The sequence below is a fragment of the Megalops cyprinoides genome, chromosome 7, assembly GCF_013368585.1.
Source record: "Megalops cyprinoides isolate fMegCyp1 chromosome 7, fMegCyp1.pri, whole genome shotgun sequence".
Lineage (NCBI taxonomy): Eukaryota > Metazoa > Chordata > Actinopteri > Elopiformes > Megalopidae > Megalops > Megalops cyprinoides.
Window position 1 is genome coordinate 2,649,719 of NC_050589.1, and position 72,089 is coordinate 2,721,807.

The following is a 72,089-nucleotide window of genomic DNA, read 5'->3' on the forward strand; positions in this document are numbered from 1 at the left end:
CACACAAGGACACAACTGTAGGTTGATGCCTTTAACTTTCAGGTTACAAGACCAGTTCCTTTACCACAACTGCAAACATTCATGCTAATGCGCAAAAGGTTTGTATTGAATCAATAAACAACAGGCACACTAGAAAATCATTATTGGATTGTTGTCCATACCGAAAATAGATAATTGTTTTTATTTGTCTGTGGGACCATTTTAACTGTTTGTTACTGCTTATTTCTGATATTGTCTATGAGGAACCTTGAAATGGAGTAAACTATCTCTGCTGGAAGGGTAGAGGCAATATGTCTGTCCCATAAGTGGTTCCAATGGATGGCTGTCACACGCAAAAGTCAATTTTTATTAAAATGAATGCTTGCCTTTGTCATTTTACCTCCTATATGACACCTGCATGGATACAGCATCTGCTCAAAGCATGCTTTTTGTCATGCTTGGACTGCAAATTGACGTTTAAAAGTCTTTTTGTTTTATGAATCTGAGTTTGTGAAAATAACTTCACAAAGCTCATCACCTACTAACTTGGCACAAAGTGTTCAGCTCTCTGACATATACTGTTTTCACTGTGGAGATAAACCTGATTGTGGAATTATGTAATAGACCAATATAACAGGAAAAAACACCTACAGCATTACGCATTTTTGATATTACTGAACAACAGAATTGCATATTACGCAATGTCTGGGGTCAGGATTGCAAGGGTTATATTCCCATTAATGAGATATAAGACTGATAAAAAATTATGGCAACTATAAAACTGAAACTGCAGTTATAGCTGGACTCTACCACTGAAAGACATAATACATAGCAAGACCAGTAAGCTTTTATAGTCACAAATACCAAAATGTCAAACCCTAGTCTGCTCCACCCTCAGTTTTACAGAGCTCTTTTGGATAGGATTGTTAGCTGACTCTGTACTGACTGTACTGATTTTGCTTAATACTTCCTTTGAGTTTGAACTAGTCCATTGTGGATTGGTCTTGTCATAGTTGCTATGGCTACAGTCCACATACTTCCTCTGCACTGTCACTCAACACCTCACCTGAAAATGTGGGAGGGGCTAATGCATTATGAGGTCACCTCTATTTGGTCTGACTGTCCTGGTTCAGAATCAATGTAGATTAACTGTAAGCGGTGTTGTAAAATTACCCTACACCGTGGTAGGGGGGTCGCTGAAGGTAAATATACAGCTGGCATAATAAGCAATTTAAATTGGTTTGTTGTTAGTGTGTTTAAGTGTAATAACCAATCCCTTTACAGCCAAGCATGCTGATCTCCAGAAAAATTCCAAAGTCCAATTGTTTCATCCACTTTTGCATTTTCACTGTTAATATTGCTTTGATGAAAAGAAACCCATGAACTATACTTGTAACAACAATAAAAAACAACTTGATTTCCAACTTAGTACAATATGTGTTTGTATGCTAGGTTGATCCACCACACAAATACCTGTTGCAAGGAGCCAAGTATCTAGAAATGGGCCCACGCTTGTGTGTTTAAGTTGTTTGCTAGTCTCGCAAACACCAAAACATTGCCTGTATCACTAGCTGAATCAATCCTCTTTTGTCTTACCTAATGAGACTAAAATGGATAGGATAGTGGTGCGGGTGAAAGGAATACAATTCCCAGCATACATCTGTGTCAGTTCCATATCCCAGGATCCATACACATTTATAGAAACTGAATAACTAATTTGCTACAATATTTAAATGACCCTAAAATGCAAAATGACATTTTTCATGAAAACGGCGCTACCTTGTTCACTTGTACACGAGTGCATATATCTCCTCTCATGGAGGGAGTCACAAAGATATTTCCATTTTCATTCCACAATGATCGTGTTTTGTTTTTTTTTTAAATGCACGTCATAAAGGCTGGGTGGTGGCTGAATGTTCTAATGTGCTCTGTTGCTAAAGGGTTATGCTAAGGTCAGACTTAGCATAGATGTTGCCAGATCTGTGCAAACAAGCGACAGTTTGTCCGTGTGCCTTCTTCATTGTGTGGGAGCAAATATATTAGGAAGAAGCAGTTTGTAGGAACAGCCATATTGGGAAGAGGCAGTCACATGAGTAGCACAGACATCAGGTTTGAACAGGCGGATTGATGTCATAAAAGAAAGAACACCATTCCACAAGGACAGGTAGCAGGAAGTACACAGTCCACCTGTGTATCTGCACACACTCATTTGGGAAAAGGCCAAAAATTCTGTAATGTGACACAGCAAAGAAGATGAGTTGCCCCTCAGTTACATTATTGATCTCCTGCGTTGTAGGATAATGCACTTTTTAACTGTCATAAAATTGTCAGAAAAGAGGAAGAGGCTCCATAAATAAGTTGTTTTATTTTTTTCTTTTATAGACTATCGACAGAGTATTATGTGTAACGTTTTTGACACAGCAAGGGGAATTCTGTCAAATACTGTACACATTACAATGTACTGTGAGATCAGTGCATTTGCTCCACAGCAGAGAATGTCTTTAATCTTTAATGCCTTCATTTATTTTTTAATAAGACTTCAACATATGTTAATATGAAGCAATTCACAATACCACATATAGTAGTTTAACAATGTAAACATGTTTCTGTAACACAAACAAAAACTCACAAAATGGGGTCCACACTGTAAGCATGGGCTGTCTGAATGATGCACAGCGTTTGAACGATCTGAAATTCATTTTCAGTAAAAACACTGTCTTGCAAGATTACAGAGGGAGCTAGATTTTTGACCTTCAGTACTTTACAAAATATGCAAAGAAAAATGTAGATGTTAAATGAAGTGTCACAATTTTTTTTTTCTGATCTCCTTGAGGAGTTCAGGGAGGCACATTCATGGTGGAGGCTTGGTTGCTTAACCACAGGTTTGGAAGGCGTGCTCCACAAAACAAAGGATGAATACAGTCCAGCTGTCCCTCCTAAAGAAAGTACTGACGCAATCACCAGTTTCCAAACCCTGAAATATGGGGGCAGGAGTGGCTGATGCATAGCACAATTCTCTCAAAGCCAAAAACAAAGGTGACAGAGAACCATCCCAGCCAGCCTTTGCCCCACTTCAAACACGAGTCTGTCTCGAATGCAAACACGCTCAGACTTAAGCCAGACCAGACATACACAGCTGAAATTTAGCAGGCAAAATAGTGAACCATAGATAATCTGTTGTGGTCTCCCTCACCCATATGATACAGTGCACAGAGGAGAAACAGGTAGTGTGTGTGTGTGTGTGTTTTTGTGTGTGTGTGTGTGTGACCCTGTAGACAGCCTGGACCTGGCTTGCCACAGCAGAATTCACAGGCATTTGTGAGTAGTGCTACAGTTTTCAGAGAAAACAGAGGAAGGAGGTATTGTTAAACACTCCTCCAGTCCTTTGCCATTAAGGTTAATGAGTTTTTGCCTGGAGGCTGGGTCCTATTCCACTAAAGTTGTTCCGGATACCATTTTGTGTCAAGGGTCTCTATAGCACACCTGCTACACTTACTATGCAATTGTGATACTTAATGACACATATAAAATAAGAAAATAAGTCATTTCCTTCCTACCAGCAACTTCAGTCTCTGACCACACCCACTGCAATCACTATCAGATAGGAATGTGACTACAGAACAGGAAATGCTTTTCTGACAGCCAAGCCCTCTTCGGTTCAGTGTTATTCATTTTTCATTAGAACTCTGAGATCAGTTAATGGATACAGTAGTGGAGAGAGGGCAGAAGAGATGGATATACTGTAAAACAGCAAATAAAATCATTTTGACATTGACCAATGTGTTTACAATTTAGTTGCAGGGCATAATAAAATGCAACTATGACCCAGCCAGTAATGAAATTGGAAACAAGAAAAATTGCTTGAGATTGGGGTAGAACCAACAGCTTTCACACATAACTGAATCAACATTAGTACACAATTAAACATTTCAGATTAGCAGGTAAATTTTTAATTTATTTCAATCTCAAGCATATTCTAGAAGTGAGCAGAGTACACTGCTTAAATTAATTGTTATGGAAGGTATATGATAGAATATTACGTCATTACAGGGGTTATAATGGACTACAACAACTCTGGGCCTGAGTCACAGCTTTGCAGAAAAAATCTGTTCCAAAATGGTGATAAAATGAGGCATTCATTCATGTTGGGGATATTTTTGTCCATTAAAAAAAACACCTGCCAAGACACGCATTGGGAAAAAAGAAGAAATCCTTCATATTCTTTAATGAGAGGGTGAAGGTGCTCATCTCTCACATGGTTGGGAATTTTTTTATGTTTTTGTTCATGGAAGCAGTGCTAACAATGGGCACATGAACTAACAATATTAAAACACCCATCCACAGCACAGCTGGTATGGTCATAACACACACTGCTAACTGCAGCCCCAAACATACACATTACAGAAGCCACATCTCTGCACACAACACATACATTAAAAACATTCCATTCCTGCAGTGCACGCACAAAACCACTTACCCCTGACACACATACTTTGCAACACTTATATGATCAGAACTGCGTGAAATAACTGAGCAGAAAACTTCATACAAAATTAATGAGAAGGGCATCAAAACTGTATAGGCACTTCATTCTTCATAAGTTTTGATGCAGATAAATATTATTGAAGGCAAAGTTTAAGGGATTATCCTTCATTAGAATTCTTGAATATATTGGCCTTTATTCCCCACCTCCCTCCCCCCCAATATTAAAATGATGCTTTACTGACCCTCTGTCCACTGCCTGACAAGCACTGACTGCGGAGGCACAATTCACAAGTAACAAAGCACCTTGGCAAACACTATCCGTACAGCATTCTGTATCCAAAACAAAAATGGAAAATGAGGTACAAGTCCAGCTTATATCAAGACTACACCACAACACTAATCGTTTCTATATTAATAAAATAATATCAAAAATAATCATTCTGAATTAGACACACTCCCCTCCGCTGAGATAATGTCAGAGTGACTAAACTTAGATATTGTACAAACTGTGATACTATATCTGTGTCATCACTGCATTTTGACTAACATCAAAGAATAATAACAACGACAACAATAATAATAGTCCCCAACAGCTCCAGCTGGTGTGCAGTTAGGGTAAAAATCATTTAACAAACTGCCTGTAATGTTTTTGTTCGTCCATTTTCAAACACATCCCATTACGATGAAGGAGTTCTCCACTCTTGAGATTCCTTGTGGGATCAGACAGTCAAGCAGCAGTGTTATGAGTGTTCAGATCCTGAAGCAACATCAGTCAAGTGGTTGTCTTCCTTCAGCGTTCAGAGTCTGTCCTGCCCGTTTCGTTTTTTGTTTTTTTTCTTCACAGCTATACCATGTGCACATGCGGTTTGTGCTTCGTCTGACAATCCCAGTCTGTGCTGGAGGCGGAGGCGCAATCACCAGCCGCCTCGCAGTCCGCCTCCCGGAAGAACCTCTCAAACTTGTCCAGGTAGACGGGGCGCTGGGGGAGGAGGAAGTAGTGGGTGGTGCTGACCTTCTTGCCGTTCTCGATGATGGGCAGGATGCAGGGGGTGCGGGCAGAGGTGGAGCCCTCGCTGTTCTGCCTCTGCAGGGCCTTGCTGACGTACTTGGGGTTGGGTGCGAAGCTCTGCGTGGGAGGCATCACCCCGTTGAGGTACGAGGGGAGGCTTTTGGGGCTGGGGGTACGGGAGCTGCCGGAGGACAGGGGCTCTCTGGGGGGCACTTTCGGGGGTTTGTCGTCATCGCTGTAGCCCCCCGAGGGCACCTCGGCCGACCAGCGGCGGTGGTCCGCGGCCTTGAGAGGCCGTGGGGGGATAGGGACGCGAGGAGGAACCTCCGGTTTGTCCTGGCCGTGGCTGTTGTGATGGTGGCAGGACAGCCGCAGGGCGGTGGGCTTGTTGAAGGAGCCGGCGGGGCCGGAGTGGGAGCGGCGGAGCCTCCGCTGGGGCCGCTCCTGCTGTCTGGGGCAGTCCTTCACAGACGGCTCCCTTCGCTGCTGCTGCTCACACTCCGGCGTACGCTGCTCCTGCGCACTCGGACTGTCGAAGTAGGCGTAGTTTATCTGCCCGCAGCCGCGGAAACTGCGCCGGCTGGGCGCCCCGTAGCGGAAGGCCAGGGGCTTGGGGCAGGGCTCGGGGACCAGGCAGCGGCTCTCGTCCGCGCTGGTGAAAAACTCTACCTCGTTGTCCACCGCCTCGTCAGAGGACAGGTCCGCCGGGCTGGGGAGGGGGGGCAGGGGCTTGGTCCCCCGGCTTGGGGTTTGTGGGGGGGTACGCTCATACACTGACAGTCGCTGGAAAGAGGGGACGACCTGGTCACCCTCCGGAGAGCTGGGCATGGAGGGCTCCGTACAGGAGGACAGGTTGAGCTGGGCAGGGCGGGATTTCTTGGGGGGCAAGCGCTGGGCCCCGGGACTGTGCGGGGAATGGGGGTGAGACACGTGTCCTACAGAAACACGGGAGGAGGGAGGAAGTACTGATTACAAACAAAAGTCTGTAAAACTACAACAATAAATTCAAAAGGCAGGGTATGCAGACTTTGCCTCAGTAGAAAATTATTTTAATGTTTAGTGGCATGCTTCTTGTATTTTTGGATTATTTGAGGTAACTACATTACTAATGGACTTCATTTCAACAACACTAATAAAATAAAGCAGAGTTATTCTCAGGGTAAAAACAAACAGCAAACAAAGTCCCCTTTCTCTACATTTCACCCTCCTAATATCTTCAGCCTCAACAGAACACCAAGAGATTATTTCCGGAAATCGGTTATCAGAGGAACAGGCGACAATCTGAGAGCTTCCCGTAACCTTCTGGGGTCTGGAAGAAACATCCGCCACAGCCTTTGGGAACAGTGAGTGACCAAACTGATATACCGTGCCTCTCTCCCACCACTCTTGAACCCTGTATAGACTGGCGTGTACTCAGATGAATGACGTGGTGGGCACAGTACGATACGGCAGATAAGTAGCAGAATTTCTGACCGCTGTCACAGGGCTTCAAGGAAGCATATGTAATAACAAATTTTGAAAAACAATTAAGGAATAAGCCAGATAAGGAATTAATATTTTATGGTACATAAAATTAACACTAACCAGAGAATACATCAGGACTGCTCAAAAGCATAAAGAGGTGGATTTTAACCAGTCAGTTTAATCTCAAAATCTATTAGACATGCCCTGCCAACTACAGTGAAGCATCTTTTGTATTGATGTTCCTAGGAACTAAACTCAGGAGGACCATGTCATGCATTCATGAAAACTGAACAAAGCTCTGATTTCTCAAACGAATTTTACAAACAGTTGGGGCACAGCAAATTGTAAAATGTTTGATCTGTGCTAAAACTTTGTGTAAAGCCATTTCATTCATCATCATTCTCTGGCAGGTCCTGCACCGCTATTTGGAGGCTGCGGCCGAACACAGCCAACCAGCAAGCACGACTTGACCTATCGTCATTTTAACAGAGCACTCTCAAGGCTATTTATAGAGCAGAACAGGACAGCCAAATCTCTGCCTGCCTCCCCTAGTCTAGCCCTGTCAAATACAAAACAGAAACAACCATCAAAATTAAACCTGCTTAAAAGAAACGACCATTATTTGATACAATTTCATATAGCCACAGTCCTGTTTGACTGGTCTGAAACACTAGTATTTTTTCCCCCCAAGTTTCCTTGCTGTGGCCTTATTCAGTGCTAGCCATTTGTAGTTGTGGGAAGCAGAGCAATGCAAAGTGTCAGCCACCTTCAAAAATCCAACAAAGTTTATGAGATATTTAGATTCCATTACATCTGACAGCGGGGAACGCAAAAAATGTTTTAAACTGAATAAGGCAAACAGAATATTTTCAATCATATTTCTCAGATGCATCTCATTAACTCATTCAGCGGAACTAATGCTGGGTGTTTCGCTTGATTTGACCACCTCTCGGTTGCCCATGACCACAAGAACACAAAAGCAACATGAAGAGTGCATTTCATTGGACAAGAAGTAACCAATGGAGTGTATCATTACTTGTTTGCACAATCTCACAGGCTTTAACTATGAATTTGTGACAACTAAAGTGGATGCCTTTGGCACAGAGGGAAAGTAAAGCCAATCAGTCAATTTTGAATGCCAAACTTTGAACATCATATGTTGTCAACCGGAATATGCCACACCTAGCTGATGACCCTGTGATGAGGCTGTAACAATAATATTGGTGGTCCTGAAAAAATATTAGTATACTTACGCTCAAAGCCCATAGATGCAGGGACCTGGTGCTGCACTCTCAGGTTGTATTCCATGGCTGAAGAATCGAGGCTAAAATACAAGCTGCAAAACAGGGAAACACACTCATTTCATTTGCCACACCAGATGTTATCTACAAGTTCTCCAATAAATAAGTATTAAGGTAAGAGGTAATTAACACTTTCAGCAATGAAACCCATATTAACAACTGCATATTGCATATGGGTAACGGGTTCCAGCATCTACACTTTATGTGGTTTTTGACCCTTGAAAGTTTCCACTTGAAAATGAGCATCCCTCAGACCAAAACACTTAACACAACTGGATTATTTGTTTACATTATTGGCATTTAGCAGCTGCTCTTATCCAGAGCAACTTACATCAGTTACAAGTTTCCACAATGTTATCCATTTATACAGCTGGATATTTACTGAGGCAATTCTGGGTTAGGTACCTTGCCCAAGGGTATAGCAGCAGCACCCCTGTGGGGAATACGAACCAGCAACCTTTCGGTTACGAGTCCTGCTCCTTAACCACTATGCTACACTGGCGCCAGATTAATTGACTTAAATGTGAAACCACAACAACCATCATCATCTTCTGACTGCAATGTGCACAGTGTGAAGGACACGGGCGCTTACTTGTTGAGGTCATGGTGCTGGTCCCAGTAGGGTTTGGCGCTAGCCATGCTGAGGCAGTGGCTGCCGTGCAGGAAGGCACTCTTCAGGGATGCCGGGAACTCCTGTGCACTCAGGCCTGCTGTGGACATAATCCAGCTGCCCTTGGGTCGCATTCAAGCCAAGAAGGACCGCTCTCACCTAGCTGGCAGCTGCTGGCATACCTGCCGCACACAGAGAGGAGAGAGAGGAGACTCTTAATGGGTGGGAACACACCGATGCAGAGGTTTGTCACTGCTCCTGGAAGCGACTCTTTAAAATGTTCTCCCAAATCAACTGGGGATGTGTGTGTGTGTGCGCGTGTGTGTGTGTGTGTGTGCGTGCGTGGTTGGGGGGAGGGGGGGAGGGGGGGATGATTGGGGGGTACTTCCTCAAAAACACAGTTCTAATGCTTCCGCCAGAACGGTGGTTTTGCTAAATGCATCTCTTTTTTTTCCCCCCCCCGCATCTCTTTTTACTTTGAACTGAGCACTAATAGAGCACCGAATACATTTTCATTTGTTTGAAGCCTGGTAGTTGCACAACCCCCAGGGTCACTGGTTTGGGAGGCCTCCGTAACCCCTCCCCTCCCTCCCTTTGCTGTGCTGCCAGTAATTACAGCACTGCAGCCTTCCGCCACAGACCTCAATCTCGCCTTTCAACAGGGCGATTGTGTAACATTCTCCCCGGCTCCACTCACTCTGGAATGCCAAACTTTCAGTTTGACAGCGCTTAAAGGCACTCACACCCCGGCCGGCCCTCCGCAGGGGAGGCTCTGAATCAAATTGAATGTTCTCTTAGTTACCACACACAAAAGCACATAATGAGAACACCGCCAAGCAATCTCCAGCCATTTTCGAGCATCGAAACAGATTATATACACATACACACACACTAAGAAAAAGCCACAAATAAATATCGGCGAAAACGGGGAAACAATGATTTTCGTTGTGAAATTCCAGCAGCTGAAGACTTATGAATGGAAATGAAATTTGCCTGAATACCTTTAACTACACCATTTAAGTGGTTCTCTCGCTGCGTTAATTAAAAAAGAAGAAAAAAAATTCCAGGTTCAGACTTCTCAAAAGTATTAGTGACAGGCAGCAAGAGGGTGGGGAAACAAATGTCAACAGGACCGATGACAGGCCAACTCAAACCAAACAGGACAGAACGTCCCAAATAGACAAACAACAAAACGGACATTTTCCAAGAGAGAGATAGAGAAATTCCTGGTTTTGCAAAAGTTTCCTATTTTCTGTAAACATTGTCTCAGATTGCCCTGAAGGTCTGTACACTCCACACAAACTTGAAAGGTGGCAGCATTCATCTGACCCCCGCCCCCTCGCCCCCCCTTTAAATGTGTGTCACGTTAAACTAAGTGCAGCAAAGAGAAACAGGAACACTTTAAAGCACTTTTTGCAGAGCCAAAAAATTTTCTTTCAACTTATGAAATGTTCTTTTAAATTCCTGTAGCAAGTAAAACCATTTTCTTCTTGTATGTTTAATATTACACATGAATTTTTTTACTATAACTTCGTGTCATATTTATAGAAGTGAACACAGCTGGATGTCCAGCATGGTAACATTTAATTGTTTTGTACTACTACAGTTCTGCATATAAACCTAATACCACATGAATGCATTTTCCCTGAGGACGTTTCAGACAAGATGAATGACTGATGTAACTTGTATTAAAAAGGATCTTCTGCCTCACATTAGAAATGTGTTTAAGTATGTTCATAATATCTGGTATATGCTGGCATGCCTGGGCACACAACCTTATCTAATCATTAACAAATCTCAACCAAAGATGGTCACCAAAACAATAAGCTATTGCAGTTCAGAAATTATGGTTTGTTGGTTCCCTTTAAATCAAATGAAATCATTCCATCAAACATCCAGTCCAGTTCCCTTATGATGAATAATTTATATGTGTAAAGCCCAAATTTTACACTTCTGATGAAGTTTATATAATCATAACAATCTCTAATTGTGAGACAATTACATTTATATTTATTCACTTGGCATATGCTCTCATCCGGAGTGACTTACAAAAAAAAAAAAAAAAAAAAGACAATTCCGTTCCATGCAATCTGCTTGAGGTAATGCATCAATAAATCCTTGACTCTTTCTGCGGGTTTCAGCAGCAAAAACATAGGCTGGAAGACTTTGACTTAATTCCAGCAGACCTTTATGAAATGGAAGAAACCAACAATAATTAATTCTACCGGCAAATAACTCCATGTGGCATGAATGGAACCACTTTCAAGCATGAATGGCTCTTTGTGCATTTTTTTTTTAAAAGAAAGCCCTCGCATTTTCGAATTCTGAGAGAACTCTCCCATGAGGTCAGAGCTGGGATAAGCCACGGAGACGTCCAGGGATAGCCGAGGTATGAACGAAACCGACAGCAGGGGAAAGGCGAAAAGACGACGGTTGGCAAACGTGCTTTGGGTGAAACAACTGCAAAGTGGTGCCCATTGGCTACAGCTTAATCCGCACAAACAGAGCTGTCCATTTATCGCGGGCCATGGCCCCGCATTCTGCACCGAGCCTGGCCAATCCGTGGCGCGGCAAGACCACGCACAATGACCCATTCATAGGGGCCTTCCCTCTCTCTCTCTCTCTCTCACACACACACACAACAGGTGCAAACACTCCATCTCCATCACAGACCAAGATTTTCTACCCTGGATCTTCGCTGCTTACCTTGTAATCACATTATAAACAGCAGTACATATGCCCAAGCTAATGAGCCTTTTGTGCTGTCTGTTGCCAGCCAGCTCGTGATAAGAGGGGTCTCGTTTACTAAGATAACATGGCACTCAGGTACAGTGTGTGAAGAACAATGCATGCCTGTTGGTTACAGCAAAAAGGTGCAATAAGGTGCATCTTTGTTTTTCAGATTGCACACTTAATATCATACTTAGCTATCACTGAAAGTGAATGGTGTAACAAGCTTTAAAAGGCTTTTGAATGTTTTCCTGGATTTTTGGTCTTTTTACTGTTATTTTTTAGGATGGACTTATGTTGGATCAGACTTATGTTTTTCCATAAATGGTAATTACTTCATACAACTTTCCAGCCTGTGTCAGCATGCCAGTAATCCCTCAACATACACTTCTGTATGTACAGAGAGCACAGAATGAATTATTCTGGTTGATTTCTCCATCAATTTATCCACCTTCCCAACATCTGTACAGCCACTGTGTATACAGGGCAATCTTTAAATGCAGTGCCTGTAGGCTTACATCCAAAACAGGCAGAGGCAACATTACCTGAAAACGTGTCAAAGGCCAACAAAATATTTTTCCATCCAGTAATTGAATCCACTGATATGAACGAATAAACAACAAAATACTGATTTACCAGGCGCGCTATTAACACAACATATGGATCTACTAAATTCCCCAGGGCAGCTCTTTTCAAAATAGCAGACATGAAAAAGGAAGAAGAAAAAAATACACACCCCTCCCTACACACCCCACAGCGGTTTCCAAGCAACCACACCAGCTCTACCTGTGCTGCGAGGCCAGCATTGCGCGCGCACCCCCTTTACCTAACTTTGGCTCGGCTTGAGCGCTCTGTAGGTGACTCAGATGCGACTCACTTTTCTTCCAACAATCAATTCTTTCCAGTTCCACTGATAAGCGAGTGATGAAATGAGGGCAGAGAATTTCTTCATCACTGAAAACTGCCAAATATCTACAACAACGAGACGATATGATCTCCCTAACACATAGATGTACATGCAGAGCTAATGACAGGCATCGTACACATGGATGGTCATTGCCCACCTCCATGCAATAAAAAATTGCGTTACGCTAATTTCCCCAATAAAAAAGTTATGTGGTGCGTTTTAAATAATGTCCGATCAGCAACACGTTAGTCTGTGCTTCTCGAAAATCTTATTCCTAGTCGACTGCCGAACATTACAATCACACGGCTAATGGAACTTGTCCTCATTCACACACATGAAAAGCCAGGTCTTAAATTGCTCACCTTTAAAATCTTGCTGATGTTGTTGTGCTCCGAATACTCCCAGTGCTTATCGCATGCCCTAGCAGATCCCTCGTTTCGCAATATATCCTGTCAGTTCTGTCACCCTAATATTGTGTGTAAGCTATATTTCATGTACTTCACTGTCACGCTCTGCCGTCTGTTTTGCGGAAAACATTCACATTGGGACAAGCCGTGTGCTCCTTATAAGCACTACCCAGCGCTGTGACTGTAGCTCCGCCCCCGCCTTAAAGACACAGCGCGCCTGTCGTAACAGACGTTTCTGGATACGATCGATTCTCGAGGCAAGTTAATTCTTATTGACGTTTAGCTGTTGTATAATTATTACCAGAATCATACACTGATTTATGTTTAAATATATAGTATGCCGCTCTCTTTATGCTGCTGGGTTTATACGAGTTATATCTGGCGTTTTTTTCAATACATGTAATAGCTAAGTTTGCAGTTAGATATATGATAGCTACAAAGGCTGGAGTCCTCGCTGTTTGATTACAGCACTGTTAAATTGAGATTTACTTTCATACAGTGGTTCGTACTTTTAAAATCGCCCATCTTTACGCTGTATTGGCAGGAAACATTTTTCTTATGTTGCGGTAATGATTTATTTTCCTTTTTATTCTTGGGTAATTTTATTTTCTGTTCCTATTTTGTATATATTTTCTATGTTATAGCCTATATCTATATTCGCCAGTTCCATAGCCCTACTTTGGCTACCAAAAGCCCTACCCTGGCTTTCAAAAACCTATAAACTAGATTTGTAAAGTGTATATTTTACAATCTGGCAAAAGCAAACATATTTTGGCGAGATAAAATCATTGTAATGTTTCATAATACTATTTCCTGACTGTTCACTAATGTACGCAGGTCTGTATACATGACATAGATGTGGGCTTTTTGATCCTTCATACCAGTTATGTGTTGATGTTGTGACATCAAATGTGTATTGTGTTTGCTTTTTGCTTTTTTGCTTACAGCAATGACTCCCGTGGGCAATGTTTAAAGCCTAAAAACCTAATTGTAAATCATCCAGAGCAATCCCGGTTATGAATATTCGTGCATGGAATAATAACGTTTTTACTTTATATAACTGTGACTGCTATATAGATTACACATCAATCTGCATAAACACAGAAGCACAGCAACAAATATAGCCAGTAATATACTATATTATTTTAACCATTTTTAAGTTTAAAGGTCATTACATATTGTTGGGCATCAGGACCCGTGAATTAGCCTGTAGTGGACAGAGCTCTGCACCTTGACCAAGCGGTTGAGAAACACAGTTTTAACCCATGCCAAGGTTCTGACAGTGTGCCACTGAAGACCCGTAGAGGGGTAGAGATGTTGGACATGTTGGACCTGTTAGAATTTGTCTGTGTTGCATGGAAATTTTGTGCAGAACTGGTCAGGAGACAGATTTTCCTGAGATTTTTACACAGTGTTCGTGCATCATTAGTATATCTATACCGTCATTTTAAGCATTACTGTTTTGTCATTTGTCAGGTTAAGCGCATGCACATTTTATTGTTCGTCCCAGTTCTGGTTCTCTGAAATTCCTGTAAATAAATATCTATTCAATTGCATTTAACCAAAAATATATTAAATACCAGCCAATGGTTATCCTTTGTGAAGGAAAAAAAATCCTTAATGTTGGATGGCTATATATGGTATAAATGGCTATATATGGCTAAATATGGTATATCATTTTGCATATAAGTATCTGTTTGTCAGTTTTCAGGATGTTGGAATCATGCTCCATCCCATTTATATTTGTTGAACAGAGGTGCTCTGCTCGGAAACACTTGAACACAGCGACTAAAAGCATCTCAAGTGCTGCGCAAACTAAAACTGGGAGGTATGCAGCAGGAACACGATGTTTCGATTTTGCAAGGCCCCGTATCGAGCCCTGGCCCCACACGTAATGACCTTATCATTGTAAATTTCGCCATGAAGGGGGTCTGGCTGTGTCCTAATCCCCCTTCGTAATTTCAAGCGCATTTCTGGCGTTCCTCTTGGCCAGTTGAAGCTGGGCAGGAAAGCGTGGGCCTGTGTGACTGTGGTGAGCGCGCAAGGGTGTATGTGTGGGCGGGTATGTGGGAGAGCCTCTGTGAGTCTTTCCGTGTACGCACTGTATGTGTGTGTGGGTGTGCGTGTGTCTGTGTGTGTGTGCTGGATCTGTGTGCCAGATGCAGTCATCAGCCCTGTTTCTTCATTGGCAAAGTGAGCTCGTATTCACGCTGAACGCAGCACGTACAGCGGCAGCGGCAGCTGGAGCAGTGGAGGCGCGCATGTGTGGCCGGATCGCCGCTGAGAGTGAAAGAAACTCCGGCGTGAACTTTCTTCCTCTTTGAGGCCAGTTCCCCTCCCTCCCTCTGGGGCTGACGTTTAGTCAGCATTGCACAGGAACTGCCTTATAAAGGCTGGCAGGCCAGGCAGCCAGCGCAGGCTGGAGGCCGAGAGGGGCAGGCAGGAGACCGGCACCTGCTGGAACAGAGGGGCCACACTGCCAACTGCAGCCTTTTCCCATTGAAAAACCACAGAGATTAATGTAATAAAGACAAACACATATACATACACACAATATACACATATATACCATATGCATATGCGCACACACACAAGCCCACACAGTATTATTTTGAACTTTACATGTACATCATACACATATGCACACAGTTATACCATACATACACATACCACTTATATCTTATATCACATATGCACACGTACACATTTATATATGGGGCATAGTAACCACAAATGTGACATAATTACCGGCCTGCATTGATAAATACACAGCCCCAATATTCTCATGAACTGACACCCGTCTTCATTGCATTATGGGTTCTGCTGAACTTCATAGTAATTTCTCTTTCCTAGCCTCCGAGTCAAAGATATTGCATTCTGATCAAATGATTGCGGTGGAATTTCGCCCAGACGGGGTGGGGCAGGACAAAGGAGCCGCAACAGAAAATATCGATTGGTCTGCATCCCACTCATCAGGGCATGGATTTCACGACACGGGACTCGGCTGTGGTGACGCTGTGTTATCTGCACCACAGAAACAGGCCTGAGTAATCAAACTCAGGATTTCGTGCAGGGACTTGTCCACTCTGCTCCCGCACCGCGCTACAGAGCTGTGCTCCGTCCGGCTCCGCCACATAGCGACAGGAACAATGGCCTGCAGATCTGGGAGCTGTGGGGGTTGGGCTGTGGTGGGCTGAACTCCCACAGGGGGGTCGAGTCACTTCCTGCCCTTGGGCCTCTGTCCCACACAGCTGCTGGTGCCATGTACCCCCCCCCCCCCCTCCAAAGACATGTAATGGATTGTTCCAGATGGATTCTCTCAGGCATTTACAGTTTAAAAAAAGAGATTTTTCCAGAATTGTGTCAATGTTTTTGTTGTTTCCTAATGGATATGTAACATGCGGCCAGCTCATTGAAAAAAAGAGACCACTTCACAAGTCAAAGTAAAACACAGTCAATGTAGCAAATACCAAACATTATGTAGGTGTCACAATGTACATGGATATTACCAAATAAACATAAGAGTGTTACATAATAAAAATTAATTTTATGAAGATGTGTATTGTGGTCCTTCCATTCCATTTTCAGACAAAAAACAAGAACTTGGCTCAAGAGCCTAGTCTGAGACAATGTGTTTAGATAGAACAGTTACTCCATCTGGTAGATGGAAACCACAGTGTTTCTGTGTTGGAAAAATAATACGGGTCCCTAGGCAACACACAACCAGTTCTTATGTAAATGCTGTATGTGCAGACAAATTAATGAAAAAAAAAAATGTTGATCTGAAAGATCATAAAGAAAGATGAACTTCATAGTGGGAGTACTGGTAGCAGCTAGAATCAGGATCTCTACATTGCATTCATTTTCAGTGCTTAAGTAGCACGGAATACGAGTCAGAAATGTACAGAAGATCCACTAATCGCATTAAACACGGGGAAATAAATTCATTGCTGTGTGGAGAATGATATCCTGGAAAGCAACTTAACCGTCCAACGTGAAAGTGAAAGAGCTTTGGTTACCTAAAACTGAGAATCTGTATCCATTAGCTTAATGCTTCAGTACTAATTAGGTTTACAATCTAAACTAATTAAATTAGGTTTTGAACCTTTCTTCCATAAAATCTTTGTATATATTAACATATTTTAAACATCATAGTGAAGTACATTAGAAGTGCAAGAAATTATGGCATCTAAGTCTTGTCCAAAATCCCAGTCCAGTCCCAGTCCCTTCTTCAGAAATAAAAATCTTACTTTTCCCTGAAATTTGTCAAAGTTAACAGCATGTAATGTCATTGCTGCTGGTTGTGTTCATAAACAGAATGTTATCAGCATTGCATCACTTTACAATAATGTTACGTTTGGCGTTTTAACAGTTTTCAAAGCTCACGATCAGAAAAAGGACCGAGCACATGCTCTCAAGTGATAGGGTGTGTTGTTCATACACAGAGCAGACACAGTCTCTGCTAAGAGCATCGTATGATTGGCACATCACGGAATTTGAAGAGGACATGTCTAATGCTGAAACCACATGGCGGTAAACATGTAATAACAATTAAAGACTGACTACAGGAAATGGCGGTAAAGGGTGGAGGGGCTCTTTGAGTGTGTGCGAGGTGGGGGGATTGACCTGTGTGATCAACCGCAATGATAAACACATTCCCCTTGAACACCAGCCAAAGAAAGCATAGCATTCAGCATCATTTAGAGGGAAAGACACATTTGGAAAACACTTTTGTCACCATTAAGGGCATTAATGTCTGTTAAAAGACATGATGTAAATATATATTCAAATCATGTGTCTGTATATCGGGATGAAACATGTGGCCTCTGTCCTCTCACCTCTCTGTGACTCAGAATGTCAGTTGTCTGCAGATACATACCCCTACTTTAAATCAAAATAATTAAGTTGTCTTAAGGGAAAGTGCTATTCAATTAGAAAAAAATCCTTACAAATCAATTCAATAAAGTCATACCCAGATACAGTCAAAGTCAACTTATGTGGTTTTTATCATTATTGTTTTAGTTATTGCTCTCAGGTTAACCTGGCAGTTTTGGTATTTATTCTTATTCTTTCTTGAGGACACAAAGGAACAATATGCAAGCTCTTCAAATTCAGGTGGCGCAAGGTAATTAGGGGTGGAGAAGCCAAAGAAAGAAAAGGATAACGTCAACACGTTTTCCCAGAACAAGAGTTGCTGAGTTGACCTTTTTTCAAATTGTTCTGAGCTGTCAACAGCTTACAGATAACACCAATAATACACCTTTTTCACATGATGAATTATTGCCTTCTCTCTGGCCGCAGAAGACAGTGCCACAGACTTGTTTCTAGAACCATTACTGCTGATTAAGTTTTAACAACTGTCACTTTATAACTCAGAACAATAAACATAATAAGAAACACACAGAAAACACACACACGCAGGTAGATCCACACAAGTAGAAATGTGTGACACTTTATTACGTGGACAATAAACACACACATAAAAACACAGGTAATCTTCCCTCCCCTTTAGGCATAGGTTTCTGTAATGGCAGGAAGGTAATACTATACAAGCAGCATTTATAACAAATATACAGCTCTGTGTGACAAATTTGATGTAAGATTATGGTTACTCTAAAGACAATGATGGCAAATGCATGCAATTGAAGGCGTACACATTTACGCACAGCTAAACGTCTCTGCATTTCCATCGGCTTTAGCGTCAGGTTAAACTTTCGTGCTTACACCCGATTAGGTTTGAAGTTTAAACGAGGCAAACGTGGGGAGCAGTGAGAAGGCCTGTCGGAGACTGTGTGTTTCCTGTTATTGCCCTGAGCGTTGGGCCTTAAAGACCACAGATGCGTTTCATAGGCAAAGGGTTAAGGAGTGCGATTCTGCCCAGGAGCGGATGAGTATTCCAGGTTTTCCTGAGATTCTGTGGGAGCCCTCAAGAGACAGTGTCAGGTTCTGTTAATGTGGCAATCAATATAATCTAGGAGGAGAGCTGGTGGCCCAAGAGGCAGGGGGCTGCTCACTCAGGCTTCCTGACCAACATCCTCCCCAGGGGGCCTGGGGGAGAGCAGAGCCACACGAGGATCAGACCCTCACCACTGATAAAGATTTCAGATGTCCAGACCAAAGATAAAACACCACTCTCTTTGAAAAAGCAGAATGCATCAAACAGGGTTGGGGCTTTTGTTACACACAAAAAGCAACTTTCTGCCTTTTTTATGGTTCAAAACCAAGGTTACTGTAACATTTAGATGTCTCCCTGTGCTTTATTCGTATTCCTCTGATATCGCATCTTTCAGACACTGAGAGACAGCTCAGCGGTGAACAAAAGCTTTTTTGTCCGCTTCAAAAGGGCCAAACCTTGAAACACTAAACTCTAGCATTTCCTTACACACTGACAAACGAATATGCTTCAAGGATACATTTATGAATAATGCCTCTTTCTTTTCGTATAAGCAGCACAATAAATTCAGGGCAGCTGAACATACTGTTGAGCAGCATACAGCTGTGTCAAACATATTACTGTGGCGGTTTCGTTTACAAAAGTCAACCCAAAAGAAACTGACAGCATATGTTAAAGTGACAGTTGACCCAGACCAACTCTTTCAAGGTTTAGTGTTCTGTGAGATTCTTTGCTGTTCTTTTGGTGAGGATATTGTATATAATGCCCCCCCCCCCCCACACCCCCAAGTCATGTTTTTCTTTTCTTCTGTCTTTTCAACAGAGAGCAGCAATTACATTAAATCATGGTTTCAGCGGTGTTTGCTTTGCTCAGTGCAGGTACCATCTGTTTAATGTGTGGGGAAGCTTGGACGTGTCTGATGAGGGGGCCCACACGACGCAGAGACTCTTTTTCCACCTCCTAAATGCGGAGTCTGTGACACTGCATTCATTTAGCGTGCTCACATATTCCACTGTGCCAACAGGCTGGGCTCCATCACTTCTCCAATCAAAGCAAGAGGCGTGAGGGCGATTTATTAGAATTCACATGTTGTTGGCTCCACACAAAGATAGGATGGTGTTAGGGAGTGTTGAGGGGTCTGACAATAACCTCTGCATCTTGAATAACACTGGCGATATCACAATATCACAATCAAGTCATAGAAATCCACCAATGATGCTGTTAAATCTCTGAACAACAGCTCATTGGAAGGAAACTAGAGAAACAGGCCACAGTAAATATGGTAAGAGGTATTGTTTGGCTGAGTAGCGCTTACAGATTACTGTCTAAGTGCTTACATTCCCAGAAATAAGCTTATGGCAATACATAGAAAAGGGGATGATGTTTATCATGGGAAATCAATTTCTGCTGTTAGAAGTACTAGTAACTACCTTTAAGAGAAGTGTCCTTTCACTGGGTGAACTATACCCAGTATGAGGACAACAGATACACGATCAGTTCAATTCATCAAAGATGATTTTCATTTTGTGATAGCACTGGAGAAAAAGAAATGATAATGGATTGCATTATAGAGAAGCAATGCAAGTTGCAACTTATGAAATAAACAACAAGACCAATAAGACAGTGATAACAGAGACAGTGTGTTTCATTTAGAGGACAGTACAGTATAGTATGGTATTCTACACTGAGGTCTTGTAAATAACAGTTGCTCTTGAAAGTATAAAGCACAGCAAAAAAGGTTGCCATTACAACAAATTAGCTTATCATGGGGAAAAGATGAAATATTTACCCACAGACCCAAAATAACAGCAAAAAATAAACTTTAAGTTAAATGTCTTGTTTTTTTGATAGACCAGATTATCCAAAAAGAAACTAGGATGCACTAGATGAAGACAATTCACAGTATTATCACTTTGAAACATGGGCTTCTGTGCAATAATGTCATACCGCTCATCCTAGTACTGAAAAAGAAAGGATTCACTGTTTGAAAAGGACTGTCACACATAGTGTTTATCATAACCTTTCTGTCTGTGTGCACTCATAATTTGTGCACACAGTCACTGTTAAGTGCTTGTTGCAGAACTTAGTTTAAGCAGCAGCGGAGGTGTTTAAAATTTGTCTATACTTCTGAGTGCTGAGATATGTGGTAAAATTCCATGCACTTGGGGCCTTTACAGAGTTCAGGCATAGTGGAACAGTGATGCTATCCAGCTACAGTTAGGCTGCCCCAAAAAGGCTAGTTAGGTGCTTTTGATCCTCTGTAACGAGGGCTGAAAAACTGGAACGCGGACGAGCAGCACCAGTGAAGATTAAGCACACACAGAAACCATTTATTTTAACTTTCTTTCCGGCCTCCTGCAAAGGAAGGAGACATTAACCACCCAATGGTCCCTTCACTAGAATACTGACAGGGCTTAAATCACCCTGGAGCCTCACCCTGGCCGGAATATTGGGCCTCCGGTGCGCACGGCGTGGGCGGGGGGCCATTATTGAGTGCTCAGTGGTTACGGCTCACTGCCCCCCTCGTACCTTTCTGTCCCTAAAGCATCTGTAACCTCCAAGAGCACCAATCCACAGAGCTGCTATATATATACACATATATTCCATCGCCACCTGTCCTACTCCCACTGAGAGCGGTGTTCCAGTTACCTTCAGGGTAACTGCAGCGTATCAGACCGTTATGCCTTCAGCGGGGTCTCCAGCACTTTTCACTGCACTGGGGCCCTCGTCATCAAAAAAGTACCTAGAAACTGAGTGATAAGAACATGACTAATATCCATAAAGTGAAAGGATATGAGTCAATATCCATACGGAGGTGTACAGGCATGCAGCAAACAGGATGCTTTTTTCAGGAACGCCAGTGTTCACTCTCTGAGAAAGCAAGCGTGGATACGGCTGAGACAGCAAAAACTGAAGAATCAAATGATCAGCACACAACGTGTACCAAATCCAAACCACCCCCCCCCCCCACCCCCCCCTCCCAAAACATGGCCTTACATTTTCCAAATTACCCTTTTGTGGACTTTTCTAGAATGTAAATTAAGGGTTAACTGTTCGCCACCGGTGTATTCTCTGGAGAGGGTGAGAGGGAGCGAACCAGGTGACTTCAGCGGTTGTTTCCCAGTCGCTCCGGCCCCGCTTTGCCTTATGGCCCCTGTATTTGCCCTTCTTTCTCCAGCATAAATCACAGGCCATGCAGCGGAATGATAATGAGATTACAGCATGGGCTCACGACTCTGTTAAAAGGGTTTTGCTTATCAATCTTCTCCATCCCCGGCCTCACTCAACTGCATAAAACATCAGTGCAGCAGTGCCTCTCTCCGCCCCAGAGCTTCTGCATATCAGAATCCTCAGCCGCTACCTGAAGGAAGCCACTGCCTGCATCTGCGGCTTGACAAAAAAGGATGCAGAAGTCCTTACTTTACGTGCATTGCATGTGATAAAACGAATTCTAGTTTATTCTGTTGTCACAGTACGTGTTAGTGGGAACCCTGTGAAACAGCAAATCTAATCTATACTGCTTTGCTTGATTTTGCAAGAACATTCGTAGGTGTTATAAGATGGTGTATGTGTGTACTAGGTAAGATATGGCCGAAGGCCGTCTGTTGTCAGTTGAATTTAGGAGGAAAAAAAAAAACCACAGATGGCATTGTAGAGGAGGAAAATTACCCTTCCATGAAGCGTGTCTTCATAAACACAGAGGTTTGCTGTGTGTACCTGGAACACTGCCAGATGGCATTACAAGCAACCAGCTCTCAGTTAACCCTCTCAGAGCTCAGTTATTCATACACACTGAACCACACTCACACATACCCACACCCAGGTATATATCAAAACAACTGCGCACACACACATTTTAATTCTACAGTAATCTTTCCTCTTTCATTCACTGGACTATCTTTTTCTGAAATTTGATATTTTCTTTCCCTGTCTCATTTGTGTTGTTGTTGTTTTTTTTTTTTGTTTTTTTATTTTATGAAGGCTGAATGCAACTAACCAACAGACCAGTGCACTTTCTCTTTCTTTGAAGACACAACCATTCATACTCAACACAACCTGCATGTGCTGTAACCTGATTTCCAGTGATACAAAAGCATTGCCATTGACTGAGGTAGACCTGCCGTCACTCTCACGCAAGAATCGCAAACATATCTGGTGATCTCTGTACCATGAGAAATATGAAAATAACAATCTAAGTTGAGGGATTCACACCCAGAGAAAAAAAAAACACATACACAGAAAAACCCAAGCTGTTCTCATAACATTCTGTGCTTTTCATGTGTTTTCTTATGCTTGGTAGGAGCAGAATGAATAAATTCTTCAGGGTCAACAAACTGGATGCATATGTCATTCCTAAAATCAAAGGTCTAATCCTAGTTTATTCTGCATTGCACTCATATCTTATTTTCCTGTCTTCCTGTGGAAGTAAGGAGCCAAGTGCTGCCACCCTATGAACCACTGTGGACCTCCGAGTGCTGCCACCCTATGAACCACTGTGGACCTCCGAGTGCTGCCACCCAATGAACCACTGTAGAACTCCGAGTGCTGCCACCCAATGAACCACTGTAGAACTCCGAGTGCTGCCAACCAATGAACCACTGCAGGACTCCGAGTGCTGTCACCCAATGAACCACTGCAGGACTCCAAGTGCTGTCACCCAATGAACCACTGTAGAACTCCGAGTGCTGCCAACCAATGAACCACTGCAGGACTCCGAGTGCTGCCACCCAATGAACCACTGTAGAACTCCGAGTGCTGCCAACCAATGAACCACTGCAGGACTCCGAGTGCTGCCACCCAATGAACCACTGTAGAACTCCGAGTGCTGCCAACCAATGAACCACTGTGGAACTCCGAGTGTTGCCACCCAATGAACCACTGCAGGACTCCGAGTGTTGCCACCCAATAAACCGCTGCAGAACTCGGAGTGCTGCCACCCAATGAACCACTGTGGAACTCCGAGTGTTGCCACCCAATAAACCACTGTAGAACTCCAAGTGCTGCCACCCAATGAACCACTGCAGGACTGTACCTTTTTTTTACGGCACAGTGCAAACAAAGAACAGATGTCTGAGGTGACTTGATTATTGCTAACTACATTGTTCTTGCCTCATAAAACTGTTAAAGGCATTAGGTGAAAAAAGTTTTTTTTTTTTTCTTTTTTTTTGCTGACAAATAACTATCATTTTTGGTCCTTATATGAAGGTAGCAAAGGCTGTGGAAGCAGGCGAACTTGACGGGGCTGTCTAGCAGCTCTTGTTCTTGTTGGTTTAATGCGCTGTGGCGGCATCGGACACCCACTGCATATTTTGTTCTCTGTCAGCTGCTTGGCTGTGAGGAGAGGAGCACCTTGGCAGGACAGGTGGCCAGGGCCCCGAGGGTGGGGTGACTCAGAGGATCTGAGTGTCAATGTCAATCAGCGGCAGTGCCGCAGACGCATACACACACACACACACACACACACACACACACGTATATATATTTATTGACACGCACAAGCACACACGCGACTAACGCCTCATCAATTTAAATAACAGGGTGGGAAAGGTGTGTGTGTTTCTTGCGTATGTGTATATGTGTGTGTGTCAATACTAGTCACCTGATCATGAGCTGTTCCTGGCAAGCGCGAGTGTGTGTGTCATCACTTGTCCTCTGATGGTTCTTGGTGTGTGTGTGTGCGTGTGCGTGTGCACGTTTGCCACACAATGATATAATGTTCATCGCTTTGGCAGTACTTACCTTCCTTTGTATGTAAACTGTACATTGTGTTTCTTTGGATTACTGCACTGCACCCTTCTCCTGACACGTGTACAGGAGCCAGTCCAGTGCCACATGAACAGCCTGGCGGGGCACTGAGTCCTTAACAGTAATCACTGTCATCACATAACACACAAGACTGCTGTTTCAGTTGCAACCCATCAAATACTTTTCTTCATCAATAATAATGATGACAGGCATGGGGGATAACTGAAAAACCCTTTGTGTCTGTATCTATAATAGTGAAATTGATCATAAATGATCATCAGTATATAACACTTTCACTTTCTATAGTCCATCAAAAATGAAACACATTGGTCACAGGAATCCAGGGTAAAGACTGAAAACATTATAAGCAAACTCGCACCAAGAGGAACAGCTGTGGCCAATATAAATCAAAGTTGAATAACTGAGGTTAGGAAGGACAGGAAATTCCTGTATCCACGCCTACTCTTCCCAAACCAATCCTAACCAGCGCATGATGTATATAAACCGCCTACTAACCTCTCTTTCCTGTTGCATCAGCTGTTCGTGTATCCCGGCTCCTCTCTTTTCTCCACCATTTGCTCCTCTCCTCCTACATATAGGTTTTGATCCCAGACCGTATCTGAGGAACCGCCCGGCTGACGAGTCAAGCACTCAAAAATTCCAGGAAATTTGTCTCTCATTCATTTGATATCTGTGCCTTTTCACCAGGAAATACACTTGAACTGATCAGATGTTCTGTATTTTCTTGTTCCGGTGATCCAAGAGTTTCAGGGAGGATCAGCACTGACTGACACCAATCCACTCATATCCAAGCTGATGGTCTTTAGGGATTCATAGAACAGTGGCGCAGAGGGTAGACATCCGGGGGCCGTCTTACTCTTGGCCTCCGCCAACAAAGTGACCACAATCGGCAAGTTTTCAAGTGAGAAGCCTGCAGAATGGGAGAAATGAGGAAGTTCACCACATATCGAGCAGGTGAGATGGAAGTCTGTAGCATTGTGGTAAGGGGCAGTGTTTGTAACCCAGGGGTTGCTGGTTTGATTCCCAGGTGGGACACCCTGCTGTTGTACCCTTGGGCAAGGCACTGCCTTAGTAAATATCCAGCTGTATATATGGATAAGTATTTTAAATGTTGGCTACTCAAATTATAAGAGCATCTGGATAAGAGTGTCCGTTGAGAAAACATAATGTATATGCCATTCCACAATGAACACCATGACAGAAAGGGCACAATGTGACAACGTGATTCTGACTTTGCTCACGACCATGACCGCGCAGAGGTGGCAACTATGACCACACAACAACCATTGCTGTAAATCCTGACCACACCCACATTGCGCTGGATAGATGCAGGAGCCAGATGGAAGGATTCCTTTTTATACCCTCCATTGCTTTCTTAATTTTTTGGGGAATAGTGTCCACTGGAGAACCAGCCTTTTCTGGTCTTCAGGTCAACTCAGGTCTTAGATCATATTGTTCCTGAAGGCATTCACCTGGTGGTGGAGAGGAATCACTAAAATCTTCATGATATGGGGGCTTGGAGTGGACACCACTCCACCCTCCACTGCATTTTTGCTTAGCACAAAATTTGCCTGTGCAAGAGTGGTGCAACTGCCAAATGAAATGTACCAAGGATCTGCTGGGATTGGTGTGCCCAGGGATATTTGAAAGAAAACACAAACACAAAAGAATTCCCTGGTACACAGAGAATGAGACATAGAGAGACTAATTGTACTAAATAAGAAAAAGGAAAGATTGAGAAAGCACAGTTCCGGGAAAGGAAGTGAGGTAGAGTGGAGTAAAGAGGACTAATGGCTAAAAAAACATTAGTTCTTGGTAAGAACAGGTTATGAATGGTAAGTGAAGTGGGGCCCTGGGAGTGAAAGGGGGTATTATTGCTGTTTGCCCGGGATACGGCAATGGAACCACGGGCAGCCCAATTACTCCTGGTCCCAGGCTTCGGCAGGGGCAGGAGGTTTGTAGGCCCAGCGGGGCGCCTTCCGCAGGCCATTGTAAGAGAATAGCTAGTGCATTAATCTCCCATAGTGTCCCTGCCACTGAGAGAGAGACAGAGAGAAAGAGAGCGAGAGGCAGAAAGAGAGAAAGAGAGTGGTGTTTGGGAGGGGGGGGGGGGGGTTACAGGGAGAGACAGGGACAGAGAGAGAGCGGGGAGGACAGTGAGAAAAGGGAAAGGGGGGGGGGGGGACAGCAACAGCTCTCTATGTTGGAGTCTGTGCTGGATGTGGATGTGGATGTTGAAGGGGTCTTTAAAGGAACGAGAAAAAGAAGGGAAAACAATAACAAGAGAACACTCCCCAGTTTGATGGTGTTTTAAGAAACTTTCGTTCATGTCCCCGGAAGAGTGAGCTGTATGCCTGGCCATGGAACCAAAGTTAATAATCACCCTGCTGTCCTGAACTGCTGCCATGCTACAGCGACAGCACTCTGACACACACTCACACACGCTCTCTCACCAACACAAACACACCCTCGCACGCTTATCCTCTGACACATGCATGTTAAATGCGTGAGTCGACATCCGTCATCTTGAATGTATAAAATGGTATTCACCATTAAAAAGATGAGCATCTCTGCTGTGTTACGACGAGCTTTCAACGTGAGTGTTTTTGCACTTGCTTCACATTTACATTGTGTGCACCTGCCTGCTTACTTTAAACGGTGGACCTGATTACTTTTCCTCAACTGACAGGTCCCTTCAAACAGAAATGCCTGATCAAAATTAAAACATTGATCCCTTTTAGTGGCATAAAACTCTGCTTTACACAACAGAACAGCAAGTGCCGAGGAAACAGAGAGCTGCACAGATGCAAGAAAAGAAAGGCTTTGGAAAGAAAAGTCTCCTTCTCATCCAACGAATCCCTCTTGAAACATAAAATCAGTCTCCTGTCAAAGTGGATATACTAGGGAGTTCTCCCAGGCCAAATCATATTACTTTTGAATTGCCCCCGATAAACCGATGAAATAAGACGAACGTCAAACACATCAGTGCGAAGGTTTGCTTTCCGCTTTCTTCTGATGTTAAAGAGGCTGGCCAGGATGAAGGACACGACCCGTCTTTATCGTGCAGGAGTGGCGATGGGGCAGCAGAGCACCGGTCAAATCCCCTCTCACACATCTCGCTCATGCAGAGAGTGTTCCAGCGGATCTTTGCCGGACCCGCGGAAGATAAGATTAAAAAAAAAAAACGGCACTGAAAGGAGCCAAGTGACATACCCTTCAACTCCAGGCACGGCTATCTGCCAGGCTCTATCAGGGAGCAGGAAGCTGCTTACAGGATGCAGGACGGCAGCTCCGCTTCCTTGGAGAGGGCTTTGCGTCAAAAGAGCACAATGGGAAGACGAGGAGACAGAGTGGCTTTGGCACAGGTGAAGGATGGCGATAACTCTGGCGCAGTTACGGGATGAGGGAAAGTCTTTATTGTGTATCCAGCAGAGTGTCACTTGTGTAAAATACATCGCACGACTGAATTATGCTGTAAGCACTCCGTGTGAGAATTAACAGGCCCTCTAGAATGTGTCATAGCGGTGGTATCCATGCCTGTTCCCAAGCGTACAACTGCTTGTAACCCAGGGCAACGCGGTAACAGAACCAACAGGGAGAGCAACGACTAACGCTATAGATAGGTGAAAGGCTTAACAGCTTTAAGTACGTGACATACAGCACCTACTGCAATTGGCTGTGTTCTGTGCCATCATATTCTATGCCTATGCATGGCATGGGAAAAAAGTATCTCTCTGTGACATGATGGTACTCCTGTTGTGTTTGCATGTGAATTAAATTTCATTCCCTTCAAAAGAGAGGAAGAGAAGAGGCCAAGTCTGACAGGAGAAGTAATCTCATGGGAGAGGGCTTGACAGAGCCTCCAGGAAAGAGGTCAGAGCTGACCACATTAACATTTGTATTCATTAAACTCTCCTTTGACAAAAAGTAACACTTTCATTTAATTGTGATTTAAAGTTAAGGATGGATATTTTAAATGATTAAAACCAGGGACAAGAATTCATCAGTAAGCAGAGAGCAATGGGGACTGAGACAGCTGGCAGTGGTATATACCCCAAACAGATGTTTCAATGTTCAAGTCTTGAGTTGGCCATTGCTGTTGCAGTCTTGGGCCAGCAGTTTTCCTAATTTGTTGTATGAATAAATGACAAAAATGTATGTTATAGAAACTGATAGGCTGAGGGTGACAACATGTAGCATAATCAGGGAAACCCACACTTGGTACCATAGCCACACAGAATCACTTCCTCATGAACTCCAACACAAACCCTCTGAAAACGTGTATGTATTGACATGCTGAGGCACATGTTACTCTCAGAGACACAATTAGCAAGGGCCGGATCATTGGGACATGCCAACCAATTACCATCCTCCAATAGCTATCTGGCTGGCCGCCAAAGACGCCAGTTTTGTTTACACGTGTCGGTCTCATACTTTAAGCACATTGACCCGGCCTCCAAGTGTTACACAGAGAGCTCGTTAGTGAACCTTGAGACCCGGTGGGCGCCGGAACCCCCCACACACACTGGCTGCAACAATTAGCAGTCGTGCCTCTGGGTTCACGTCACAATGCAGCCTCACAGAGCACTTGTTAATGTCACTGTTATCTTCAACCAGAGGCTCTGGGACACATTTTGGGGGGTGTGGGGGGGGGATACACTTGCACCCACCCACCACACTTCCAGCATTACTTAACCATGTTCCACCAGTGTTAGCCTCAGGAGAAGGGTGGAAATGGGGTTATTTCTTGAGAGGCCGGGGCAGAGAGCACCTTGTCTTGGACGAGGTGGAAATGGTTATGCGCGGAGCGGAGAGTGTGGTGTAATTACGGGAGCAGTCACTGGGACATCTGTGTTTCCTCATCCCACAGATTTCCTCTGAAGCCTCCCTCTCTGCCAGGGAGTTGTTTTGGAATCCAGAGACGTTACAGCAGCAACTCCCCCCCCCCCCCCCCCCCCCCCTTCCCCCTCCAGCTCTCACCTCACAGACTACATCCTGTGACTCACCGCTGAATAAGACTGCCATTTCACACAGTTCTTTTTACACACGCACGCACGTGTTACACACACATACACACACACACAATGTACGCAGCAAACGAGACATACCCCAAATACTCAAACAAACCCTTTGTGCAAGGTCACTCTTACACAAACAAATGCAAGAGTGACTTTTTATTAACACGGTTTTTTTAAAATTCATTTTGGTAATTGCTGAATTCACCAAGACTGCTTTTGAAGAAAAAGAGTAGCGCTTATATATAATTGTGAGTCAAAGAGAAGGATGAATGAAAATCTAGGAAAGAGGCACATCAAACATGACAACATAGAGCTTCCACAGGTTGGAAATCTGTTCAGATGTCCAGACCAAATTTTCAAGAGAAATACATTAAGGATCTCTATCTTGGGAGACCTCTTCCGCAGTGCCTTGTTTTCGACATTAGCGAATTGGGCAAATTACAAAATCAGACACAATACAGCATACACATATACACCTTCATGCTGAGTTTTATATGAGCACTAAAAAAATGAGACCCAAGAAGAATGACAGTAAGCGTTCAGTACTGCGCCATTAGGAGATTCACAGGAGGATTTGAGTTGTTTTAGTCAGCTAGCTAATGCTATCTAAAGGGTCTTTAAGTGGCTGTCTTCAGGGAAATTGTAACAGCATGCTACTGTGCATATCCCACATGTATTATCAACCATTCACTTACAGAACTTTAGAAACTGACATTGTGTGTGTTTGTATCAGCTTTCCTCTACTGCCTGCCTCATTTTCCACACACCACTGTCATGACATGCTCACCCACACAAGAGTATTAACTAGCATCTTAAGGATCTTAAGGATCCAGCAGCAGCTTAAACACACAGTCACTGACAGAGAGAGGGCATATTTCAGACAAATGTGGTGATTCATACCACATTGCTTATCTGCACACTATAAAAGAATAGCAGAACAGCAAAGACCAGCTGTGCAGTTTATTGATACAGATATGAGCACTGTATTGCTTGCACACTCTAATTTCCGACAATAAACACACACACACACAGACTGTGGAGCGCACACACACTGTCACACAATGCACATCAAACACACACACACACACACACACACACAGACACACAGACACACTATCACACAATGCACACCAAACACACACACACACACACACACACACAGACACACAGACACACTATCACACAATGCACACACACAAACACACACGCACACACACACAGACTGTGGAGCGCACACACACTGTCACACAATGCACAGCAAACACACGCACACACACACACACACACACACACACACACACAGACTGTGGAGCACACACACACTGTCACACCTGCACACCAAACACACACACACACACACACACACACACACACACACACACAGACTGTGGAGCACACACACACTGTCACACCTGCACACCAAACACACACCTGCACACCAAACACACACACACACACACACACACAGACTGTGGAGCACACACACACTGTCACACCTGCACACCAAACACACACACACACACACACACACACACACACACACACACACACGCACCCCTGCTGAGAGCAGTAGGTCTCTCACAGACACTACAAACACAGGGAGCTCATCCAGCGTCACTGTCCCCACCATGTTTACACTTCCCTCTGCACCGGGAACAACCTGTTTCTCCCTGACCTTCAAAGCTGATAACCAGCCCTCACTGGGACACCACGATAACGCTGATCAATTATTCTCCAGAGTGCAGTGCCTGAGTGGGGTTTCTTCAAAACGAAACGCACATGACAATTTTGGTTGGTGAGAGGGCACTGGGACCGATTTCCACACCTGGTTTGCATTACTAATTCACCGAGAAAAATGCTGCTTGTTTCAACAAATGTACATATTTACTTATTTACTTATTGAGTTGCCAAGGGATGATGCAAGGGTTCATGCATTGCAACACAACATTTGGTGCAACAGAATATTGGAAGGCCTCCCCCTATGCTGAAAGGCTTTGTGATATTGTGGCCTTCCTGCTTGGACGTGGTCACATCATGGTTCCCTTTCTTTGCATTTTGTTTTTACCTGGTGTAATGGCTGATTGTGGCTGATAGTGACGTGAGTGACGTGACGTGATGTCGGAGTAGCAGTGCAGCATAGTGGTTAAGGAGCAGGACTCGTAACCGAAAGGTTGCCAGTTCAATTCCCTGCTGGAACACTGCTGCTGTACGCTTGGGCAAGGTACCAGAATTGCTTCAGTAAATATGCAACTATATACATGGACAACATGTAAAAAAGTGTAACATATGTAAGTCCTTCTGGATAAGAGCGTCTGCTAAATGACAATAATGTAACTGTAATGTCACTGTTGTTCTGGGGACTGGCTGACATGGTGAATGTGGGGTAAGGGAGGGATTCTGTCAGTGAACGGATGGCCCGGCTCCAATTTTAAGCTTGTTCCTGTTGAACCGCAATAAGAGATCATTGTACATCAAATTGTACAGAGATCTTGCCATGGCTGTCGGGGAATTTTTATGACAAGGCAGTTCAGTGAAGTCTCGCTTCACTCCAAACCAGGAGTTGTTTCTGGTCATTCTCAACCCCCACTGTCCCTGCTCAGAGGTGTTTGGTGAAGCAGAGGGCCATTGTAAAATGTAACCAGGGACAGAGCTGCGCACCAAGATCTCTTTGCTATCTTTCATTGCAAACAGAAATCCTGTTGACTGTTACCGGGGTGAGACATTTTCTTATTATGTTATTCTGTTCTGTGACGTCAGAAGGAAGCTGAGGAATGCTGGCTGTGTCCTCAGCCAGAGAGCACAACCCTGCCTCGCTTTCTAGGAACAACCAAGGTGATCCTTTTGACTGGTTTAGCCCTGTAAAGTGACTCATCTATATATGGTCATAATGTATAGCAACTGATAAAACTGGGCAATAGGTATAAACTTTGAGGGTTCTTATCCTTGGGCTATTCTATCTCTTTCCATCAGTAGACCTTCAAGAGCTGGACTGTAGAGGTTATTTGTCCCCTTTCCTCTCTAATATCCTGGTGTATTTGCCATGAGCAACACCAAATACTTGAAGGGAAGATTCCCACTTTAAACTCACAAGTTATCCATGACTCTGACTTTTCTGCCCTTAAATGAACTTTTAATGACAGCATAATGTACTGATAAGCACAATGATAAAGATAATCCATGATCTTATCTGGTGTCTGACTTACTATTTTAGCTGTTTGCGCTACAAAGCATGCACTTCCTGAGGTAATGTACAGCATATCTGTACTATATTGCTATTATGGGACCTGTCTGGGGTCAGTAACATACAGGCCATGAACATGAATTTTCCTGAGCAGTGCAACACCAAATTGGGTCTAACTGGTGAAAGAGATTGGACAGACTCCAACAACAAGAAATTGTACTAAAACAGCATTTTTAACAACACCTAACTGTGACATTCTGTTTTTGTACTGCTGTTGTATTAATATTCCATCACATTTACTGTCAGGGCATATTTACAAAATCACTTCTCATGGCTGTGATCTGCGAAGTCTGCTGCAGCTATTTTATTGTGAGGGTGCAACACGCAAATAGATTTTGATAATATGTTGAACGCCAGCTAATTTTTTGATATTTTACAACAAAAAATAATTTAAAAAAATTATCCGTATTTATTGCTATTGCCATTGAAGCGTCAATCACCATTTCTAAACTGAACAGAAATGATTAACTTCTAACTGATCTGAGAACAGCTGGCGGCCGCATCATTTTGATGCCTACAGGCAGGAGTAGCTTATAAAACAATTGCAAGGGCTTAAGAAAGCACATGAGCAGGAACAATGGAAAAGGGGAATGAAATATTCAAACCGAAAAATCTGAACCCACACAACCCACACGCTGAAATGACTAAGAAATGAATAAACAAGACAGGCAAGAACAATAAACTACCACATTGCCGGCCTCTTACTGTACGTCCACTCATCTGTTTATGAAACCAGGGTATAAAATAGCCTTTTGTGTGAATAGTGCCGTCATACATCCTGTGTTAACAAAGCATCACATTTCAGCAATGAAAAAATAAAAGCGTTTATTTGCCATCCTTTTTTCTCTGCTGTGTTGCCTGGCCAGCTTATCATTTTTTGTTTTTTTTTTCCCCATTATATTGTGGCCTTCCTCCAGTGCAGACGTCCAGAGCTGTCTATGTCTTGATACACGCTCCTGCAGACAGTTGGCTATACATGAGGAGAGATATTGCCTCTTCCTGATTGCTTTATGGTCTGCTGGCACCAGCCTGTCTGTCCCAGGGAGGCTGCACCGCTGTGGTTTACGCAGGGCACGTTATGATTCCAGCTCTATAAGCCTGCTGCACGCCGTGTCCGTAGGACACACCTGTTTGCATGGACCCAGAATGATGTCACTGCCCAACGGGTTGTGCCTGTGAGGCTTTAGACCAGAGATGACAGATGGGTAGATCATCCCAATAAATTTCATGAGGTGTGGTTTGCACAAAAAGTTAAAAATGCAAATTATATATTATATATAAATGTATATCTCCTGAGGCGGGATGGGGGATGGGGGCCACATGCAATGTCTTTGAGGACTGATATCGGCCCACAGGCTGCACTCTGAGTACCTGTTTCAGAGGAAATAGATTTATATGGTTAAACACAAACATTGACATTGCTTTTCTGTGATGTGAGCAGAACGGGACCAACTCTTGCGTACTTTTTAACCAGAGTTTGCAACAACAATAAACTTTATTTATTATTGAGCACCATTCATGCCAAAGGCGACTCAGCTGAAACAACTTAACAAACCACTTCACAAATATATTTACATTCATAAATATTATAAGCTAAAAATGTAACTGCCTTGTTGCCATGTCGTCAGCTTGCTAGAGGATGTCGTTCCAGATCCACAAGTGCACAGAAAGAAACGGAAAAATCTACAGCAGTCGCTGCTGCCTGTGGAAACAGCGTGGAAACAGCGTTCTGCTGCTCGTGTTTTTTTTGTTTTTGTTTTTTTTTTTTTGACTCCAGGCGGTCCTTCGGGGCTGTACTCTACAGCATGCACAACCGGATATATCAGTGTCATTCCTCCTGTCCTACCAGCCCAGGCCCTGGGACTTCCTGCGCCCTGAGCTCTGCCACCGCAGAATGTATCCCTTAAAAGGCTGAAGCACACTTAGGTATAACGTTTAGGTTATTTTACTATTCCATGTGAAAGGCACAGAAGACCCCCCCTCCCCTCCCCACCCACGTTCACATTGCTCCACATTCCAGTGCTAATATCAACACCCCAAGTCAAAGTTTAACTTCGACCTGAGTCTTCAATAGATTCAATAGAAGAAGCCCACAGACCTAAAACAGCCTATTGATCTTGAGTGGCTTTCTGTCCAAAGTCCGTAGATTCAAGAAAGCGGTCACAGAGATTCTCTGTTGAAATACATTCTGTAGCCTGGTGTATACGCCCCTCATTCTTGCAACAGGAATTCTTCTTCCAGTAATAAGCATTTTGTCTTTGGATCTGAGTTATTAGTGGGGAACACTAAACATATAGTTATATTTGTGCAGTGCTCTGGTACACTTGCAGTGATGAAACATCACTGTTAAGGTCACAATTAATTATTCATATAACTCGCATTGTGTTTCAGTGCACTGACAGCCTAAAATATACTTCAGCAAAAAAATGAGTGCATTCAGCATGTGCGCCTGTGGGTCATGGCATTCCGACATGACGAAAGTCTAGACGGCATTCAGCCTTTTTGGTTTATATTCACAGCCATATTTAGAAGTAAATAAACAGAACATGGCCTCAGTTTGCACTTAAAACTCCAAACAGGAAAATCAGGAATTCTTAAAGCAGAAGAAAAATGTGGCTGTGAGGTTAACTGAGAAAGCTGAACATAAGATTTGAACTGGTTTGCGTTTTGACGTGTTGTTGGTGCACGCGGAGAACGGCTTAGTTATAATGCTTCACTACTTTTACAGCCTCTTGCAGAGGTGCAGATAGTTCACCTCCCTCCCACCCAGCCAGTGCTAGGCCTGGGTCTGCAAGCAGAACGCATCTCCTGTGACCTGCTCCTTACTCCTCCGACAGGAGGTCACGGGGTGGCATTCTAGAACCCTTCCGCATTCCGCGCGGGGGTGTGTGTCAGTCACAGCGAGTCTGCAGCTGGCTGCATTCCACAGCTCCTCTGCTCCAGACAGGGCGAAGCATAGGTTCCCTGCACCAGAAGGGAGAGAGAGAGTAGGGAGACACGCACACGCACACGCACACGCACACGCACACACTCAATCCTTGGTGAGAATCCCACGATCCCAGAGGAGACGTATTTAAATGTAGGCGCTGGCCTGCCACCCTGTTGGATCAATCAGATCTGGTTTTTATAATCTAAACGCAGTCCTGGAATGTGACAGGCAATGTTTAAAGAAGTTGTACTAGTTGTACTAACAGAGCAGGGGTTTGCGATGTGTGCTGTAATGCCCGCACTAAGACAGCTCTGAAATAATCATTAGACATAAACAGCTGGACAACATTCAGGCAGTGTGTACATACAGAGCACTGTTTCCATTTTAAGCCTGAACTCGTCTTTTGTTTTCATCTCAAAACAGCATTAATCTCTACTGACCTGATTTGACTTCTTTCTGGCTTTTTTTTTAATTGACCACAGACCTAACATGGAGTACAAAGTTGATGGTCCTATAAAACATTCTGTTGGATTTCTTGAAATAACAGTAAGAGTGTGTTAAGGTAGGACATTCACATGCTCATTACTTCATATTATAACTGGAGAGACCAATTATGTAATAACTATGCAAATAATTAATAACTCTAATAAGTACCTTTTTCTAAATGGCACTTTAAAAAGAACACTCAATTCATGTTCATATACAAAAATAGCAGATTTGGAAATCAGTTGCATTCTATTAATAATGATTTCCTTTAATATGGGCTTTTTTGAACTATATGTGCAATTTAAATGATTATTTAAATGATCATTTTAAAAACAAGGGCAAACAATGTGGGAGCAGTTACTTGGATTTTACATCTTGCATGCGTACTTCCTGGTGAAACAGAGCTGAGAATGTTTATGACATTTATACATATTTTGCCAACAAACGGGGGCAGATTTGTACATTATCTTCACATTTCATTCAACAGGTTTAAATTTACTGTCAAAAGCACAGTGGATAATGTTACAAATGAAATGACACATAGGAGGTCAAAAAGGCTCATTAAAAAAGACACATCTCCGGTGATGGCAGAAAAATGAGGGAGGATGGTCCAGAACCAAAGTGATGTGAGGGGCCCAATACTCTTCTGAAGACAGCTGCGCACAATGACCATTCACCATCAATCTCGACTCCTGCTAGAGTCATTTCTCAACACCATGGTGACGATCAAAGCGGCGGGCCAGCTTTGAAGAGAGCAGCATCACTTTGGTGCTGGGAAACCGCTGAGAGAGGTCTCCTGGACCAAAGCTGCCTCCTCAAAGCCCACGTCTGCACTGCATGGGTCACTTACTATTGAGCAAACACAAGTCGCCTTGAGTTCTGGATTGCAGACCCAGATGGCTAGTAGGGCTAAGATTTATAGCCTCTGTTTTGTTGATTAACTTCCCCGCTCATTTTGGTTTTATCTGATAAGGTGAACTTCGTTACATTAAACTGCAGCCTTTGTATTCCACTTTATTCTCCCAACTATCAGCCAAGGCTGGTACACAGCCTCTGTAGGCCACTTATAATAGGGACAGGTTTCCGCTCTGCTGCACTGGGAACAGCAGCCTCATCTACCCAACATTAATGGTGGTGTGATAAGACCACATGAGCATTTTATTAATGGTGGAGGTCTCTTTCACGGCCTTACAGGAAGGCTCTAAAATGCAGCAGCAACCCAGGAGTGTTAGGTTTCCAAGCACCCAAGATGATCTTTTACGAGTTCGGCCCGGTGGTCTTTGGGGGGTCTGGGACAGGTTTCTAAATTTATCTGTCGGGCCGGGACACGTCTGGCTCTATAGAGGGACCTGAAAGATCCCGTCTGAATGAGAAAATAACCTTTAAAAATAAAATGGTCAGAGGCGTCTCAGCCGGCGCTGCCAGGGCCCAGCAGAGCTGACTGTGGGATATTAATAAGCAGCTGAATTGAGGAAGCAGCTGGGCTGTTAGTCTTGGCCCAGACCCTAAAGTGCTATCCTCCCCCCACCCCACCCCCCCCGCTGGCCTCTTACGCATCTGTAAGGTACTGCATGGTAAACAGCTGTGTTTTCCTCCCGGACAGTAGCTCCTTGTAAAGAGATCTGTCGGCAGCACCAGGCACTATTCCTCCCTCTCCTCCTCCTCCTCTTCCTCTGTCAACATCCAACCGGTTCCAAGAACCAGGAGCTGGCCACCCGGGCTATGCTGTCACACTCGCTTCCTGTGGGGAGGGCAAGCCAATAGGAGCATCTGCTGGGCCTGGGTGTACTCCCGCTTTGGTAAACACATAATGTGGCCCGCAGAGGAGGGGTGTCAAAATCCAGTCCAGGGGGGCCACTGTGTAGACTGATTTTTTAAAAAATAATTAATCCAATCAGTTATCAAGCGTTCTATATACTTGTGCATCTGTTTAAGAATATATTCTAAATATAGCATATATCAGCACCAACGATGCTTCCCAGTGACTGACACTGACACCTCGGCTTCAGATAATGGCTGGCACAAAAACAGCCTGCATACGCATCGCTGAGAGGGGCAGGGAGAAAACCCTAACGTCCAGTTTAAAAATGACCCAGTTAAAGTTCCCTTTTGTTTCCTAGAACTCAGGCTGTTTTCACTACCGCCAAAACAGCAACCTGCAAGCGAGCTGCATGTATTACCACTCAATAAGACTTCCGCTGACATTGGGACAACCTGCAGCGCAAAACTGTGGTCCCTTTTGCACTTTAAACTGAAAAAAATTATAATATATAAATGTTATATATGTGATATAATATATATATATATATGTATGTGATATAAAATATATATATATATATATATATATATATATATATATATATATATATATACACATATTTTGTGTGTATATATACATATATAAAATATTAAAATAAACATATACTTTATTTGACAGAGGATCAAACTAGTGTCAGCAGACATAATGAACACCTTGGCAGTAAATCCCAGTGCAGAACGAGGTTATGTCAGCAGAGGAGCCAGCAGCCCCTCTGTGTGAGAGGGGGGAGACAGGAGCGCTGTGAGAGACAGGAGGCCTGACAGCACCGGGATAATCCCCGGATGAAAGACGCTCTCCCTCCCCCTTTGAAGAGACGAGGGGGTGGGCAGCGTTTCAGATGGACGGCCATGCGGAGGAGGGTGCTGGCCAGGGTAGCGGAGCCCCACAGCACGGCTCTCTGTCGGTGCTCACGGAGCACGGGGCCCGGAGAGAACGGCGGTCTTTGTTCGCTGACACAAAGCCAGTTATGTTTGATGTTACAAATCCACTTCTGCAGCCGGGAGAACCTCCTGCCAGTGTTAAACCACAGAGGAGACCAGAAGGGACCCCCCAACCCTCCCCTCCCCTCCCCACACCACTCACCACCACCAACCTCAGAACCCCTGCTGCTCTGTCCTGCACTTAGCTCACATCACACAGCAGACAGGAGTGGCGGTGTCGCTTAGCACATTACCGAACAACAAGGGCTTTGGGACAGACAGCCGCCAGAGACAAAACATTTCATGACCTCCCCTGCCCCTGTTCCCTGAAACCCAAAGAGTCTTTCCGGAAATCCGACATGAGGCAACAGATGACTGAGCCCCCCCCCCCCCCCCCCCCCCACTATCCGCCTCCTGCCACCTCCCCCCTGTAAGGGGGCCAGTATGCAAGCGAACCCGCAGAGTCAATGAGCGCAGAACGACAGACACACTGAGTCAGCAGCCGCATTCCACAGGAGTCAAACACTAACTTTATCCCCCCGCACTCTTCCTTACACACTCGCTCACTCACCCCCCATTTCCTACTCACCCCTCCCTCCCTCTCTCTCACTCTGCCTCTTTCCACTGTCTTTTTCCATCCAACTGCCCTTCCAGCTCATTTCATGCACTTTACACACAGTGGGTGTGTATTAAGAGGGGCTGAGACAGAGGGAAGGAGAGAGAGGTAGGGCTTGGAGGGGGTGATTATCTTCGTCTTTATATTACAATTTAATGAATCACTTCAGTTGCCATTTTCACATTTTTATTTTCATTTCAGTTCTCATTGTTTCTTTCTGAAATCCAGTTGAGATGTACTCATTGTAAGTTGTCTTATTACTGTTGCTTTGATTTAAAAGCAAAAAAGAAAAAAAAACTACTCTCAGTTTATAATATTTATACAATTTATATACATATTAATTAATATTTTTGTAGACAATTATGTTATGCATACATCTGAGACTTGGAAGTTTCAGGCTACCTCACTGTCACTATGTGTTGAAAGCTAACAATTATTACTTTGGACTCATACTGTTGCAATAACTGTGGTAGTTTAATACATAGTTTGGTTGATAAATACATTAAAACAATTTACAATTTTAAATACTTTGAACATGTATAGAAATCCAATGCACACATTTTTAAAAAATAAAAACATTTTGAATATTGTTTTGGGATCAACATGCTTAATTGATCATTCATGATTGACCTTGCTAGAAACTATATCACTTCATTGGTCAGAGGGGTGATTGGGCACAGGTGATGAGATGATTTGTTCTGTCTGATGTCAAGCCTGGTGAAAATCAAGACAGAAATTAAACAATATGCCCAATATGAAGAGATATAAACCATATCAACAGAAAAGATTAGGGCTGTCATTAGGTTGGTATCCAGTATACATTAGCTTGCTCTCTGTGGGGGGTTCAAAGCCTGGCAAGACCTTGCAACCGAACACAATGACAGGTCTTAATCTGAGAAACCACACCCTCTGTTATATTCAGGTAAAATATTGAGGGTCTTGCACGAGCAGATGCCTTCCATCCTGTTTCCACGTTAGGGAATGTTGCAGTCACATAGAAGGAAAGACTGGATGGAGAGAATTTTGAAACTGAAACCACAGAGAGGGAGCCAATCAGCACAGCCACCTAGACCATGAGTCACGTCCAGCACACGTCAGGGGGGTGCGTGTCCACCCCCTATTCTTAAGTGTATCTAAACAGAGCACACACACACACACACACACACACACACACAAATACGCAGGCGCACACACACACACACACAAATATGCACGCACACACACGTGCACGCGCACACACACACACACACACATAAACTACATACTCAAACACAGACATTCACACACAGACACACATACACACGCATGCACACAGTCAAAGGGAGCGCCAGCACCACGCACTCTACGACTTCCTGCAAGTTTCCTGGGCGACTCATCACTTCCTGTGATGCAGTAATTTCCCCCCTCTTACAAGAATCCATCTCCAGAGGAGGAAAAAGAAACAGCAGAGGGACCGCAGCGCTTTGCGTCCACTGCTGCCAAGAGACTTGGTCCCGGGCAGCCTGCCCCTGTACGCTGACTCACTGTATTTATGTCATAATCATGTATGTCATCAGTTTTATTCATTTATTGTTTAGGAAAAAACCAAGGTGGGCCACGCTTAGGAAAATCCCTTTGTGTATGAGTCTGATGATGATTAATCGAGCGAGGGAGAAGTTTGTGGGCACCGGCGAACGACACTGTGAAAAGGCTGGACAGCATTCACCTCTCTGTCGCTTCCGTAATTAATACCAAACAGATGTGAAGTCTTTGGCGCACGACAGAAGAAGAGAGAAAAGGAGCAATAGAGAGGAGGGAAATAGTTTTCCTTTGACCACTACACCATCAGCCTTGCTGACTCAAAATGACATGGCCGCATTTGTGGAATTTTTGCAGGACTTTTCATTTTTTTTTTTTCTTTTTACAGTGAAGGAGAGGAGCATGCCATGGTTTGCGTGCAACTCGGCGGTGAGTCAGACGTCAACCCGGGCCACTCTTTCCCAACACTTTTCATTGTTTCTCAACCAACTCAGAATAGCCTCTCTGCTCCCTGATGGGGTTTGTTGCGCTCCTTAGTAACAGTGTAATTACTCGACGGTGGGAGTGTGAAAGAGTCGCAGGCCGTCTGAGCCAAACAAACTCTCTCTCTGAGGTCATGCCCTGGGAGGGTGGTGGTTTCTTCTTTAGGACACCATCAGAGACATTCGTTATAAATCAGACGGTAATCAATGCTGAAACACTGTCTGTGTTTGTGTCTGTGTCTGTCAGCCTGGCATCACACAAATACGGGCCTACACTTGACAACAATTAATTACTTGCATAACCCAAAAGGAATCATCCAAACGGACCTGCCCCCCCCCCCCCCCCCCCCCCACCAAGATGACCCAAATGAGTCATAAATGTGAGGCAGAAGTAGCAAAAATGGCATTTCAAATTATGCTTAGGTTGTTTGTCATTGTTGTGTTGTTGCCTATAAATAGAGAGCAGCTGCAAAGATGACTCCGGAGTTCAAACCAAGGTAAGGCACTGACTGAAAAGCCGAAGCATCTGCCCATTGTCCCTCTCGCTCTCTACCTCCCTCCCTCCCCAGCTTTTCTACCTCTCTCCTACTTAAATTGGAATTCAAATTGTGCTTCATTGGTATGACTTTACAATGTACAGTATTGCCAAAGCAAGGTTACATAAGGGAAATACATGACACAATAACAACCGTAACTATAATTTACATTATGTAAGATTATGGTACAAGTAAATAAGACATTACAAAATAGAAAAGGAGAATAAAAGTCTTGCTACATGAATAATGACTGAAGTAAATTAAAATAATCAATGTATCTGTGACAGTCCACACCAGCAACAGGGAGGACAGCTGTTTCCACACCAACATACTGGTGTCTTGGTGTGGCCCTGACAAAATTACAAATGAGTCAGTAAGAGGTGTTTTGCAAGTCATTAGCACCTGAACACTTTCTGTCTTCAATGACTGGCCAGGCTCTTCGCACGCAAAAGGCATTCTGAAAAGAAAAAAAAAAATCTCGTAATACACACATACACATACACTCACACACACACACACACACGCACACACACACACACACACACACACACACACCTTCCTGAATGACATTCTTCTATAAATTAATAAATGCATAAATATAATCATTGCAGGTGCTTTTGATCTATTAGAACAAAATCTAAAATGTACATGCACCGCTGTAAATTACAACACTTATTCCTTGAATTCCTTGAATGAATTCATTTATTTCCTGTAAATAGAACAACATTGACACCACAGAATACCCAGGCCTGATGGCAAGTATAAGGTGTCACAATCTCACTGATCTGTGCCTTTCCGCACTTAGTGATTTTGCGTCTTTACTAAACCTCAACGTGACACCGTCATCATGAGCCAGTTTTCAGAAGTGTGCCAACAGTGGTGACGCCGATTATCACCTGCTGCGGATTCTGCAAAGTGGATATTCCTGTACCGTGGCCGTCGGAATGCAGAAGGTGACAATGATTTGTTTACTTAAACCAAAGTGTTAAAAGGGCAACAATAGAGTTATCTTTCACTGTCATTGCTGTATAAATGTATGTGCACATAGAAAGCCAAAGGCTGACATAGCGTTATCAGGTGACAAGATCCTGGGACTGGATTTTTCCACGATAAAGATTAAGTCTAAAATACATATTATCATTGCTGGTGCTTTTTACATGTTTTAAAACATTTTGTACATGCTACACAATGTTCTTATATTACTTGTGAATGCATCATATTTATGACACAATTTTGTAACTGAGGAGGCAAATATGTGAATGTATACATTAGCTAGCAGCTGTGCATAACAACAGACAAAATGAAAAAAGAAAATACATGGAAAAAAATGTGGTAAACAAAAAAATTACGCCCTATACTTCTTATACAGACTTATGGACTTGTCTGTGTAAAAATGAATTCCTTAGTCATATGGCACCATGAAAACATCACAGTCACTAACTGGAGCAGTTATCATGTAAAAAAATATAAAAACACAATATATTATTGTATTTGCTGCCAGTAATTAATTCTGAATTGCCAGGGAACTGAAATATAAGCTTTGATTACTATCTTGTGGTTCCTTGATTTTTTAAAAATTTCTTTAAAAAAAAAAAACAGACCTTGTTGTGCATCTGCGTTATCCTGTAACCCACTCCCGCTTCCTCATTTTCTCTCTGCATTTCTTCATATTTTCTCCCGTCCTCCTTTTTCCTTCATCCTTTTCTCCATGCCTGTCTGCTTCCTCTTGCCCACGCTCTTGCCCTCAGGCTAGACCCACTAAACATAATTGAAAATCAGGAACACGCTTCCAGGTCCAGCTTTTTTTTAAGTCATTTAGGTGAGGGAGAAGAACAGTAAAAAGTTAACTTGTACAATGTTGGAAGAATTAAAAGCAAACGGCAAAGTAAAAACAATAGGTCTCCATTTGAAACACTGGCTTCAAATATGAATTTCAGTTTTTGAACAGATGGTGATGTGATGTGATGGTGAAACAACAGAAAACATTGTCTGCCATATTCTTGTGAGGCTATTTGATTTCAATCTGATTTTCAGTTGGCAGCTGTGCATGGTAACATGAAGCCAATAATGATGGGTGTTATGTGAAAAATGGAGGACAGAACTAGAGGGGCGTACATCAAAAATGAGGTGCTGGCTGAATAATGTACATATCCTAACTGAGGCATGGTGCCTAAACAGTGGTGGCAGTTCATCACTGAGAATGAAAATTTGGACCAAAAAAGTATGTGGCTTTGTCTTTATTTCCTGTATAAAAAATGAAATAATACCAACCAAGCTCTGAGCGCTGTCGTTTGCATCAACATGGTGCACAGTTTGCATCAACATAATTCTGCAATTTCAGGATCGATTGCTGGAGGCCTTGAGTGTTCCAGTCCATTAGCCAAGAGTTTAATTGCTGTAATCATCTCCACCATCTGGATGTATTTGATTTACTCATACATCAAAATATTGCGCAGGCAAAAGATCATCTGGGTTATGAATTAAGGACCAGCCCATGAAATGGTTTTCTAAAAATGTAGCACATACAATGAAGTTAATTGCAAAAGGTATCAGAGGTCACAACCAAAAGCCAACATTACCGTCAACCTTGTGGTCTTTTTAACAGTTTACTTTCTCCTTTCTCCTGTCTTTTACCTCCTCAAGGGAACCACGAGTGCATAATGCCTTTTAAAATCACCAAAGTCATATTCATTCACAATGAACCATTCTGTGATCCTATGTTACAATATTGTCAGAACAAAGACGGAAGAGTCTTTTGACTAAAATTAAGGTCCTTGGTCAAGGCGTTAGGACCTATAACTATAACAAAGTTATTGTCTCCTACATTTTGTTTTCCACCACCACCGCAATCTACACACAAGGGGCATAAATTTGGCAACATCCTCCTGAATATCAAAAATCATTCTGGCGTGCTGGAAACAACTTCATCTGTTCCTTGGAGTTAATTACCATTATAGGAATGCCGAGCTCTTAAGGGCTAAGCAGATACACAAATCTAGAGCACATGACAAGACATGTACAAACCGGTGCTTTACCACATCCGTGACTGAATTTACACCTGGAAACCACCCATAACATTATACAAAGGAGTATTTCCAACCGCGAATATGATGAGATGCATTTTGACCCATGACACTGAGGTGACTGAAAATCTCATTGTGTGATTCCGGTACTAATGTAGGCGGCCACCCTGGGGGAGGTGAGTGTACCTGCCGGCAGGTGATACACACAGGATCCAGGATGTGCTTCTAAAAACAGGCTTCTCGTCTTTCTTTTCTGACCACAGTCGACTTCCCACCTGTCTTCAATTAAAGCAATTACGTGAGTCAGAGGGAAAGAAGTCTCCTTGCAAATTATGAGTTATTTATAATCATCCGTTTGCGAGGAACAGTGACTCAAACGTGGGTCAGAGAGAACAGGCTGCCAGGATCAGTCCACCTATTAAGTACGCCATGCCATCTGCTTTCTGGTGTTTGATTTGTTGCGCGTGGATTTGGCTGAAATTTGGGGTCAAGTCAGAATATCCCAGAAATAAATGCAGTGAAATCCAGGAGAACAGTATGCCTGATTGTGTATGACTCAAAACATAATAGTACTTTACAGCAGTCTTGTTTTAAAAAAAAAAAAAAAATATATATATATATATATATATATATATATATATATATATATATATATATATGTGTGTGTGTGTGTGTGTGTATATATATAATTATATTTACATTTGTACATCTGTAACATTTTATTTAAGGGCATGAGAAGGTAAAAACAAACCATGACCATCACAATGATACTGGCTGTAAAACCCAAAGGCTGGCATTCAATCAGATAACTGGTTTACAAGGAACCAAACCAAACCTTAGATCCCAATCAATAAACAGATCAGTCCCTCAAAGCGCTATTTTAGCCTTGCACTTTTTACAACTGTACTGTCACGAAGTGATTGACAGTGCTTTTGTACCAGAGGGAATCATAAAAGCAGAAACTTAGGTCAGCTGCAGAAAGCTGGAAGATGATTCAGGATACAGAATAACGCAGAAGAGAAACAGTCCTGGAAGACAGTGGAAAAGACAACAGTGGAACAGAAACAGATTAAGCCTGGCGTATGAAAATATCCATAGGTTGATTATATTTGGATGGATGGCCATCAGTGGGATACGGCAGGCTATGGAAGAGGCTTAGGAAAGCCATTTGCTTTTTTCCCTAACAAGAGTGCCCAAAAAGAGAGCTCGCATGCCACAAAACCTCAAGAGATCATCTTAAATTTAGTGCGTTCAGGGCACAGTGTTTATACTGTATATGCCACTTAATGGCACCTGAATAAAATAAAGCATCTCCAAACACAGGAAGAGCAGAACAATGTCACTATCTGTCTTCTATTAAGCTTATCTATTAAGCTCTCTGCTATGAGAGACGCAGACCCTCCTGAGACACATACAGACATAAACATCCACCCTCCCCACCTGGTAAAACACTCCCCACTAATAGGTCAGTCAGGCAACCTGGTGATCAGGCAAGCAGAGATCTCATCTCCTTGCAATATGGCATCAATACAGCTCAGCCTGTTACATAAGACCAAGCAGGTAAAATTCCACTGTGGCACGCGGGTTCACTTCTGCCCACATCCCTGGCTGCACCCTGTGACACCAACAAGTCCTTATTGTTCTGACACAGCCACTCACTGCCCGGCTATTTTTCCACAGCCAGTCACACTTGAACAGCTTCACTTTAAAGGAGCTTCTCAACCAGAGGATTAACGAAGCGTCCGCAACGCTTGAGAATTTTGAAAATCTCACACTGCAATTTCACCATAGTTCCTCGCAGTTATTTTTTTTTTGATTATAGATTTTGACCATTTCTTCAGCTACTCCTTTTCTTTTGCACCTATCAACTTGAAATGCAGCATATTTTGAGTACCAGCTCTGCGGATGTGTGTGTGGTGGTTTGATAAGGAGAAAACATATGTAATTACACTTAAAAAAACACGCAAATTGTGATATTTGTTTTGGACTGTCACCATCCCTTGAGGGCAGTGAAAGTTGGAGGAAGTAGGAAAGGAAGGCTGCACTAGAAAGAAAACCTTTTGCAAAATAATCCTAACTAAAAGGTGTGCAATATTCTTTTGGGACTCCAAGTTTACAGCTATGTGTCTTTGTTATACGTTGAAGGAAAAGATGCTATAATGGCCAAGATGGACTGTAACTCGTGTAAATCTGTCTGTCTATGCATGGATTCTATGTTATCATCACTCAGATTTTATACATGTCGTTCCCTGTTTTTCTTGGTCTCAACAGCAACATGGAATTTACAGTAATTTCTTAAAGCACTGAAATTAAAAGTGCAATTACTATAGGTGTGAACATGTCAAAATTATGAAATATATGTACTGGTTATGACATGATTTGAGGTCATTTTAGAGTGATTGACAACTCAAATATCAACCCCTGTTACGACTGGTAATTTAATAAACCTTGTGACTTCCCCCAAGCAGAGTGCAGTCTTTCACATCTGCGTGCTTCATCAGCTCTAGTGCCCCCCCCTGCACTTTGGTAAAAACAAATCTCAGCCGCAGATATTCTGTTTAGTGACCAGATATTCAGGTGTGCTTGCCATTGAAAACTCATTCACTGCCATTGTTAAAACTAAAAAAGCGCTCTCATTCGCTGTCTCATTATATTATATCTGTCTCATTATATTATATTATATGCATATTCATCAAGACGTGGCTAATGACGGATATATATAAATGCATTTCCACAATAATCAAAATTTCATAACTTATGAATACGATGCAAACTGGATCACTGTAATCTACATCCTGAAGTTGTGTTATGCCGTTTTATGCCAATGCACCATTCTAGGGCTCCATCAGGCAACCTTTATAAATGGAAATAGGACAACACAACAGGTCTGTGTACCATAGATTTATTACAGTGTTTTCTGAATGGTCTCTCATAATGAGAGTTGTGTAATGTCATGCTAGGCTGTTCTATCATAGAAGGAAGGGGACTATTATTATCAGTAGTGGAAGGAGCAATAGTAGGTAGTCACTTTAGTATTAGCATAATTACCTGTTTTATAGGCACCTTTATCCATAGCTTCCAGCAGTTGAAATGTGACATTCTATCAGCTGTTGCCCAATCGATCGACAACCCAGTGACTCTAAAACGCCCCAGTGACTCTAAAACACCCCAGCTTACACAATTGAGGGTTCAAGAGCAGGAGTGTAGAGTGCCAGAGCTGCTATTCCCATCATCGCTGTTTAAACAGCTGTGATAACCTGCGCCCTCCTCACACACAGTGAGCAAACCGGGCCATGCCAAAGGGCAAGGCTGGGAACAGTGCAGGCAGTGTGTTCTTAAACTCACTCGCTCACTCACTCACTCACTCGCTCACTCACTCACTCACTCACTCACTCACTCACTCACTCACTCACTCACTCCCACACTCCCTCACTCGCTCACTCCCACACTCACTCACTCGCTCACTCACTCACTCACTCACTCGCTCACTCACTCACTCCCACACTCCCACACTCGCTCACTCCCACACTCACTCACTCGCTCACTCACTCACTCCCTCACTCGCTCACTCCCACACTCACTCACTCGCTCACTCACTCACTCGCTCACTCACTCACTCACTCACTCCCACACTCCCTCACTCGCTCACTCCCACACTCACTCACTCGCTCACTCACTCACTCCCTCACTCGCTCACTCCCACACTCACTCACTCGCTCACTCACTCACTCGCTCACTCACTCACTCACTCACTCGCTCACTCACTCACTCCCACACTCCCACACTCGCTCACTCCCACACTCACTCACTCACTCGCTCACTCCCACACTCACTCACTCACTCACTCGCTCACTCCCACACTCACTCACTCGCTCACTCCCACACTCACTCACTCGCTCACTCACTCGCTCACTCACTCACTCCCACACTCCCACACTCGCTCACTCCCACACTCACTCACTCACTCGCTCACTCCCACACTCACTCGCTCACTCCCACACTCCCACACTCGCTCACTCCCACACTCACTCACTCACTCCCACACTCCCACACTCACTCACTCACTCACTCACTCACTCACTCACTCCCACACTCACTCACTCACTCGCTCACTCGCTCACTCGCTCACTCACTCACTCCCTCGCTCACTCCCACACTCACTTGCTCCCACACTCACTCACTCCCTAACTCCCTCACTCCCTCACTCGCTCACTCCCTCACTCCCTCACTCGCTCACTCCCACACTCACTCGCTCACTCCCACACTCACTCACTCGCTCACTCCCTCGCTCACTCACTCGCTCACTCACTCGCTCACTCACTCGCTCACTCCCTCACTCACTCGCTCACTCACTCACTCACTCCCTCACTCGCTCAATCCCACACTCACTCGCTCACTCCCACACTCACTCACTCGCTCACTCGCTCACTCCCACACTCACTCACTCGCTCACTCCCTCACTCACTCACTCACTCACTCGCTCACTCACTCGCTCACTCCCTCACTCGCTCACTCCCTCACTCCCTCGCTCACTCCCTCACTCGCTCACTCCCTCACTCACTCGCTCACTCCCTCACTCGCTCACTCCCACACTCACTCACTCCCACACTCACTCACTCGCTCACTCCCTCACTCGCTCACTCCCACACTCACTCACTCGCTCACTCACTCACTCGCTCACTCCCTCACTCCCTCGCTCACTCACTCACTCACTCCCACACTCACTCTCTCACTCACTCACTCACTCACTCACTCGCTCACTCCCACACTCACTCGCTCACTCCCACACTCACTCACTCACTCACTCCCACACTCACTCACTCGCTCGCTCGCTCGCTCACTCCCACACTCACTCACTCGCTCGCTCGCTCGCTCACTCACTCACTCACTCACTCACTCACTTGCTCACTCCCACACTCACTCACTCGCTTACTCCCACACTCGCTCACTCATTCACTCACTCCCACACTCACTCCCACACTTGCTCTCTCACTCGCTCACCTCCCACCACCTCGAGCACTCTTCCTCCTCTCTCTCTCACTCCTCCTCCTTTCTCTCTCACTCACCCTGTTATTCACACCCATGCCAGCTCCTCCACTGACTCACTCGCCAACTCTCCTCACGCACATGTCCTACTCAACCTCGTTCTGTCACTCACAACCAAACTGGGCCCTTTGCTGAGTTTCATTACTTCTATCACTCTCTCCCTCTCTCTCTGTCTCTCTCTCCCTCTCCCCCTCTCTCTCTTTCTTTCCCTCCCTCCTTCCCTGAATGTCTTTCTCTGATTTTCCCCTCTCTTTCTTTTTTTCTTTCTCACTCAGCCACCTCAGGGAAATGACACCTGGAAGTGAAATCCCCTCTTCAGGTGCAACGGCAACAACCAGTCCATAAGGTTCCACAGCCGATTAAAATACACCAAAGCCAACAATGTGCAACTGAGCTTACTTTTAGTGATATATTTAAACGATAGCTTGAGGTGACTTTATGCTGACCTGTGGGTTAATCACAGTACAGTGCAAACATAATTAGTTCTGGGATCTTAACTTATTATAATGAGGCCAAACTATGCTGCAAGACTGCTTAGTTTCTAAGAATGTGGTTAATTTTTATGTATGCTTGATGTTAGCATTCTGCTGAGTTACCGAGAAACAGCAGCAGCTCCTTTGTATGCTAATGATAGAGATTGTCCCTAGGCTGTCAGGGATGTGACTCATTGTTCAGGTAAAAGACGATTTGAGTTATCGCCTCTTTCTGATATGAATATATTTTAAAGTTTCACATCGGAGGGGGGGGGGGGGTACAAGTGCATGTATTCATGTGTGTTTATACATGTGTGCATGTGTTCATCTGTGTGCGCATGCATACATGTGTTGGTGTGTGCATGCATGTGTTAATGCGAGCCTCAGTTTATATGTACGTTGTACACACAGTCCAACCTGAGCCACTGAACTGGCAGCTGTGATACATGACTGGACACACACGGAGGCAGGGTCCACCGAGTCCTCCACGGCAGAGAGCCTGCCTGGGGCAGCAGTGTAGCATAGCGGTTAAGGAGCATGACTTGTAACCGAAAGGTTGCCGGTTCGATTCCTCACTGGGGCACTGCTGCTGTACCCACAAGGTACTTAACCCACAATTGCCTTACTAAATATCCAGCTGTATAAATGGATAACACTGTAAAAAAAAAAAAAAAAAAGAACTGTAACCTATGTACTTCACTCTGGATAAGAGCGTCTTCTGCTGAATGCCAATAACGTAATGTAATGTGAAATGGGGAACTTGCAGCAGCACAGCCGGCCCACAATCAGCAGTGCACCCAAACACCACAGGAGCCAGTAGAACGGGTTGGGTAGCCACAGACGTAGGCGTAGCAGGACCGGAGATGTGCTGTGCGTTTAACACTGTCAGGGCAGGGTGAAAGAGTGTGTCGCGGAGTTGGGGGGGGGTTCCCTTAAGACATTGTTTACTGTTTACTGATGGGATCTAGCTTAAACAGGTATCACTAGGCCAAAAAGACTACGTGCGTGCAGCATCAGTGAGCAAGAACAATGATCGGGCAAAGTTTTGGTATGCAAAATACATCAGCCGTAATGAAGACATCTAATCTCCTGTACGTTTGATATGGAGCTTAACAGAGAGGTGTTCTAGAGAGGTAACCTGAGCTGTAATCCAGCTCCTCTCGTCTAATTACTGAGAAACCCATGCCTATCCAGTTATAAAGCGTTTGCTGTCAACAATAGATTTAAGATTACTATATTACAGATTCTATAACTGTAACTATAACCGTGTTAATTCCTAACTACTAGCCATTTCTGGTTTTATTTCAGCTTGGCAAAGGAAAGCACATATTTCGCATCACCATTTTAGTCCCACCCCCCCCCTTCCGCCCCCAATAAATCCCCCAGCACATTTCTTAGCCTTGTCCCAAGCAGCAGAGCTAGAGAGGACAGAGGGCAAAATGTGCACCAGCAGATTTTAGTATTCCGCAGCCAGTGTGCCTTTCCTCTGCTGCGGAGAGGCCGGTTAATAATTTGTCAGTGGCTGTGGTTTATGTGGCCAGAGTGCTGACAATACACTCAGTGTTCCACCATTCAGTGATGAAGATTAGTGTGGGGCTGCTGGGAAGCCAGACCTGTCCCAGTCATTCCCAGGCCAGGGAGGAGAGAAAAGGAGAGAAGGAAAAAAAAAAAAAAACACTAATCCTGTTTTCCAAAAATGCCCAGAGAAAATGAAAAGTGCTCAGTCCTGCAGACCAGGGAAGCACACAATATCAGCTGCTTTTCAATCAGCATTGAAAGGGGCACGCACGCACGCACACACACACACATGCACACACACACAGACACACACACACACAAACACACACACTCACACGCACACACACACACACACACACACACACACTCGCACACACACGCGCACACACACGCACACACACACACACACACACACACACACACACACACACACACACACACACACACACACACACACACACACACACACTCACACTCGTGCACAAATACGTGCATATATGCACCCAAACACAAGCACACACATACACACACACACACACAAGCACAAAAACATGCACAGACACAAACACACAAACACAGACAATATTATCAAAAACATGCACTATATGTAAACGCACCACAGTACACATGTAGAGTGTGCAATGTACAAATAAATATCCACATCTATGTGCACTTTCACTGATGAACTAAAATAATAAAATCATAGAAAAATTACTCTACTCACAGTATGTGTTGTACACATTATATTATATATAGGACAGGAAGATCACGCTGGCTGGTCTGTATCTCCCACTACCTGCTAGTCCCATAGGTGACCTTGCAATAAGTGTGAAACTGCAGAAATAAAGCACTAAAATACTTAAGAAGTCCATTTTACTTAATTCCTCTGCTACCCTAATGCATTTGAAGTACTTGCTCTCGTGACAAGAAAAGTACCAGTACACCATTACGCTGCTATATACTGCACCTAAATACATAACATGAAATGAGGACAGAGAGAAAATGCAACTATTTTTCTAATCAGAGTTGCTTAAATAAGCTTGGGAGCAGCTATTTTCAACAATGCTGCTGTACAGTTTCCCTTGACGACTGTGTTAAAGCTAGCAGTACACTTAGTTTGCCCACAGCAACTGCAGAATAAAAATCTCTTTAATAATTCTGCAGCAACACCCCCAGGAACAAACAAACCTCAAGAACCCCCTGTCTATTTGCAGATCTGCTCTGGGTGCGTGGGATGTCCAGACAAATCCACACTTCCTGGAAAGCAGGTACGTTAATCTTGGCTATCACCTGTCCAAACTTCAATTTGTACACAGTCTATGACCTTTTAACCATGCAATCTCAGGGTGGACGACCTCCACCCACACATCCACCCCCGCCCCACGCCACCTGTATTCATCAAGGACCCTTACCACATAGGTCTGTTAATCAGGGACCATAGCCAAGGGATAAGTTCACTTTATCCAAGCTATCTCCCCAGCTTTAAAGCAAATTTGACTTAAAACATGTTTAAGATAGTAATATATGCTTTCCAGTTCTTAAATGTTCTGTAATCATGAGTTTTTATCAAAAACATTGTGTCAGGATTGAAACGATATGATGTGTTCATAAATTCATACAAGCTAAATTTGATTTGACAATGACAAATTTGAATGGGCAAAAGTAACACAGTCTGAAAGATGCCATTTGATGTTTTTCTCTTTGAACAGTTTTGCAGAACATACCTAATGGATAACTAAATGCACTATGAACAGGCGCTGGTTAAAACTGCAAATTAAGTAAATTGGTTAATATCAGTTAACTGTACAGGAAATAACAATAAAACAATGAAGCGATAAAATAACAATTTAATTATTAGAAAAGTGTAACACTCATGAGTTGTGTAAGAGTCAGCAGCTGAGGTTTTGAGTTTTCAGGCACCTGCAGTCAAGACACACATGACTGTTTTGTGCAACACAATCCTCTGCTGTTCTGCTGGTCGGCACATTGGTGCTTCTGGAAGGTGACACAAACGTATATAAAATGCCTGCACATTTTCTCCAATGATATAATGATATTACTACTGTCAACCCAGCAAACCATCAGATGTTCGTCACATCCTCACAAACTATTTCCAAAGAAAATTTCGCAACTTTCCTGCCACTTGCAGGTGATCAGCCTATTAAAAAGCAACAAGGTTGCCGGGCAGCATAATGCTGCATTTGCGAAATGCATCTCTGTTTCGTCTTTCCTCTTATTGCACCACTGCCCCCCAATGCATAAGTGTGAACTTACAGTAAAACAGTAAGCACGTGCATCTACAAAGCTGTTATTCATAAATTACATTTCCTGATTGAGGCTGCCTCTCCATAACTGTGGAATTTTAAGGTGGTCTGCCAATAAATGACGGTTACTTGGCACAGCAATGCACCCTTTCAATCACAGCTAGCCTAGAATTAGACATATAAGACTATTTCAAAGACTTTCTGAGAATTGTTCTTGATTCAATATGCACTGAAACAAAATATTTTCATCTACAAACATATCTGCTGCTGATATCAGGTTTCTGATGTGGGTCTTATATGATACATTTGATGCTAATCAAATGTTAAACTTAAAATTGTAGGGTTTGAATGAAGTAGATCCCATTTGTATATTTGCTAAAGAAAAAGAAAAAACTCCTGTCCCAAAAGTCTCTTCTTTCAAAGATCTACATTTTACCCACATAGTGACCATATGCAGCTGCTTACTTTTAGACTCTGTAATATGATAGGGCAAGACAGACTGGGCCAAAATTCTTGAACATGGGTAACAGACAGAGAATGATGATTCTGTGCTCTGTCCTGGAACAATGCATCTCATGTAGACCCCTTGCATTTCTGAAGAACAGAGGGGCTGCTGGGATTGAGAAAACGTGGAGGGATGAGAAAAGATCACCACCCCGCTGTAGAGCGAGGCTGTCTCTGGAGCCACGCATGCTTTTGTGCGTGGGAGCCGTCTCCTGGCGGAGCCCTGGGGGAGTGTGGACTACAAGTGGGCGCAGCGAGGGGGAGCGTTTGGGGCAAGAGCCCCTCTGCAGGGTGGGGCGGGTGCAGCCAGCTTCCCGTGGAGTCCCGGGACGCAGCCGAAGAGGGGCAGATCGAGACTCGCCAAGGAAAGCCATCCGACGGGCGAGATGGTAATCTGAGGCCCTGTCTGCACAGCCTCCCGGCCCGTGTCAGATTCAAGGACGCCGCAGATTAGCTGTGTGCCCAAGGGCGGTGTTGGTTCCGCTGAGGGGTGCACCCATATTTGCCAGATCTTGGCGCTCATTCTAATGGAGAAGGCTCTTGTTAAATGGCCAGAAAATTAACTAACATTCAGACTGGGGGGGACTTCTTCATTCCTTCACCAACAGCCTGAAAGCACTAGAGATTAATGCTGAAATGAGGGTATCTGTCTGCACAATGCCAGACATGAATTTAATGCATCTCACAGTGAAGGCCAAAGTGCAAGCAGTTTAAGAGGATGGGCAGCTGACAGAGGCCTCAGACTTCATAATCAGCAAATATTTATGGCAAGTTTATCGTAATCGTAATTAATAGATGCATTATTAACTTCACTCCAATAATAAAGTGGCCACGTGTGCAAATACCTGTTATGTAATCAACTTACAATTACAGTTTAAAAAACTGCTAATGACCCAGTCATTCTAATTCTCATATTCTCATATCTAAAGCAATTTCCTAAAACACATTTTCTTAGTTTTAGCAGAGAGAGCAGTGTCAAAGTATTAAAATTCATGTCAAGGCCACCAATGTCACTATTTCTAATATGTGTTCATCCTCTCTCTGAGAAAAAAGGTTACAGATTTGTTTCCCTGTAGCACAACCTCAGTGAGTATAATACTGCCATTGATAAGATAAACACAGGTAAACTGGTTTAGGGAAAAACAGACTTTCAATTGCTATGCTCTTCTATTCTGGCCCTACGATAATGATACCCAGCATGGAACTAATGGAGCTAATTCATTTAGCACAGCACACTTTGCAGTGAAATTGCAACATGAAGCAACCACTAGCTAGTGCAATAAAAATGGTCTACTCTTACTCTTACTACTCGTTTTGGAATGTTATGTAGATGTTTACGTGCATGTACTGTCCGAAGACTCAAAAGAACACATTTTGTACTGGAGCCAAAACACATAAAGGGAATCTCTTCCGAGCCTTGCTGTTGTGCAGACAGGAGCTGGAACGCACAGTAGATGTGTTTGTCCCTACCTGCTGACGTCAAGATCTCAGAAGAGATAGGACGAAGAATAGCTGCTTTATCTTAACACTGCATCTGGTGTCTCTCTCCCCCTCTCTTTTTCTCTCTCTCCCTGTGTCTCTCTCTCAGTAACGCACATAATTCTGTGCTGCCTGGTCCTTTACTGCACCCCTCTGTCCACAGAACACAAACATCCCATTGTCCAGCCCAGAATACCACACCTGGTCCTGCTCACACACAGCAAAGGCTGAGAGACATATATGGTGATATAAAGAACGCTTCTGACAATCCAAGTTGCACTCCCAGGCTTCTCTGAAAGTGCACCAGCCACCCCAGCATAGATGGGATTCTTGATGTCATGGCAGGCCTTGGCAGGTTATCTATGAGTTTCATCTGTGATGAAGGGGTATCTCTTACACACACAAGAATGAAGTGAACAGTTTGCGTCACTTTTCTTGATATAAGATCCAATGTGCTATGGGGACATGAATGAAAAGTACAGTGTAAATACGAAGTATTAAGCAATAATGCAAGCAATAATTGCATTAAGCAATAATAACAGTAATATAATAGCAGCAATAATAATAACTGTATAATACGTATTAATAATAATAATAATATTGTTGTTGTTCATAGTTATTGTCACTTTGCTAACCAGTTACAGTCTGATTAATTGTAAGTTTTGAGTTCTGACAGCTCAACCTACCATGAGCAGAAGAGCCTGGTGTGTTCGTTCAAAAATCTATTCATTTGCAAACAAAATCTTGTACAACTTCTACCTCTGCTGGTTGATTTGTGCTACTGCAGTTCATCAACTGCCGCACATTGTCCAGTCTAATATAACATGTAATTTACCATTTCAATTCCATGCTGCCACACCTATCACATGCGTTATATTGCTTATGAATTTTCCTCTCTATCACTGCTTTTTTCTCAATCTGTACTGTCTTTTCAGTCCTCTTCAAATGTAAATGTACATTACAGAGTACATTTATTTTTGTTTTGAAAAATACAAAGCAAGTCAGATATAACTACACTTAAAATATTCCATTTTACAAACAAATTTGGAATATTTATTTAGTGAGTTAAAAAAAAACTGTTACTTTTTTTCTGTTACACATGTGTATGACATTAGCATATATGCATGAAAAAGGTTATTGTTTATCTTAGTTACTTTGAATACATCCCCATCCAGGACAATTTCCAAGTACTGATTCGGACAGTTTCTGAAGCGAATTAGGCACGGCTCCTTACTAAGGACTGCAGCAGTTGTGACCTTCCCATATGAAGGAATTATGTCCAATTTGACATAATTGGTTGGACCTGAGACCATCTGGTTACAGGGACAGATTTTTAACCAAAATGCAGCTCTTGCAAAACTGGGAGACTTCAATGAGCTGTTTCAAGCATCACAGAGCTAAAGCACAGCACCGTGCCTCTAACACACACCTGAAAACACTTGTGCAAATGTTCAAATACAGCATTCCCCAAGTTCCTTCACTCTTCACACAATGCCTTACCAAAGGTAAAATGACCCTAAAGGTATCAATCATCATCAAACACGGCACACCTCATGTGCGCAGTGAAACACCACATGACAAACATGAAACACCTGGATTTACAAATAAAAACATCTATTCTTGGAGCCCTTGACAAATTACAGTATAAACATATTGGCCAGTAGTTTCATATCTGTAGTTTTGAACCTGGGGTTAAAAAGCATAAACATAACACAGTCTGGCAGCCCAACTTGCAAAGATTGCGAAGGGAAAGTGTTTGTCGTTTGAGCTGGCAAAGTATTACATTGTAGCATGGGGCACGCAACCGTGCATGTGCGGACTCCGATATGCAGCATACGACCCAGGTATCCCATCCCAGCAGTGTCATACATTTCATGGCCATGTATTGTTGCAAAAAAAAAAAGATTATCTGACAGCAACAGAACCCGTAGTCCCGTGTTCCAGAACAAGTATTCATTACAATTAATAGATAACCACTTGAGCAGACTTCTTATACATATATATACTGAAACACAAAAACACTGTAATAGCGATTGTGTTTTAACGGACCATGCAACTGAATCAATGATTATAAAAGACTAGTTTAACTGCAAGTTGTGCCTACCTTTTAAGGCTGATTATCCGGTTCAAAGTAGTGTTGAGCGGGCCATATTATTTCAACTCTTTAGCTGCATCTTCTCAGGTGACTGAAATCAAACATATTTATTCAGTTGTGAGGCGAATGTTTTTACTATTGCTTCCCCTACAAAAGATGACATGTATTACTCAATTTTTTAAATCATTAATTCATTCCATGTTTTTAACGTTAAATACGTTGCTCACCGTATAGTAAACCGTGTACAATTTAATAATGCAGTATAATTGTAAATATGTTTTCTACGTCCTATACCCAATAATGGACGTTTCTTATAGCTAATATTTATCATACTCTGCTAAATATATTTATGAAATATCATTACGATGCATTGACGGGTATTTTAAAATATGATGGTTTATTCCTTATTCCTATGATGGTTTATGCGCAATCAAGTTTCGACACAGTTTCAGTAACTAAAGACAAGATATACACCGGTACTTCTAAAAAGGCTTGGGATGGTGAAGCTAGGATTACTGCAAATTTATCTTTTCTGACTCGCGCCTTGCTTTTCTGTAGTGCAAACGCAATGTGATAACAGGGTTTTCAACCAGACCGAGGCAGGTTGCCATTGGAGCCTTTAAACCTGCCTGTAGTCTCTGAGCGCTCGTCTCGTCTTAAAGATAACCAATTGCCATATAAACTGCGCTGAGGATGTACAAAGTAATTTGATCTTAAGTACTAACAACAACAGATGATGGTCAAATGGCGCGCCGCATTGTTTCTCCTTTCTTCCTGGAAACAGTTGCTAACAACACAGGACGAGCGAGATACCCCTCTGGCTTGCTTGCTATCTGTGGCGAAGAAGGAAGCTATAAAGTTTATAGTGTGGCAGGAATACGAACGTTCAGCTTTCCCCCACAGGTAATAAATAGAGTTAGATACCCATATTATTCACGATTTCCACTTATTGCAAGATAAAACGTGCCATTAGAATTCCAAGCCTAGATCGATTGCCACGTTATTTGGCTCCGCATCCATTCTGAAGAATGTCCCTACTGATATGTTGAATCTGATTAGGCTGTTCTTATTTGCTAGACTTGACCGATTGTATTGATATTAACTCTGTTGATTTGATATGCATGTATAGGAGGATATGTAAACGGGGACATTAGAATCGGCAAGTTAGGGTACTGCGATCACCGTAAAACCTGATTGCCAGCTGTATTGTGAATCGGTTGATTTGTTTTGTTTGCTGTGTCAACATTGCAATTGTGAATGTCGCAATCCTGTGCTAGGTTGTGCATTATTTGACTTTTGATTAAGATCAATTCAGATAACTGGCAGCAACATGTCTGTTTATGATGACGAGTGTTATTTCATTTAAGAACTACATTGATAACACGCCAAAGCTGAGTCAGCTCTCAAACGGGAAATTACTGTGGGCTGCCTGACAGTTACATCTTACACTCACGGGTGAAAATAAAGTTCATGTTAGGACATTTGTCTTAATTACGCATATTAACTCATAAATTTCAGTGCTCTGGCTGCACTGGAAATGTACAGAACTGCACACCGCAAACACAAATTTGCCCTGGTTTTCTGACAGTTGTAGTGTCAACAGGAATAAACAAGCAAGCTCTGCTCGAGCAGCATGTGTGCATCGTCTAGGAAACTGTTAACTGCTCAACTGCAGCCCTCTTTCTTTCTGTGTAAACTGTAATGCTACACACTCCTCTGCCTTCTTCTTCACAGTGAGTCCAAGAAAAAGGTAACAGTATGCCCAGAGGAAGGTCAGCGGTCAGCATCCACTCTGACAGCAGTGAGATGGACATTGATGGAATCGGTATGAATATGAATTTTTCTTTTGAGCTGCGTATGATGAGAGCAATATGGAAGCAGTACAAATCAAGCTTCAGTAAGACATGGTTGAAAATGCTCTATGTGCCTTGGAGATAGAATAAACCTAAATTATGTGTGCATTTTTCCTTTGCTGTGAGTAGCTTCATGTAGGCTTTACTCTGGTAACAGTTAGGCCTGTGTTTGTGCTCTGCAGCGGAGACAGAACTGGCCAAACTGCAGAGGCAGTTCCGCATCATGGAGGGAGACCGGCAGGCCTACAGCGTCGAGACGCAGAATCTGATCCGCAGGCAGCAGTGAGTGATGCTACACACTTTCTGTGCACTCTCATTGCAGAGTAACGTCATTGCTACACACTCTCTGCACACTGTCATTGTAGAGTAGAGTCATTGCTACGCACTTTCTGCACACTCTCATTGCAGAGTAAGGTCACTGCTACACGCTCTCTGCACACTCATTGTAGAGTAGCATCGTTTTTTTTTTACATAAAACAGAAGGGTTTTCTCCTTCACCTGTAGCACTTAGTTACCTCAGTGCATGTTGCTTATAGAGTTCACGGCACTTGTGGTCTTGACCGCGACAGCGGCTGAGGCCGTTCTGATGCAAACTGGTGGTGGTGAATTTGCGGCCCGATCAGGCAGGAGATTCAGAAGCTGCAGGCGGAGCACGAGGAGCTGCGGTGCAGCCTGCAGGTGTCGGAGAACCGCACGCAGCGTCTGCGTGACGCGGAGGTGACGCAGAGTCTGCGCAGGATGCTGGAGCAGCGGGACGAGCTGGAGGAGCAGCTGCAGAGGGAGAAGCAGGCCGCTGCGCAGCTGGATCAGGAGGTGGAGTGAGCCGGGCGGAGCTGTGGCACCGCACACCCGAGGTCACATCCGCGTCACGCGTCACACTCGCCCGGCACACGGCCTGCCTCTTCTTCGAGTAGCAAGGCCTCAATGCTGAAGTGGCAAACTGGCAGCACATGGGTCATCTTCTGTCTTTTGATATTTTTGATAAAGCGGTTTAAACCTCTGTATATGGGGTGGAAGTGTAGCATAGTGATGACAACAAAAGGTTGCTGGTTTGATACTGTAAGGACTCAGGCAGGGACTCAGTCGCAGACCAAGAGAGCTTCAGGTTGCAGGCGGGTTTATAATGACGGCAGGAAAGTAGCGAAACCAAAAGCAGGCAGGGTCGAAAACCGGAAGGCAGTCCGTGGACAAAAACAGGGTCAGTAACAGAAGCAGGCAGGATCAGGAACCGGGCAGGCAAACAATCAGGCAAAGGGACAAAACGGCAGGCAGGAAACGAAGACGAAGGGCAGGCAGAGTCAGGCACGGAGAATACAGAAATCCAAAAAACTGCGGGAACGAAACAGGTACGAAAACACTGAGACGAACTGGCAAACAAGACAGGAACAAGCAGGGTAGAAATAGGGCTGGGCTGATGAGGAGATGAGATGCAGGTGAGCAGGCAGGCAGGTGAAGGTAATGGGGCAATCAGGTGGGCGGGGACCAGGCGGGGAGCGGGGCGGGGCTGGAACACAAGGAAAAACAAAAGCACATGGACAGGGAAAAACAAAAACACCACAGCTAGGAGGGCGGAGCCCTGACAGATTCACTGCTGGGCAAGGTACTTAATCCAGAATTTGCCTCAGTACATGTCCAGCTGTATAAATGGATAACATGTAAAAACAGTAACTTATGTAAGTCTCTCTGGATAAGAGTGTCTGCTAATTGGCAATAATGTAATACACACACACACACACACACACACACCAGAAAGATGACTGAGTGTATGTAACACATTAAGCAGCCAGGCCCATGTGCTGTAACCCTGACCTCTTTTGGGCTGTCTGTGCTCGGGGGACAGATTTTTAGCATGGAGAGGAAGCTGGCGGCCCAGAGGCGAGAGGGGAGTACGGTGAGCCCGAATCAAAAGCCCCAGTCCTACCAGATGCAGCAGGCCTGCCACACCCTGGAGAACAAGTTGGACAGGGTGAGCGGCACGTCCAGCATGCGCAGTCAGAACTCAGATTCTGTCTTTAGGGCAGCGGGGTGACAGAGAGGTAACAAGGTCAGCAGTAACGCCGGCGCAGGGAGGGCCAGGGTAACCGTCGTGCTCTCTGACTCTTCGGCAGGCCCTCACACGCTTTAACAAGCAGCTCGCCAAGATGGGGCAACTGAGGGAGGAGTTGGAGATTCTGCACGTGGAGCGGAACAGATTTCAGCAGCTGTACCGCAAGCTGGGCAAGGTTGGTGCTAGAGGGCGATTAGACACACCGATGCCTTCTCAGAAACATTCCCACCCCAAGCCCTGGCTAAAACCTGCTGTGTCTTATCATACAGGAGCTGCAGGAAATCCACAAGGACATTGGGGACATAATTGAGCAGTCAACATCGGCCTATGATGCCAGGTGAATTAGTCTTGTGGTATATGCTGCTGTGCTGAACTGTGTCTGTGATACACGTGTGGTGAATGGCACGGTAGAAGTGATTGGAGGGTGAGGCTTCACAAACTCCATAATGGGTCATACTGCTGTGTGTCCAATCATAGTCTTTGGCCTCTGCGTGCAATATCATGTAATTGCTTCTTACAAGTCAGTGATTTCCAGAACAAAATAGCTCCACCCACTACCGGATTCCTGAAGCCAGACTTTACCATCAGCAGTAACGAGTAGGAGGGTATGCCTTTGTGTGCATGTTTGTGTGCATGTGTGTATGTGCGTGTGTGTGTGTCTGTGCATGTGTTTGTAAACAGGTGCGCAGCTCAGTCTGTCATTTTTTGGCAGGGTGGAGGCGCAGTACAAAACCGTGACGCTGAATGAGAAGGCCGTAAAGGACTTGGCACAGTACAGTGCCGAGATGCAGGAGCTGGAGCGGGTCATCGCCCACGAGCACCGCCTCAAAACCTTCATGAGCACCAAGAACCAGGAGAGGAACGACCAGGAGGACTCCCAGGACGCGAACCGAAGGCAAGGTCAGATCATGCGACACCCCACGGCCACCCAGAGACTCGCTGATAGGTCACAAAACCTGCAGGGATCTCTATTAAGGGAGCTCTGTGTGGATTAGGTGATCAATAATGTGGTTAATGTCATGTGCATTACATGTAATGTAACGTAATGTTTTCATGCCAGCCACACAAGAGTCACTGGGGGTGTGTGTTCCTGAACAGATGCCCTTATTGAAGGGAAATTTAGAGTTCATAATTTCTAAAATATTAATTCACAGTGGTGTTCACTAAGGAAGTTCAGGTTAGTGAAGTACCTTGCTCAAGGGTACCCACCTGGGATTCAGCCCTATAACTTTCTTGGTAGAAGCCAGGTTTTACTTCAGATCCAAAGTTCCCCAAACTCCCAAGAAGAAATAATTCATGCTGCTGCAAAAGGCCCTAACGGTGCTACTGTGGTGCGTGAGTGACTGAGGATGTTAATATGGCCACCGTCTGTTCACTCACAGCGATGGAGGAGAAGGAAAAGAGGAAGACTGAATCCGGGGAGGAGAGCATTGCCACCCTGGAGGAGGCTTTCAGCAGGATCCAGAATGCAACAGGAGAGGAAGATTTGGACACGCTGGTCATGAAGTTCATCGAGGGTGGGTGTGCACACATTGCCTTATGTTTTTCCTTTGCTTAGCAGGTGCCTTTATCCAAGGGCGGGTCACATACCTCAGATTTTTTACATTTTATCAGTACAGCTGGATATTTACTGAAGCAGTTCAGGTTAAGCACAGTACCTTGCTCAAGGATATAACAGCAATGCTCCACCTGGAACTGCAATTTTCTGGTTTCTTTTTGTCTGCCCCTTAACCATTAAAAGCATACACACCCCCCTTTCTTTCTAGAAGGTACCGGTGCCCCCATCTCCATTTCTTACCTGACAAACAGAAGGCCTCTATTCTGCTGAACATGCTGTAAATTAGTGTGTGAGAGTATGGAGACTGTACAGTACAGAGACTGAGCATTTAGTATAGTATTACAAGATATGCATGATTCTCCCTATCATCTTAATAAGAGGGCAGGGGGAATCTAGTCTTTGTGGCAATTTGTCTAACTTCTGAGTACCAAATTTAAGCAAGTGTCACATATTTAAGGGAGAAGCCTGATGCCCACTTGAAGGAATAGAATAGAAATGAGGAAAGTGCCATCTTATATCAAATTATTAATATTCAGAAAGTAATTAATATTATGACTTAATATCAGAAATTTACTAGACTGGCCTAGCGCCAGTGTTTTTCTACTCAGCTCTTTATCACTAACGCACATGCATCTCTTTACCGGTGCGTCTCCAGTTGAAGACCGGAACTTTGCTCTGTTCAACTATGTTAATGAGCAGAACAATGAGGCCGAGACACTGCGGGACCAAATTGCCCAGGTGAGTCTGAGTTGTAGAAAAATAGTTACATTATGCATTGGGAGATGCTGCCATTCAGGGCAGCCTGCATAGTTCACATATCATCCATTTAGACGTGTTTAAGCACTGGGGTGTTGAAATAGTGCAAGTTAAGTAGCTTCCTCAAGGGTATAACAGCTGTGCCCCACCTGGAAACTGAACAGGCAACTTTTAGGTCATGGCATCCCCCTCCTTGCCAAAACACCACCCCCCTACCCATGTCCCTTTGTGGAACATTGATTTCCTTCTGTCTGCAGCACATGATTTCTTATGGGTTTTTTGCTTGTGTTGTACTCTGCCTCACTTCTAAGTCACTTCGGATAAAAGCATCTGTCAAATGAATACATGTAATGAATGTAAAATGTAAGATGGTAATGTGGCTTATTTCTACCAGTCATACCCAAAGTTGATATTTTCCCTGAGAGAGCATGACAGAGGGGTTAACGCGGTACTCGTGCTAATCCTCCTGACCTGGGGGGGGGGGGGGGGGGCGCCCCGGGCATGTGCATCCCCCCCCCCCGGGCGTGTGCATCCTGTGTCAGATTCAGCAGGAGATGGAGCGGTCACGCCAAGAGGGTCAGCGGCAGGAAGAGGTGCACGCTGCCGTGCTGCGGGACATCGGCGTGCAGCAGCAGGAGACCGAGGCCCAGGCGCAGGAGTACGAGCAGCGCGCTGCGGCCGTGGCCAAGATCCTGGACCAGCTGAAGACTGGTACACCGCCATGTTCTCTCTCTCACACACTCACACACACACTGTATACACACACGCACACATACACACGCAGGGCTGGAGGAGCCTGTGAATTCCATTTGACTCTGGCTCAGGTCTGTGAGTCCATGACCCTGCAGGAGAGATTCCACAACGCTTTCGTGCACGGCAACACGCGCAGCTGACATGAGAACAGAACGACCCAGGAACAGGACAAAACCGGCGATCGGAGAGTGAGGCATCACGAATAGTAGGCGGAGCTACTAGATGCTGGCAGTCACTGACTGCTGTGAGCCCTGAAGACTCATGAGTCCTCATGCTCGTCCAATAACGCAAGACAGCTCCATCCTTTTTTGGCCTTTGTGAAACCTCACTATCCCATCACTTGTCAAAACCATGGCAGTCTTTAGGTTTGATGACACTGGTACACAAAAAGGATTCTAACCATAACCATATAGGATTGTTTGGTTTTTCGCTATGGGAGAACCTTTTCTGGTTATAGGTAGAACCCTTTGTTGGGGGCTCAGTTCCCCCGGAGTTCACCTAAAATGTATGCATACACTGTGCACTAACACCCATGTATTAAAATTTTTCTCAGATTACTGAATAATGCCAAAGTTTTAATTCTATTTTAAAACAAAGCCCTATTTATAATAAAGGCTACAAACAATTTACAAAAGAAGAGGTATGATGATGATGAAAAGGGTTTTATTTAGAACCGCTTTGCCTTCTATGAAGAATCCTTTCACTCTCCAACGAGTCTTTGAAGAACTCTTTCCTCCAAAAAGGTTCTTTGAATGAAAAGTGTTCCTGATGGAACCTTGATTGAACTGTTTGAGGAACACTTTCTTCAAAAAAGATTTCTTTGGATGAAAAGGGTTCTAGGTCTTTACCCCTGCAAGAAGAGTCCTTTTGGAGCCAATTTTCCAAAGAGTATATCAGTAAAAGTAAGTTGTGCAGTTGGCATTGATTCATAGGTTGTGTTTTCTGAGCTGCAGGAGTGGGCAGTCTGTTCCACAAGATCGGTTGCGATCGTTCTGTAATTGAGGACATGCTAGGCTCCTCCACCGGCATCAGAGACAACGACATCCTCACCTACCTGGGCCTGGTGGAGCAAAGAACCAATGAGCTGCTCACCATACAGTCTTACCTCACCTCCAAGGTACTGTAAATCTCTTATCTAGGTCAGGAGGCTGATGCAAGACCATGCATGTTACACTGTTTTACATTACACTATTTGCGTAACCAACACACTTAACCAGAGCAACCTACGTGAGCACCTTGCTCAAGGGTACAACAACAGTACTCCACCCGGGAATCAGACCCACTGCCATCACACCACACTTCATGTTGCATGTAACATTTTTTGTCCCAACTTCCCCGCAGGACCTTGACAAAGATTACGACCCCGAGGACATTGCCCAGCTCCTGTTAGGGCAGAGCCAGCAGCTTCCTCGACAGAACATTTCAATTCTGCCTCCCTCCATTGGGTACAGTCCAGTTACAGTGTGTGCATGCATATGTGTGAGTGTGTGTATAGATTTCTGAAGTTGGCCTGTGGTCTGTGTGCATCAGGGACAACTATGACACGGATGAGTCTCCGCTCACTGATGAGGAACGACCTCTGACCCGGAACGAACTCCAGCAGAAGGTCATGAAGGGGGTGAGGAGTCCACCGAACCTCTCTGACACTCACACATGTGGCTGCAAAGCTCAGTTACTCTCATCATATAGTTCACCATACTACAGCGATACTCCACATTGCTGTAATGCCCCTCTTTCCACCGTACAGGTTGGCTTGCTTAGTTCAGGTCCCAGGTGTTTTCTGTTTTTTGTTTTTCCTTTTTTTCAATTGTCATGCTGATGTCAGCGCAGCCCACATTATTGGTGCTGGTCTATTTCCCAGCAAACTGTTGCCTGGGTCATGAAGCTGATGTCACTGATAAAAACCAAGCGGAGATAAATAAGGAAGGGAACAGAAATGTCCTTCCTGATCGCAGCTAACAGCTGTAGATGGAAGTAAAATGAATATCGATTTTGGGAGGCTTTTTTTTAAAGGAAAACCTCAGCCTTAGTCCAGGCCATCATCTAGATCTGGGCAGACAGCAGCATTCAGTGTGAGATCATTGGCTATGTTCCAGCAATGCAATGAAAAAGAAGTGTGATGTAGTCAGTCAGTCAGCTTTAGCTTCAGCTTGTCCTAGCGTGGTTCCAGCTCTACAGTGGAAAAGGGGTGTAAAGAGTTCTGACTTCATCACTTCGCAAAACTTCCTGTGATCTCCCCCAGGTCCTGCGGAAAGAAAAGACTATTCGACCAGATGTCAAAGCCTCCAAAATCAGTGTGGTAGCCAACAACCGCCAGCGCTTGATTGAGCAGTGATGGGGAATCTCTGCACCGATTTTTTCTGCCCCGACAGAGGTTGTGACCACTATCACTGTGTTATCACAACAGGACAGTGTAGCATCTGTTAGAAGCAGTCAGTGGTGGTTCCCTTCCAAAGAGCTCACTATTCCCCTTGGGATTCAGTGGCTGCTCCCTACCCCTTACTACTTGACCTGAGAATAGCAGATGAGAACAGGGAATGAAATTGTCTTGAAATCATCCCTTATTTTAACAAGACACTCACGTTCAGCACTGAAGGAGCAATTCATTTAAAGCGTCTCATCCTTTTAAGTTATGATTCTTACACCTTAGGAGTGTTTTATATTGATCCTCCCATCCTTTTAGAGAAGAACAAGTGAGTGTGTTATGTGGTTGCTGGGAAAGCCAGACAATCTTCTTCAACCATCACTGAGAGCTTTATTCCAAATATGGGCATTCCACTAATGCAGTTCTGAGCCCTGAGATCTTTGACAGCTTACTCTCCTGAGATGACTTGATGAAATAGGGCCAGTGATCCTGATAATGTACATGTTACCGTTGCTGTTTAGAGTGCAATCTTTGTATGAAGGCTAGTTTCAGCAGTACACTTGGACCCCAACAACGCATGTATGAATCACGTTCAGGGAGATTCTTGTATGTAAACATAAAAGGAAAATTCACACTGTTCTTAGAATTTTCCAAACTTTGGTGCTACTTTCAGCCCTCGTTCTTATGACAGATGAGCTAACCATCATCTTTTAACATCTACCCAAATTAAGTTTGAACCAATTCAGAGGGACTTCACAGGGAAGATTTGTTAGTATGACTACCTGTTCTACAGCTGTTCTTTTACAAGATGTGTCAACACATGCAATGTTTTTCTCAGGCTAAGTATTGGGTTTCAAATATGTTATGTGAGAGCTGTCTTCTACAAGTACTTACTCCAAAATCTGGATATGATCTTTTTAATAACATCATGTTAGCTGAACCATGGAATTAAACTGTCAAAACAACTATGTACACTAGCCACTGTAGTGCTTAGTTTAATTGGTGTGAATTTCTGTGTAAGGGATCGAATGTGTTTTTCACGTTTATCTCACAACTCACCTCAACCCCTCTCAAAAGCTACCAGTTGTTCCCCACCCACAGTTTGGGAATCAATATGCTGTTCTGCAGTTTCATTGCCTTTTTATATACGTATGAAATACTAAAACTGAAACCTTGTAAAACTACAACCTTGTCAGTAGTTGCTTCTCTGGGACACGGTTTCACATACAGTGTGCACATTTTTACTTCACTTCTATGATTCATTTAGTTCATTTCTTCTACAGACAACAAAAGTACAAGATGCTAACAATAATCAAATTTAATTTAAAAATTATAAAAAGCAGATGACATGATGACTTAAAAAGTGGCATTTCTACAGATGCAGATTCTCTTTCAGTTTTTTCTTCATTCAAAGTATTTGTTTAATCCCTGAGAATAACACTGTTTAAACTCCACAGGCAGTGGTTACCAAGCAAGCACCAAAATACGTTTTTTTTTCAAAAAGACTATCAAATTTAGGTTTTTATAACTTTTTTCACATTATATCAAAAATTGCATTTGACTAAAAATGCTAAATTACCTTACTAAATTAGCACTCATTTTAAGCAGTTTGGCCCAACAGTATTTGGTTGGCTAGCATCTCTGAAAATCAGTTACATATGTATGCTGTGCTGAAATCTGACTGATTTTGGTGATGATTCTAATTCTAATTGTGCACATTGACACAGTGATGGAGATGAAAAACAGCGGCTGAGCAGGCGGTCAGACCGAAGAATCTCAGTGTTCTGTTGACTGTTGGTATGGTTTCATCTCCTCCTGTTCGGGTCACTCTGTTCTGTTCGTCTGGCCACAGAAAATGACCCGGCTCTCCCGACGGGCGCGTTCTGCCTCAAACACCAGCCTGTGACTCATTAGAGTCTCTTCCGGGCCTGAGCGAATCAAGGAAGGATCTCCACTCTGCACGCGCGCACACACACACACACACACACACACACAACACTGTGAATAACAGGGATAGGCTGGACAAGACTGCAGAAATGGAAACCATCCAGCCATTATGACGGTCAATATTTCAACCATGATTTAAGAAATGGCTTCAACTAAAGGTCCACCTTCTTCTGTTCCCTCAAATGGTTCCCCATGACAGAGAATTTTGGAGAAAGCAAGCACGGGTGTATGCACGTTTGTGTGTTGAATACTCACTGCAACAGCAGAGATGAAAGTGTCCACCAAGTGATAATCAGCCGCTCCATGGCCTCCCATGCCAAAGACCGCAGGCACCGCAGAATCCGCTGTGTGCTCCATGGCCTTTTGGGTGAGGAAGTCAAACACTCGAACCCCATCTCTGTCGTAGGAGAGCTCCCCCTGCAGGAACATTCAGGTACTTCATTACAAATTGAGTGAAATTAGCCAGGACCAGGTCAGGCTGTCATTATGTCACTTAGGAGCTTTTATTTGTTGGTGTATGATAACCTGTCTAAGGCTTGCTTTACTGTGTGGCACTACACTGGTAGCTTGTCACGTCAGGCTCCCCCTAGCAACACCACGCTCAGATCCAAAGCAAATGTTCTGCGATATGAACAACAATGAAATGCAAACACATTTAAAAATATGAGTACTGTTTAAGTATGTCAAAATCTACATGTTATAAGGGCAGAGGTAAATAGCAGCCTTACCACCATGTAGCCCTCTGCGGCTTGCTACCACATTAGTGGTTGCTGAGGTGAGTCACCCCCTCCACCCCATACATACAAACATATAGTCATTGAGGGCCACACGTGTTAATTCAATATTAATGATAACTGATTAATTGATAAATTATTATACATTATTATAAGATTATAATATTATATATTATATATATTATTATAATATTATTATAATTAAAGCCAACCTTGCTCCCATAGATGACGGTCTTGCGCTGACACAGCTGCTCTGTGAATGCCACCATGGTGAAGGCAGCAGTGAGACCCCCTTCGAACTCCATGTTCACAACCTGGGCAGTGGGAGTGGGCAGAGAGGGAGGGCAGGGAGGTAAGGTGCAGTGTGTGAGACATTGGGGGGGGGATCCCAGGTACCAGAATGAGGTATGAATGTGAGGTTCTGACATGCAGGACAAGATGGACTTTAACTCAGAGCAGTTACTGTGCATCCCTGCACACCTGTGGCCGAGCGCTGGGGACAGCTGTCTTTCCCTCACCTCACCTGGTTGGAGCAGACGTCATTGTCACACTGGTAGACGCAGCGGCCGTAGGGACCCGTGCGCAGGGAGTGCGTCACTGACTCGATGTCAGGGACAGAGTTGGAGCACACTACCGACACCGGCCAGCCCACCCAACCCTGTCACACACAGGGCAGAGTCAACACACCTTCACCTTAACAAATGATACCGCTTTAACGCCAGATGGAACTAAAATGTCAGTGATGTCAGTGGGGTAAACAGGTTGGAAAAATGTATGTACACCTGTGTGCTTTGTGTAATTAATGAATCCATTCAATATGAACTTTTACAGATACAGGTAAGCACACCTTTCCCTGTACACAACAGCCCACTGGAAACAAAGACTCTAGGAAAGGCTTTAATCTCCGGGTAAAAAAAAAAGTGAGAGAAAGAGGTAGAGAGAGAGAGGAAGAGAGAGAGTGTTTGTCTAGCTAGAAACTGCCACTTTCTGTTCCTCAGAAATAAAATCCTATATTTGGAAAGTAAAGAGGAAATCCATTATTTCTTCTTAAATCTACCACAATCTGGCTTCTGGAGTGACTGTGTGGACCTGCTCGGCTAAAAGGTGCTCCTGTCCACAGCTGCAATAAGAAACTGAAATACAGGCTATTCTGCACCTTTATGTGTAAATGACTGAAGCAGCTGGCAAAGAACATTCCGAGGCCATAAAGCTGGAGCCTCTCCATGTAGTTAGAAATGTGAAAAATCTGGCCTTTTTTCCAATTCGACAGCGGCATGTAATTTGTCTTGTACTGCACATATTGTTCTAGAAATATTCCACAGGGACAAATCACACACTCTCAGCAGAACATTAATAATGACAAAAAGGGTATTTTGTCAATTTAGGCTGTAATGTGGAATGAATCTACTAGAATGAGGGCTTTGGTCTTACAGGGCCTCTCTGTCTCATTACTCGTAAAAATTTCTTTTCTTGCTCCATATTTAATTCCATTCTGCCTGGCCTCTCCTGGTCTTCCGAGTTATAACAAAATCCTCTCTCTCACTTTCAGCTCTGTCCA

General features: G+C 43.8%; 3 protein-coding genes across 3 annotated transcripts in view; 1 reads left to right on the top strand and 2 right to left on the bottom strand.

The window, feature by feature from the left end:
• Window positions 1-2,479: 2,479 nt before the first annotated feature.
• LOC118780695 (ERBB receptor feedback inhibitor 1) lies at window positions 2,480-13,009 on the bottom strand. The gene is made up of 4 exons (XM_036533337.1): window positions 12,848-13,009; window positions 8,831-9,030; window positions 8,191-8,273; window positions 2,480-6,408 (listed from the first exon to the last, which is right to left on the bottom strand). Exons 2-4 carry the CDS (start codon window positions 8,980-8,982, stop codon window positions 5,309-5,311), a joined length of 1,335 nt encoding a protein of 444 aa, XP_036389230.1. The 5' UTR covers window positions 8,983-9,030; window positions 12,848-13,009; the 3' UTR covers window positions 2,480-5,308.
• Window positions 13,010-59,373: 46,364 nt separating this feature from the next.
• LOC118781011 (coiled-coil domain-containing protein 114-like) lies at window positions 59,374-68,940 on the top strand. Its single transcript, XM_036533844.1, has 15 exons — window positions 59,374-59,421; window positions 60,253-60,343; window positions 60,554-60,653; window positions 60,995-61,184; window positions 62,212-62,337; window positions 62,480-62,593; window positions 62,688-62,755; window positions 63,131-63,318; window positions 63,801-63,935; window positions 64,632-64,714; window positions 65,275-65,443; window positions 66,439-66,602; window positions 66,827-66,930; window positions 67,016-67,103; window positions 67,728-68,940. Exons 2-15 carry the CDS (start codon window positions 60,277-60,279, stop codon window positions 67,818-67,820), a joined length of 1,689 nt encoding a protein of 562 aa, XP_036389737.1. The 5' UTR covers window positions 59,374-59,421; window positions 60,253-60,276; the 3' UTR covers window positions 67,821-68,940.
• A 723-nt stretch (window positions 68,941-69,663) lies between these two features.
• zgc:154075 (uncharacterized protein LOC556929 homolog) overlaps window positions 69,664-72,089 on the bottom strand; it is a 7,421-nt gene continuing 4,995 nt past the window's right edge. Inside the window, exons 11-14 of the mRNA XM_036533866.1 lie at window positions 71,055-71,189; window positions 70,744-70,845; window positions 70,053-70,214; window positions 69,664-69,806 (exon numbers count right to left, since the gene is read on the bottom strand). Coding sequence (XP_036389759.1) covers window positions 69,675-69,806; window positions 70,053-70,214; window positions 70,744-70,845; window positions 71,055-71,189 — 531 coding nt within the window. The 3' untranslated portion in view covers window positions 69,664-69,674. The remainder of the gene's footprint in view (window positions 69,807-70,052; window positions 70,215-70,743; window positions 70,846-71,054; window positions 71,190-72,089) is intronic.

What these genes read in the sequence shown, in the direction of transcription:
- LOC118781011 (XM_036533844.1), top strand. Translation starts at nt 60,277, where the DNA reads ATGCCCAGAGGAAGGTCAGCGGTCAGCATCCACTCTGACAGCAGTGAG. An exon ending in CTGCGCAGCTGGATCAGGAG is followed by an intron (nt 61,185 to 62,211) that starts GTGGAGTGAGCC and finishes CTCGGGGGACAG; the next exon opens with ATTTTTAGCATGGAGAGGAA. An exon ending in ACATCGGCCTATGATGCCAG is followed by an intron (nt 62,756 to 63,130) that starts GTGAATTAGTCT and finishes ATTTTTTGGCAG; the next exon opens with GGTGGAGGCGCAGTACAAAA.
- LOC118780695 (XM_036533337.1), bottom strand. Translation starts at nt 8,982, where the DNA reads ATGCGACCCAAGGGCAGCTGGATTATGTCCACAGCAGGCCTGAGTGCA. An exon ending in CAGCACCATGACCTCAACAA is followed by an intron (nt 8,274 to 8,830) that starts GTAAGCGCCCGT and finishes CCTGTTTTGCAG; the next exon opens with CTTGTATTTTAGCCTCGATT. An exon ending in TGCATCTATGGGCTTTGAGC is followed by an intron (nt 6,409 to 8,190) that starts GTAAGTATACTA and finishes GTGTTTCTGTAG; the next exon opens with GACACGTGTCTCACCCCCAT.